This window comes from Nelumbo nucifera, chromosome 3 (genome assembly GCF_055504915.1).
Source record: "Nelumbo nucifera cultivar China Antique chromosome 3, China Antique-T2T, whole genome shotgun sequence".
NCBI classification, from domain to species: domain Eukaryota; kingdom Viridiplantae; phylum Streptophyta; class Magnoliopsida; order Proteales; family Nelumbonaceae; genus Nelumbo; species Nelumbo nucifera.
Window position 1 is genome coordinate 82,794,155 of NC_142651.1, and position 72,089 is coordinate 82,866,243.

The 72,089-nt window shown below is 41.5% G+C and overlaps 1 protein-coding gene across 2 annotated transcripts; it reads left to right on the forward strand.

Annotated features, from left to right (window-relative positions):
- Positions 1 to 6,420: 6,420 nt before the first annotated feature.
- Positions 6,421 to 59,050, forward strand: LOC104590503 (fanconi anemia group D2 protein). Of its 2 annotated transcripts, XM_010249193.3 has the most exons (33): positions 6,423 to 7,010; positions 7,104 to 7,539; positions 7,695 to 7,949; positions 8,039 to 8,251; positions 8,384 to 8,515; positions 8,619 to 8,748; positions 8,825 to 8,871; positions 8,970 to 9,071; positions 9,246 to 9,353; positions 16,046 to 16,188; positions 16,339 to 16,433; positions 16,551 to 16,629; positions 16,726 to 16,777; positions 16,880 to 16,960; positions 20,586 to 20,681; positions 20,768 to 20,871; positions 27,727 to 28,183; positions 54,741 to 54,776; positions 54,875 to 55,079; positions 55,156 to 55,289; positions 55,441 to 55,621; positions 55,748 to 55,980; positions 56,119 to 56,214; positions 56,315 to 56,407; positions 56,500 to 56,532; positions 56,619 to 56,753; positions 56,889 to 56,949; positions 57,030 to 57,085; positions 57,170 to 57,226; positions 57,316 to 57,436; positions 57,790 to 57,997; positions 58,166 to 58,216; positions 58,357 to 59,050. In XM_010249193.3, exons 1-31 carry the CDS (start codon positions 6,619 to 6,621, stop codon positions 57,942 to 57,944), a joined length of 4,518 nt encoding a protein of 1,505 aa, XP_010247495.1. In that variant the 5' UTR covers positions 6,423 to 6,618; the 3' UTR covers positions 57,945 to 57,997; positions 58,166 to 58,216; positions 58,357 to 59,050. The 2 variants fall into 2 exon arrangements, with proteins under 2 accessions (XP_088758084.1, XP_010247495.1); XM_088901958.1 differs by lacking the exons at positions 57,030 to 57,085; positions 57,790 to 57,997; positions 58,166 to 58,216; positions 58,357 to 59,050 and having other exon boundaries at positions 6,421 to 7,010; positions 57,316 to 57,439.
- The last annotated feature ends 13,039 nt before the right edge of the window (positions 59,051 to 72,089 follow it).

Below are 72,089 nucleotides of genomic sequence, written 5' to 3' on the forward strand. Positions count from 1 at the left end.
CCCTTCTGGCAGCACTCCCTGCCATTGGTTTGGCGACGAGTTCCGCGACATCATCCTCGGAGAGAGGAGATCCCTCGGGCTCCCTCGGCGACGCCGAGGCGGCGCTTTCATGGGGAGAGTCATTCCCCCGGTCACTGCCCTCGACACCCCTTGTGATTAACCTCTCCCTAAAAATGACCACCTCCCGTCGAAGGGGCGCTACGGCTAAGGAACCCAGGGAAGATAGGGAAGAGGGGGTTGTAGAAGAGCTCCCTCCCATGATGTTCGGGAGTTCATGGCATTCAGGGCCGAAATCTGAAAATGACATATTTGATTACCTAAGAGAGGGTGAAATGTCTTGACGAAAGGAAGAAATAGGAAAATTCTATAGAATTGAGAGTTGGGGAGCTGCGTTCACTCGAGAGCAAGGGCATCTAAGTTCAAATGAAGGAGAAAGTCACTGCCAAGGTGAAGGGATGAGCGATCCATCATATGGATAGCAGAACCCTGCAGGAAGGTAGGGCGAAATTACAAAAAATTCTCTCTCTCCCTGTTTTAGAAAAACTACATTTTTCAAATATCAATCTTGAACCAATAACCAAACCAGATCTGAACCAAAATAGTAGGAGAGGGATATACCTGATACGAAGAAATAATATCTTCCAATGGAGGTGTTCACGCCCAAGGAAGGATCCAAAGACTGCTCCCACTGAAGATGACACAGTGCAGGATGGAGCAGAATCAGCAGTGTTCTTCCAAAGGACCAAATCCTTCACCAAGAATTCGCTGGAGGGTAGGTGAGCACAACTCCTAATTAATTTTTCACCAAAAACTGATATCAAGAACCCTTCTTGATCGCTCCTACAACAATGAAGGTCGAACTGGCTACGGTGGCAACTGGAGGAGAACGCAGTAAGAAAATAGCGCAGACACACTGTTGCTGTCTTCTCTCTATATGATCTGAGATCTGATCTCTGGAATTTTGAGATGGGTTGAATGGTTCCCCCCTCCTCCTTTTATAGACTTGAAGAGATCAGCTCCTAATCCCATTAGAAGTTTCCTTATTTGAATCTAGACTCTCTTTAAGTGATAAGGGTAAATCCTTATCTTATCTGCAGATTAGATCAGCTCTCTCCTAATCTCATTAAGAGGTTTCTAGATCCAAATCTGTATTCAGATCTAGACTCTCTGAGTGGATAGGATAAGACCCTATCCTATCTGCTGATCCAATCTCAATTTCGCCCCTCTTTAATTAGTCTAACTAAACCAGTTCGAAATGGGCTTTAGGCCCAATAAGTCTATGTGCTCATTAACCTTCCAAACTACTGCCCAGTTGGGTTTATTTGTATGCCGTGGGACCCAAACATTGATCTACACATCAGCCACATGGGTTCAACCCAGCCTCTGTTACAAAGCCTAGCCGAATTCACTGAAAAGATAGTGAACCCCCTAAAGCCCAACACTTACACTAAGTGGTCCCTAGGCCAAACCACCTTATAAAAACCCAGGGACTGTGGGCAGATACAAGATTAGCCCATCAGGTATTACCCTCAATGGTCTTACACTTAACCTCTCAGCCCATAATGATCATACATTGCCCGACAAGAGATGACTTCTCCCTCGGCTGCAAGGAATAGTATTGCACTCTCTACTCACATGGATCTCGGGAATTAAAACCTTTTGCAAATATTTTGAAACCATAAAATATATATGTATATCTCTATATAATATATTTTGCAAAAACAAATCTCAACGTTTGAAATCAATTGCCGGCGGTTTATGTTTCTATCAGAGAGAGTGCATTCCTCGATCATTCACTTTGTCCGACAAAGGGGTTGATTCTATCACTATGATCACCCACTTAGGTGAATTCTCAAATTGTCCCAACATACCCAGGTTTTAAACCCCTCTAAGGATCTCATTGATTGGCATATCAAAGACAACCCAATCCGACACCTACTGCAGTATCATAATCGAATCTAGGGGTCAGGTATAACTTTCCAGTTTTGCCCACTAATCACCAAGGTCCAGGGCAATACTGGAAATCTGGTCCGGTTCAGGGTTTCAAGTAAACTTACACTGGATGTACCTCGGGTCTCACCCTGGCAGCTGAGAAAGGTCACCCCAACACTTGGCAGCACATCAGTGTCAGCCTTAGCAGGATAAATCTCCCCAAACTTATCCAACGGCTGTGAACATTCTAAACTAACACGAGTCTCATAAGTGTCCAGTTTAAGGGTATTACACAGGAACACACCATTATAACATGAATCAAATATGTACTTTATTCATTTACAATAAGTGTCATAATGCACATCAATCTGATTGGAGCTAAGGGCATACACTATCTAACACAAGGCCCTATTTAAAAGAAAATGGACGGCCTGGATCTCTCTGAATCCGACGGTTGAAACAAATCCACTGCCACCGTCCAACTGTGATGCCCCACCCGGCGTTCAGCCTCGGAAGACGAAATGATGCACAAAGCAACGGTTCAGATCGACGCGAATCCAACGGATGTGGGAGCCCTCCGCTCCTGCGAAACAGTCCCATTGCACCTTCTAGCATGTGCCCTCGGAAAGCGAAACGACGTTGGGTGGACCGTGAAGATTGCCCGCAGCAGCCCGTCGAGCGAACCACAGGGCCCGCCCATCGCAAACCACCGGGCAGACTGCTCAACCCGAAAAATGCACGACTACTGGGACGATCGTCCCCTGCATGGTAGCCCCCCTAATGTGACTTGCCCGTGCACGATACGAAAGACCTCCACCAAGCTGAGGCATCCACATCACATGCATTTCTGAATCGAAGAGGGACGATGCAAATAGCGAAAACGACACCACTACAAGACATCCCTCGGTTGACGAATCCGAAGGCGTAGCGACCACTACTCCCAATGACCAAAGCCGATGCCTTATTTCGACTACTACCCTCATTACCAGCCAAAGCTGAGGCCTTACTCGGTCTCGGGAGTGGGGGGCAAGTGATGTGGGTTAGCTTGGCCCAGCCCACTAACGCCTGACAACGTCAGCCACCGTAGGTGGGAGCCCTGCTACCTTCATACGGAGCCAACCACATGATGGTCAGACATACCCACTAGGGCCTGCAGCTTGAACTCGTAGGGCTCTGATCCGGGGTGTTCATCTTCACCTACCTCCAGCACACTCAAGTATAAATAAGAGGTAACTACCCCTTAAAGGGGATCCATAACAAAAAATCCTAACACAACTCACTCATTTACTCCCTGCACCTACCTTGCCTCCTTAGCATTTATTCTAGGAGATCTAGTGCATCCGAAGATTATTGCCAATGCCTCTCCTGCACCCTCTCCTACTTTACACCTCGTACTAACTTGAGCGTCGGAGCCCTTGCCTCGGGTACTCGCCCGAGGCCTCTGACATTCCCAGTCTTGCAGTATCTCTGGTCACCAGGGACTTCGCCTCGGCCTGCAGTCCTCGGCTACCATGGTCCTCGAAAGAAATACCTCACCTTGGCTTGCGGTTCGTGGCTTCGGCCCACCTCTTCTGAGGCCTCGAAGTCCTCGGCCAACACCCAGAATCTGAAGAGTGAATTTACATCGTTGCCCCCGGCTAATCCGTGCGGCAACAATAACCAATCCAATGCCAACAACGATTCTCAACCAATTAAGCATAGGGGAAGTTAGGTATCAGTTGAATTTGGTCCACATGGAGAGTTTAGGGACAATTTGTTCTCTGTTGTGATGGACCAACGAAATAACGGAGAGAGTCGAAGTGACGCAGGAGTGGAGGGGGTGGCAAAACCGGTAGCTTAAGTGAAGAGAGAAGGAATAGCAAAGAGGGGAATGGAGACAATATTAATACACTCATAGACAAGAACGAAGAAGTCGAAGGATAAGAGCCACTACACGAGTTTTGAGAATCCAACCTTCTCATTGGGATTGACAGGAGGATGGTTATGGAGGAACCGGAGAATGGCAACGTGGGAGTCAATGAGGGAACCAGTGGTGGCATGAAGGACAGCTACGGGGATGGCGAGGAGAGTTTCAAAAGGAGATTACGGTTTGTTTATTGTTTCTGTTGATTGATTCCACGCCATCGGATGTCAGTTGCACATGAAAAGGGGAAATTGGAAAGCAATAGTTTTTATGGGAGACAGAGCAGTGGAGGAAGGCAGCTGATGCAGCAGCGGTGGTGCTGGCCGACGGAATGGAGATGAATGGGAGGCCAGTGACTTCAGCATTCCCAAACCATGTGGATGTATTGTTGGGGCTTAGAGCCTTTCCCAGGTTTAGTTTATTTTGTCCATTCCTTTCAGAAACGATTATGAAAGGAAGCAAGGCCAGAAAATACAAAGTTCATCGGTTGGGTTTTCAATGAAGCAAGGCAGGAAAATACAAAGCTCTGGGTAGGTTTTGCGCTCGAAGAGGTGACCGAGAATGGAATCATGTTCATCGAGAAGAGAATTATATAGTCAATTTATTTGAAGGGATGAGAGATCCATCATATGGATGGCCGAATCCTGCAGGAAGGTTGGGCAAATTTTCAAAAATTTTCTCTCTCTCCCATTTGTGAATCGCATTCCCTATTTTAGAAAACTACATTTTTAATGATCAATCTTGATCCAAAACCATACTAGATCTGAAACCAAAAGGGAGGAGAGGGATATACTTGATACGAAATAACAGTAACTCCCAATGAAGGTGTTCACGCTCAAGGAGAAAACCAAAACCCGCTTCCACTGAAGATGACACAGTGTGTAGTGAAGTAGGATCAACAGGGTGGCTCTTCAGCAAGAACCGAATTCTTCAGCAAGAACGGAGTGGAGGGCTGGTGAGCACGACTTCAGATTGCTTCTTCTACCAAGAAGCAATATCAATAACAATTCTTGATCACTCCCACAAGTGGAGATCGAACTGGGTAGGGGTGGAAAGAACAGGGAAGAATTCTACAGATTGTTGTATTATATATAACTAAGGAATTCACCCGCTTTATTTATAGCCTTCTCAGGATCAGCCTCCTAATCCAATTAGGAAAGAGTTCCTTAATCCAAATCTGATATTTGGATATGGACTCTTGAATGGATAAGACTTATCTTATCATTCAATTAATCCTAATCAGATTATAAATCTTATTTTGCCTCCTTTTAATTAACTAACTTAACCCCAGTTTGAATTGGGTTTTAGGCCCATTAAGATTATGTGCTCACTTAACTTCTTAATCTGCTGTCTAGTTGGCTCTCTTTGTATGGTGTGGGACCCAAACATTGATCTACACATCAGCCACATGGGTTCAGCCTAGTCTTTGTTACAAGGCCTAGCCGAATTCACTATAGAAGATAGTGAACCCTTGAGTCCTTGGGTCCAACCACCTTATGAAAACCCAAGGACTATGGGCAGATGCAAGATTAACCCATAAGGTATTACCTCAATGGTCTTACACTTAACCTCTCAGCCCATAATGATCAAACACTGCCCGACAAGAGAGGACCTCTCCCTCGTCTGCAAGGAATAGTGTTGCACTTTCTAGTCACATGGATCCCGGGAATTAAAACCTTTTGCAAACATTTTGAAACCATAAAATATATATGCATATCTCTATATAAATATATTTTGCAAAAACAAATCTCAACGTTTGAAATCAATTGCCGACGGTTTATGTTTCCATCAGAGAGAGTGCAATCCTTGATCATTCACTTTGTCCGACGAAGGGGCTGATTCTGTCACTATGATCATCCACTCAGGTGAATTCTCAAACTGTCCCAACATACCCAGGTTTTGACCCCCTCTAAGGATCTCACTGATTGGCATATCAAAGACAGGCCAATCCAACACCTGGTGTAGTACCATAATCGAGTCTAGGGGTCAGGTGTAACATTCTAGTTTTGCCCATTCTCCAAGGTCTAGGGCAATATTGAAATTTGGTCCGGTTCAGGGTTTCAAGAAAACCTACACTCCATGTACCTCAAGTGTTACCCTGGCAGCTGAGACAAGCTACACCAACCAACTTGGCGGCACATTAATGTCAATCTTGGCAGGATAAATCTCCTCTGATCTATCTAACAGTTGTAAAGTTTCTAAACTAACACGAGTTTCATAAGTGTCCAATTTAAGGGTATTTACATAGAAACACACTACAATGACTTTAATCAATTATGTACTTTATTCATTTACAATAAATGTCAGAAGATACGTCAATCAAATTGGAGGTAAGGGCATAACTGTCTAATATTATTTTGAAATTTTGGTGAATAGTAAAGGGAAAATTCAATATTTTATTTTTTTCTATTAATGTTTAATAGAATATATTTTGGTAGCGCAAGACTATATCTAAACGGTAAGAATATATTTTGGTAATTTGCTGAATAGGAGGATAGTTTAAGAGATTTACCATTATTTTAACACAATATAAACCATAAAGGAGCTTAATTATCTAAACCTCAACCATAAGGTAGTTTTAGAATTTTATGCTTGTTTTCAAGTTTTCAATCATTGTTTCGAAAAATTGGCGGGGTTTTCTCATTGAGTCATATGTGCTCGTTTCTCAATTCTCAGTTCTTCACGCCTTCCTCGGTTCGCTTCTCTCAAGTCAAGTGCCGATAACGATATTCAATTTCCGCTACTGCTTGAGCCTTAGAAAGTTAGAATTCGATTGAATCGAAATGGTTTTCCTTCATCAAGTTTCTTCTAGGAAGAGGCCAATCGCCGCCGCTGCTCCGGCCGTCTCCACTGACGCGCCTTCCAGAACCTCCTCTAAATCCACCTCCTCCTCTCCCACCTCCAACACCGACAATAACAAGAACAAAAGCAGCAAATGTATAGAGAAAGGGAGAAGAAACGAAGAAGAAATTCTCATCGAGAAGATGATTTCGGTGCTCGCGGACGCAGGTTGTACTCTCCACAATCCCGGTGGTCCTCCATGCCTCCCTGCAGACACCCATAAACTCCGTCGTCATCTCGACCACCGCTTCTCCTCCGCGACCGGTGCTTCCCTTGTCTCTGACTTCCTTTCTGGCTTCAATTCTTACATCCAAAAGCCTGAAAATCTGCGAAGGTTGGTTAGTTCTTCGTATATATTCGTCCCGGTTTTCTTCAAACCACCAATAACTCAACTAACATCACACTTATATATATATGCTCTTTCTAGGTTGCTTATACCTACATCTCGCGATGGTTCATCCCAAGGCGAGAGTCTGGTTCGGATTCTCTTAATGGTACCGTCCATCCAGTTGCAGCTTCAACAAATGCTACTGGAGAAGCTCCCGGAGTACTTCGATGTAGACACAGGTTGCGCTCCCTCACTCGAGGAGGATGTTGCTAGGCTCATCGTGAACCATTTCCGGTGGCTCGATTTCCTCGTTGATTCTAAGGTTTTTACGGATAAGTTGCTGGAAGTTCTTTCAATTTGTCCCCTCCATCTTAAGAAAGAGATTATTGGTTCCCTGCCGGAAATTGTTGGAGACCAGGATAACAAAACGTTGGTTGCTGCCCTGGAGCAGATGCTACAAGAGGATTCTGGGGTTATTGTGCCTGTAGTAGATTCCTTTTCCAATCTTAATTTGGATGAGCAGTTGCAGGAGCAGGTTTTCTGCTATTCTATATGCATATTTATTTTCTTTTAGATTTTGTGTTATTTGAGAAACAAAGAGAAAGCTGGTAAAATCTGTTGAAATCTAAGCGTTCAAAATTGACTAGCTTCACATGTTCTAATGGACTGTAAATTTCTATCTTCTTGAAGGCGATCACCATAGCATTGTCCTGCATTAGGACCATTGATGCAGAACATATGCCATATCTGCTTAGATTCTTACTACTTTCTGCGACACCGGCAAATGTTAGAAGGATAATCTCTCAGATACGCCAGCAGTTAAAATTTGTGAGTGTTCCAGATCCCCGCACAGCAAGGAGCAAGAAACTCAAAGGACAATCACTTATGAACAATACTGAGGCTTCAATTCTTGAGGCTTTTCAGTCAAGCTTGCGGTTCAAGAATGTAAGATTTTAGTCTCATTTTGTTCATGCATTTTTCCTTTTTAAATGATTTTCTCTATTTTTAACTCTTGGTAGCTTTTATTACTGTAGATACTCTGTCAGGAAATCCTGAAAGAGCTGAATTGCCTTGATAAAGCAGAGAATCACAAGGTAATTGATGTATGGCTGCTTATGCTTATTTATGCAAACGGCGGGCCCATACAGAAGAGTATTGAAAAAATTGTCAAAAAGAAAATTATGGAAGGTCTTTTTCGAGAAGCTCTTTTTGATCAGTGCATTGATGGTCACAGGGAATTAGTACAGGTATTGTTTGTTGTTTTTTATCACATCTTAGTCCTGGATGCTAATGTTAAAGAGACTTTTCATTCCTACACATCTAGAGCTGCATTGAATGACTAATTATAGAAAAATGGGCACTTCATTCTGTGCTTGCAGGACTATTTCCCATCCTTCCTCTCTGTGTGCGAGTATCTTTTGTCATGCAAAGAACAAAAAGCAAGGGAATTTGGAATTCACTTGTATACATCACTGTTTGAAGAGTTCACTGATACTTACTCAAGACAGGAGGTGAGCATATCAACATTGATCCGTTATTCCTTTAGTCACTTAACCAACCTCTATGCTTTTAATGTTCAGTCTGAGTTTACTTCTTGGTGGTGCTTTTGTCCAGGTCCTTGGCTCCTTAGTTGCACATATAGGTTCTGGCATTAGCTATGAAGTGAATTCTGCTCTGGAGACCATGGTTCTGCTAGCCTCAAAATATGCACAGGAACTGATTCCACTTTCTTCTTATATAAATGGTATTTAATCCACATCTTTAGTTACATATTCTAATTCAGGCATTGCCTAAATCAGCCATGTTCTCTTCTTGTTCAGGTATCTTGGATTACCTGGAAGGGTTTAATACTGGAAATCTGCACAAGGTTTCTGTAGCTTTTCATCTCTGTTGTCTTTAACACACACACACACACACACACACACACATCTTATGTGCTGTTTCATCATCACTTTCAATATGCAGGTCTATGAGGTGTTTAGCCATTTGGCACTGTCTGCTCGATCCAGTGCAGATTCCTTTGGCTCTTCTATTGCAAATGAACTATTGATGATTGTAAGAAAGCAGGTCTGTTTGTATGTTAGGTTTTTCTGTTGGATAAAACCTGATTCTGTATGTCAGTTTGCTGTGCTTTTCCAATCCAGTATGTTGAGTTTCTAGTTTTTTTTTTGTCTGGATTTCCTTTAATAAAAAAGTTTTAATGTTACCTTGTTTGCTCTGTGCTTTAATACTACAAGGCAGGTTGGTAATCCTGATATGAAGTATAAGAAGATGGGGCTAATTGGAATTTTAAAGTTAGTTTCCCGTCTTGGTGATGCAAATTATGCTACCTGTTTATCCTCATCTCAGGTAGGACTCAAGGAGTCAAGGTCATTTCAGAATGTTCAGCCTCCTTACTTGCTTTGACCTATGTTGGAATTCATATTGTATTCTTAGTGTCTCTGAATGTGCTATATTTTGTTCATATCCATGTCTAAACAATGCCGTTGCGTATCTGAATGTGAGTGGTATGGTATTGGATACAATATTTTTAGAGATTTGTGGACACAAAAAATTATGACTGGTGAAAAATTGAGCCATATTATGCTTCCTAATTTGCACTGAAGGAGCAATAAGCAATCACACTTAAATGTTGAAGTAACCATTTTGAGACAAGGTCCAGCTTGGCTACCTGCTGATGTCTGTATCAGAATGATTGTAATGTTGCAAATACTTGTTTACACACAACAGAACCTTGGATGGGAAGAGCAGAAGGCTATGCTGTCCAAAGCAGCATTGTTTCTGGCATTCAAAATTTTCTAAGCAATGATGGAAAATCCGGAAAAAGAGTCTTCCCTTCAATAGTTCAATCCAGCTTTTCATCCATTCAGCAAATTGAAATATTGATTGGAATGCTAGAGAGAAGGATAACTCAGACTAAATGCCAGTTGCTCTTTCATACTGCAGCAATCATGAGGGTGGAGATCCACCTCAAGTTCACATAGTGAACAAGCTGAATTTGTTATTTTTTTTTTGTTCTAAAATGGTCATTCCTAACTGCTAGTTCATTGAAGGTATTCTTTCCAAAGATTTTATTTTTCTATTACTATCTAGATGCCATGTTAACTTCAGATCATGGCCAGAGAGGAATAAATCTCCTGCTTTCAGAGGATGAGGCATCAAGTTTGGATGCTTCAGTACTCCAACCTAACAACAGCAAAATAGATTTTTGAAAGAAATGTGCAGAGTTCATTGTGGAACCCCTATATTTCTTTAGGAGCCAGTGACTCATATATTGCCAATCACCAAGAAGGATGTTAATCTTCAATATTGCATTAACTGCTAACAAACTTGAGGTTGTTAACCAAGGTCTCATTCCAAGATCTGAATAACCAATGAGAACCTCCTTGGTTTCATAGATTGAAGAAATGATTTAGAGGTTGGATGTGATACTTCATAGTGTGAAACCATTCAATGAGTTCGTATTGCTTTCCTGAACTAATTTTGAGCAGATTCTCTTCATAAAGATATCTTGTCTTGGTAGAGGATTCCATCTCCAAGACCCATTAGTTGAAGATCAGGATTGGAGAAGTTAGATTTGAGAGGAAATACCTTAATTTCATTATAGGGCCCATAAAGAGGATAGTTATAATTGACAAGGTCCCTGTGTACAAAGTAGAAACCCTGTTTATATTTTGTCTTTTTATAATTAGATGGCTCCATGATGGACAAGGCCTATGATGGTGGTATTGGCCCTTATGGTTTCTAGAAATGCCTGGTTTGAAAACTCTTGTGGGGTAAGGGTTTATTATATAACTTGAGACCATTAACATAACAATTAGGAAAGGGGGAGTTTTTCTGGAAATATCCAAGCAGTTATGTGACTTATGTCATAGGTGGGGATGGTGAGTGGCTATGCTAGATAAACACTTTAAAATGGGGACATTGTGATAAATAAATATTGAGATTGCAAATCAACCTATAAAACTCATTGTCATGGGACAATGATAAATAAGTATGGAATTACATAAAAAGTATAAAAATATAATAAAAACAATAAACTAAAGGAAAACTATGTATTTCGACTGCTGCTACAGTAGTCCGAACAGGAAGAGGAGAAGAAGAAGAAGAAGAAGAAGAAGAAGAAGAAGAAGAAGAAGAAGAGGAAGAGAAGAAGAGGGGTCAGTCGAAAATCTGATGGTTAACCCATTCAGTCGACCCCCTTAATCTATATTAGCTTCTAATCATGTTTACAAAGACAGAAATGCCCTTACTTAAGTGTGGGGCAGAGTAACTCTAATAACACAGCCACATAAGCAAGTTACTTAATAAACAGAAGAAGACTAAACTACCCCTATTCGACACATCTTAACACTCCCCCTCAAGCTGGAGAATATATGTCATATAATCCCAACTTGTTACATAGATAGTTCACTTTCCCTGAGCTTAGAGCTTTTGTAAACAAGTCTGCCCACTGGTCATTGGAGCTCACATGTTCTGTATTTATCTCTCCGGCAAGAACCTTCTCTCTCACAAAGTGGCAATCAACCTCTATGTGCTTTGTTCTCTCATGAAAGACAGGATTGGAAGAGATATGGAGTGCAGCTTGGTTGTCACAGTACAATTTCATAGGTTTATCCATGTGAAACCCAATTTCTTGTAGAAGATTCCTCAGCCACACTAATTCACAGGTAGTGTGAGCCATGGCCCTATATTCGGCTTCAGCACTGCTTCTGGCTACAACCGTCTGCTTTTTACTCTTCCATGTTACAAGGTTTCCTCCCAAAAATGTGCAATAGCCTGTAATAGATCTTCCGTCACTCACTGAGCCTGCCCAGTCTGCATCTGTATACCCAACTACTTCAAGTTTTCCTCCTGGTTTATACAATAGCCCACGGCCTGGAGCTCCTTTCAGATACCTCACAATTCTAAGGACTGCATCCCAGTGAGGTATACGAGGGTTCTGCATGAATTGGCTCACCACACTGACTGCAAAGGAGATGTCGGGTCTCGTGATAGTTAGATAGTTCAGCTTTCCCACTAGTCGTCTATACCTTCCAGGATCTTCAAATACTTCTCCTGTATCACTGCTCAACTTAACATTTGGTTCCATAGGGGTCTCAGTCGGTTTTGCACCTAACAGTCCTGTTTCTTCCAATAGATCAAGGACATATTTCCTTTGACACAGATTAACACCTTGTTTTGACCTGGCAACCTCAATTCCCAATCTTCTTCCCCGTCTTGAGATCCTGAAAAACACAAGTGGAAGGAAAGAAGGTAACAGAACAGTTAAGAGCTTTGGTTATTTTACTAACAGACATAAGATTGAATGGAAACTTAGGTACATATAAAACGGATGATAAGGGGACAGAAACCAAGTCAACATTACCAACACCACAAATGGGAGATGAGGATCCATTGGCAAGTGTAACAGTTTGTGATGTGGAGGTTTCAGAAAGAGAAGAGAACACACCTGGAGTCCCGGTCATATGATCTGAGGCTCTAGAGTCAATAATCCAGGAAGGAGTTTTAGATGACATGCAAGCAATACCTGATTGGGCATATGTGGCAGTGGTATGCTGTGAAGTAGTTTGAAGGAACCGTTCATACTCATCACGCGGAACACTCACCATCTCCCTCCCAGAAGTAGATGTAGATGTGGGAGGTGTTCGGTCTGCCAGTTTACTGTCACTAATAGCAACCTCGCCTGCTACAGCATGATTAGCCCATTTAGAGGGAGGGCCATGTAGGTCATAACAGAAATTCACTGTGTGTCCATCCCTACCACAATGAGTACATTTCCTTGTAGAGTTATTTTTTTCTCTACCACGGCCTCCCCCTGAATCACGGCCACCCCGACCAATCATGGAATTGCCACGGCCCCCTTTGGAATGACCTCCCCCTCTTGTACTATGTCCACCACCTCTAGTTGTCACAAGTGCTGATCTATCATACTGTGTGGGGTTCTCTGTCTGGCCCAAAGAAATTCTACGAAGTCTTGAGAATACTTCCTCAAGTGATGGAAGAGTAGAGCCCCCCAATATTTGAGCTCTAATTGGTTCATATTCTGACTTCAGCCCCACTAAAAATCTTGTAACATCAAGTTGCTCCTTTTGCTGTTGCTGAACTTGAATATCTGAAGTAAGGGGATGATAGACATTGAGTTCATTCCTTATATTCTTCATGCAGGCATAGTACTCTTCTAGTGTTTTGGTTCCTTGTTGTAGATCAAAGTACTCCTGATACAGCTGATATACTCTTGTTGTGTTGTCTTGTCCAGAATATAGCTTCTTAGCATGCTCCCATATATCCTTAGCCGTATCAAGGAACATGAAGTTGGCACTGATTTTGGGTTCCATACTATTCCACAACCAAGTCATGATTTGAGCATCTTCTTGTTCCCAATCATCAAACCCTGGAGAGTCAACCGGTGGCTTCTCATCTCTTACATGCTTTACTTTCTTCTTTGCCTTGAGAAAAACTTCCACTGATTTAGCCCATGGAACATAGTTCTCTCCATTTAGCTTAATTGAGGTCATTTGTACCCCTAGGTAGTCGGAGGAAATTACTACACTAGGTTTCTGATCATTGTAGCCATCTCCTATTGCTGCCATTGTACTCTTTCACAGTTGTCTCTAACTTTACTTCTCAGCTACAAGCTGATTGATGTTGTTCACAGTTTGATATTTCAGCACCTATTGCAGTCTCTAAACACCACAGTGGAAGCACACACTTGTTCTTATTCACACTACTGCTGACTTCACACACTTACGTCCCACATAAGAATCAGTTTACCATTCATTAATCACAAGTAGAGGCCCTCTTACAACCACTCAAGCACCACAACACAGCCAAATCTGCTGCACCCAGTTCAGACTTGTTTAACACACTTAAGAGGGCATTACACAACCACAAGGAGTTCGGCAAGTTCACTGCATTCTACCTTACACCACTCAGCCACTTACAACAGCCCTAACACCATTCGGCTACTGCACACACAGCTATTCAACAACTTACAGCAGCCCTACACCATTCGGCTACTGCACACACAGCCACTCAACAACTCACAGCAGTCCTACACCATTCGGCTACTGCACACACAGCCCTACCTAGGGCAACAATGAACCTAGTTCTCTAGGTTCTACTCAATACCAACAGCTTCTTGTAGGGTTTCTACCCAGAAATATAAGTAACACTAGAAGAAGAGAGAACCGACCTTCCTTTGAGAATATCAATCAACCATTCACTGTTGAAGTTACTTTCCTTGTTGAAGAGAGATGCGCAGCAGAGAGACAAGCTGTAATGTTTCTGACCTAGGGCGAACCAGTCCTCTCCATCGACTGACCAGAAACGAAAGTGAAGAGTCACGAACAACACTGAGGTGCTTTACCAACTGACTTAGATCAGGAACCTTGCTCTGATACCATATTTCGACTGCTGCTACAGTAGTCCGAACAGGAAGAGGAGAAGAAGAAGAAGAAGAAGAAGAGGAAGAGAAGAAGAGGGGTCAGTCGAAAATCTGATGGTTAACCCATTCAGTCGACCCCCTTAATCTATATTAGCTTCTAATCATGTTTACAAAGACAGAAATGCCCTTATTTAAGTGTGGGGCAGAGTAACTCTAATAACACAGCCACATAAGCAAGTTACTTAATAAACAGAAGAAGACTAAACTACCCCTATTCGACACATCTTAACACTATGAAAATCAACGTTTTTGACTCGTCATTAGATGTGCTCTTTCTTATTGTTACCATGTTTGGAAGTGGTAAGTGCTGATGTTTTTTGCTAATTTTTTGGAGCATCATTAATATTCTACAAGTACTGCTGTGCTTCATGCCAAGTGCCAAGTGTTGGTACTGTATCAAGGTTTGGCATGGCTAAATCCATTGGTTTTGAGCTATCCTGGTAAGTGGTAGCAATGATTAGTATCCATGCAGCATCAAAGTGTTGGTCTTAGTATTTTCTTCTGTTGATATGGGTAAACTAAGCATGTTGAAGTATCTTGGTACTAGATATTGGATGTACTTCAATAAAGTAGCTTTAAGAGGCCATCACTTGCCAATGTTTAAGCATGGATAAATCCATTAGTTTCAAGCTGTCTTGGTAACGATCAATAGTATCCATGTGGAATCAAGTATTGGTCTTAGTACTTTGTTGTGTTGATGTGGGTAAGTTAAGCATGTTGAAGTATCTTGGTGCTAGGGATTGGATGTAATTCAACAAAGTAGCTTTAAGAAAACCTCAGTTGCCAATATTTTATGCCTTGTTTCAATTTGACAAATAAGCCATAATCTTATCTTAGTAGTGAAAAAAACCATAATCTTGCGCCTTGTCACCTAGTTGCCAAGGCAACGAATTTTTTAAAATAAATAAATATATATAAATCCTAGGGTAATAGTAATAAGCAGTCATTTTTAACTAATAATCACCATAGTCCCCATGAAATAAGTATAAACCCCATATCAAAATTCAAAAGATAGAAAATCAACATATTTATGAGAAGAAAAATAAGAAAGGAAAGGAAACATACAAAACATAAGGGCTGAGCCCTTGTTTTTGTCTTAGGAAGAAGAAGAAAGAAATCCTATTTGATTGTTCTTGTCTGTCAATTGGATAAAATCTTCAAGTTATTCTATTCAGGTTTTAAAGTCTTAAAAAGGTTCAAGACTATGTCACTGACTTGTGTATTGATTGAATCCAAACAAATAAGAAAATAATAAAAAGAAACTAGTATAAGAATAACAGTGTTAATACTATAAACCCACAATATGAATAAGTTAGTCCAATAATATCTATTGTACTACTATTAATAACATAACATAAAATAAAAAAATAAAAATATGTGGTGTCTTGCATATAAATATGTAGGTGGTTGGGTGAGGTGATCTTTCAAGAGTATTGCCTAAGTGTCACCTGGACAAGTGACAACTATGGTCTTATCTTTTCTGCTTGTCATAATTGAATGTCATGCATTGCTAAATAAGTTTGTCTTCTAATCTATGTCCCTTTTAATTATAGAGCATAGCATGCATTGACTATTCTTTTATACCCTTTTACAGAAAACAAACTCTGAGGAGGCTATGGAACTTCTGAAAACAGCTCTGGATTCTTGCAAACTATTGCCCTTGCCATTGATTTTGTTTTATGATGAACTGATTCAACTATTGGAATCTACACCTCTTAAGCCAACAATTATGGAATGGTGAGCAATTATGGATAGTATAATAGTCTATCATTGAAATAGTTTATGTTGCAATTTAGGATGCATTTAACTGGTTTGCTTATTTTGTTTAAACTATTTGGATGATATTTCTGTGTGTCTAATTGCGTCATGTTGAAATATATATTGCAGGATTGGCAAACATGTAGGAGAGTTTGAGTCAATGTTTCTCTCAGATCTTGAAGGAGGGCAACTGCCCATCAAGGATTCCTATTGTGGTTTGGATGGTAAGTCTCAGAATTGCAACTTCAAACTATTGGTACTTTAAGACATTAAGTCTGCATCTTGAAGTTCTCAAAATTTTTTTGTAGTTGATCACAGTCAGTGTTCTGGTTCTATTGCAGGGGAACTGTGGATGAATTTGGATGGTGATCTATCTCCTATCTGTTTGAACATTTTGCCACTAGTTTCTTCTTCCTTACAGTAATTTTTCTGTCACAATTTCTTTGTATTGAAGTATGACTTGAACTAATTGTTCATCATTAAGGGTATCTGAACACTGCAATATTTTGTTTGCAGGTCTTCATCATCTTTACAAGTTCTATGTGCTAACTTTCTTTTACTATCTGTTGTAAGCATGCGCTTCCCTTGATTACTTTGGGGACATTCATAAGAGCACGATAAAAATTTTGAAATTGGAATTGATTTTTCCTTTTCTATTTTTGATGAATAGGTGGAGAGGTTGACTAACCAAGGATCTCTCGGAGGCATTGATGCATTACTTGGCTGTCCTTTACATCTTCCTTCACCTAAGGTGAGGCATTGGGTTTTTAAATAAATAGTGTTACCCTGGTATGTGTTAGGTGCAAAGTATTCAGCTATCTAAAGGTATTTATCACATCACTAGAAATGGCACATTGGCCACGACAACAAATAAATGTTAAATTACATAATTTTGTTTTTGTGCTTTGTGACGCTGCTCGATCCGAGGTGGTGCATGAACCGAGGAAGGCAGTTAGATAGTCCTTGCCAACAGGGCGGAGCCGAGGTGGTAGGACGAAGTTGCGCTTCAAGACCTGTGATCAAGAAAGGGAAGTCAGAGGCCCGAGGAGTTATCCCCAGGTAGGCACTCCGATGCTCAAGTCAGTAGAAGGTGGTGGATGGTCGGGTCGAGCAATAAGGGTACTGGTCCGAGCAGAGTAACAGTATGAGTGCTAGAAGTTGGAATCCCTCACCTTGAGAGGGAGATACCTTTTTATAGCCAGAGATCTATGTCTTGGTCAGATTGGGCTTCTGGGGTTGCTGGGATGAGGTTAATTGTCGAGGTCTCTGGGATAGAGTCCTATTCCCCAGTGGAGTTGTCCTCATCCCTCCTTCTATCCTTGGTCGTGCTTATCCGCGTGATGTGTAGCTGGCGTGGCTGAGTAGATAAGATGGGGGGCTACTGTAATAGCGTAGCACGGCCGGGACCGCGGAGCTGGTCGGTTGGTGCCGACGTGGCCGGGGTGACCAGGTGATGATTGGGCGGCCACGTGTCGCCTGAGGCCAGCTCAACCATGACCCGAACACCACTCCCCCAGTTCCGAAGTCGAGGAATGAAGTGCTCGACCGAGGTTTAGCGCGGCAGGGTGCTTTGTTGCTCGGCTGAGGAACTCCAAATTGAAGTGTGGTTGAGCGTCTGATCCACTTAGTATTCCTCGGTGCTTGTCAAAATTTGGGATCCGCACAAGGTGCGTTGTGGCTGAGGAGTTCTTCGATCATTGGCTATGGAACTTCAAGAATTCTAGCTTTGGAATCCGAAAACCACTCCCCCAGTTCTGGAGTCGAGGAGAGGGAGTGCTCGGCCGAGGTATTGTGCGGTCACTTACTCCTGCCAGGTGCCGAGGAGTTGAGTTGCTATCCGAAGTCTGGGCCTCTCTGATGCTCGGCGGTGCTGCGCCGCGGAAGGGCTCTTCGTTCTTCGACTGAGGAACTTGTGCTTGAAATTTCGAAATCCGAACACCACTCCCTAGTTCCGAAGTTGAAGAGTGGAGTGCCCGGTTGGGGTGCAACGCCTCCTTTGGTCAGGGTCCATCATTGGGCGTCTTGAGGAGACCCGAGAGGCTAGTTGGACCGGTGGTCTTAGGCGGACCGTGGGTGTCTGTAGTGTTGGTTGGGTCGGTGCTTTAGGGTGGACCGGGGCAATTAATGTCTTTACTGTTGCTTGTCAAGATCGTCGCTTCGGTTCCCGAGGCTTCGTGCGTGCAGTAACAGTCGCGCCGATTGGTCTTCCCGAGCTTCGTCAGAGCGGCGCTTGATCTCTACCATTGATTTGGCTTCGATTCATGCTTTTGGGGGTTATAAGATGGGCAAAAATTGGAATGTTACACCTGACCCCTAGACTCGATTATGGTACTACACTAGGTGTCTAATTGGGCTGCCTTTGAGACGCCAATCAGTGAGATCCTTAGAAGGGGTCAAAACCTGGGTATGTTGGGGCAATCTGAGAATTCATCTAGTGGGTGATCATAGTGACAGAATTAGCCCCTTTATCGGATAAAGTGAATGATCGGGGAATGCACTCTCTCTGATGGAAACCTAAACTGCCGGTAGTTGATTTCAAATTGTTGAGATTTGTTTTTTGCAAAATATATTTATATAGAGATATACATATATATTATGGTTTCACAAAATGTTTGCAAAAAAGTTTTAATTCCTGGGATTCATGTGAGTAGAGAGTGCAACACTGTACATTGCAGCCGATGAAGAGGTCCTCTCTTGTCGGGAAGTGTATGATCATTAAGGGTTGAGATGTTAAGTGTAAGACCATTGAGGGTTATACCTGATGGGATAATCTTGCATCTGCCCACAGTCCTTGGGCTTTCACAAGATGGCTGGACCCAAGGACCATTTAGTGTAAATGTTGGGCCCATTGAGAGCCCATACTGATGGACTCAAGGGTTCAGTGTGTTTTGCAGTGAATTCGGCCAGGCCTTGTAACAAAGGCTGGGCTGAACCCATGTGACTGATGTGTAGATCAATGCTAGGGTCCCACGCCATACAAAGAGAGACAAACTAGCCAGCATTTAAAGGGTAAAGTGAGCAGTGTGACTTAATGGGCCTAAGGCTCATTTCGAACAGGGCTTAAGTGATTTAGTTAAATGGGCGAATTTGGGTTTATAATCTGATTAGGATTAGCAGTTGGATAAGATAAGTCTTATCCACTTGAGATCTAGATCGAAATATCAAATTTGGATCAAGAAAGTCATTCCTAATTGGATTAGGAAGCTGATCCAGGGAAGGTTATAAATAAGGGGGCAAATTCTATAGAAACTTCACTTCTTTTTTGCAATCTTTTTTCTCCCTTTGCTCTTGTTGCCCTGCCTAGTTCGACCTCCACCTCTTGGAGTGATCAAGAACTGTTCTTGGTATTGTTTCTTGGTGAAGAAACAATCTGAAGTTGTGCTCGCACAACCCTACACGATTCTTACTGAAGAATCATAGGTTCTTGCTAATCCTGCCTCAACATTTGCTGTGTCATCTTCAGTGGAGGCGGATTTGGTAATCTCTTTGGGCATGAACACCTACGTTGGGAGTTACTGCTATTCCGTATCAAGTATATCCCTACATGCTTCCTTTTGGTTTCAGATTTGGCTTGATTTGTTTCAAGAGCGAACCTTGAAAAATGCAATTTTTCTAAATTAGGGTATAGGATTCTCAGATGGGGGAAAGAAATTTTTGAAATTTTGCCCAGCCACACTGCATGGTTCGGCCATCCATATGATGGATCTCCCATCCCTTCAAAATCCAGGTATGAACTTCTTTGGTCATAAATTTTAGGTAGTCCCAAATACTTGTATCTGTTCATTGACTACTAATATTTGGTCATAAATTTTGCTAATGAATACTTGTAGTCAAGGTTTTTGCTTGTCTAACCAGAAACCTTAGAACCCAGGATGTTTCTCTTCCTCCTACTACATATATGGGTTCAATGGTGTTTTTCATGTTTGTTTTATTAGTTTTTCTATATGGGTTCAATATTAGGGTCATTCTAGATGAGGCTTCACCTTTTCAAATTATTGTAAATAGTAACTTGATTAACTCATAATAGCCCACTGCTTCTTGAAGATTCCCTATTTGCTTTTTGTTTGATTCTGATTCCTTTGACATATCATTAAACACTAAAGAACAGTTCTTTTCCTTTTTCTTGTCTTAATCTCTTCTGTAATTCAAGATACAAAGTTATTACTTATTAGCACTTATGGAATGTTCTTAGTTCTTACGGGCATTCAGCTACCTAGGGCTGTCTGGTTGCAGTATTTCCATGTATTTGTGTGATATATTATGATGATTACTCTTTTGTATTTGAACTTGAAGGGCTGTTTTATGCACGTTGATTTGTAGAATATTGAATGTTTCATGTTTTAAGTTTTAACATGCATTTGCTTTGTGCATTCCAGTATTGTGTTGGCCCTTTATGGCAGTTTCTGCCTGGGAAACAGAAGCAGGCAGTGTGCCTATCTCTCTATTATGCTACTAATTGGATAAGAGAATTGGTAAGTCTGGAGATGTATTATTGTTCCCATCATAGAGCTGGATGTGGTTGAATCATAGATCTCTAACATTTCTGATTCTACTGTAGCTTAACGCCTTCTGTACACAAGTTTCTGGAACGGTTGATTATGTAAGTCAGTCTACAAGAGATGAGATAATTACAAAGTTATTGAAGCGCTTGAGGAACTTGGTGTGAGTATTTGGCACTGATTCTCCAATTTGTGTGAAATAAAAAAGATATAATAATGAATCTTGGACAATAATGCAATCTCATGTTATACAATAGCAGCAACAAACACTAAATACATTCCCTTACTTGTTTTAGGAGTTCAAACTTCTAAAATCAAGAGTAAGAACAACTTCAACATATGTTATATATCCTACTCATCTCCTCCTAGAAGTATCAATACTGCCAAATAAAGGAAAAGGAAAAACCTATTTCCAGTTTAATTGTACTGTTTTTAAGTGGTAACTGGATAGCTGCAGAATTGTCTTGTTCTGCAAACAATTCCTACTTGTCTCTTTTGATTTCACTCATCGTGAATTCGTGATACAACTAGAATGAAATCTATATAGCTAGTTTCCTTGGGTTTTTAGAATAATTTGCCATTATACTTCTTTCTCTTTCTAACTTGTTACATTTGCATGTTTGCATGCAGTGTTTGATGTCTCTGCTGAAATTATTAAAACAATTTTATGTCAAGTTGCACTATAATCATGGATATCAGTATATCTGTTCACATATAAATGAGAAGAATTATAATAGTGTGTGTCATGGAAATAACTGCCAAAGAGGGATGGTTGGAGGGACAATAATTGGTATTACATAATACTACAGTGCTTCAAAAGCCAGACCACTCATCAAACCAGAAAGCTGTCAGGTTTCCTTGTTCAACTGTCCAGTTCCAAAACCAAACACACACATGCAAAAATGCTGTGATAACCAGACTGGACATCAAACAGGAAAGGGGCCTGGTTCCAGTTTTACCTAGTTTAAAACAACTCAAGTCTAAAACCATCTAGTTGTCATTGAACCAGATTAGGTTCCTTTTCTGGTTCAATGAGGTGGTCATAGCAAGTTCTTGACAAAAGGAACATCTTTCATGTAGTGATATGTGGTTGATCCTAGAGTAACTTCTGACCATTGGCTGATCCTTGTTGGCAAGGAGTTGGGAAGTGCGGGTCCAGCTCCTTTTAGATTTGAAAATATGTGGTTGTGTGCCATTTAGGATTCCTTAGGAAGGTAAAGGAATGGTGGGACGAAATTGTCCCCAGGGTCAATTGGCAAGGAATGAGTTTCCATAAGAAGCTCTAGGATTTGAAAGTTAAAATTAAAAACTGGAACATTATGGAGTTTGGGGAACTTGAAGAAATAAAGCAACCGTTGATTGAGCAAATTGAGGAAATAGACTCGAAAGAAGAGAGGGGTCCCTTTGTTGATAATGACGAGGAGCAAAGATGATCCCTAAGGAATCAATTGGAGGACATCTTGTTCCAAGAGGAAATGAGTTGGAGACAAAAATTGAGACATAAATGGATTAGAGAAGGTCATAGGAATACAAAGTTCTTTCATGCAGTGACAAATGGGAGGAGAAGGAAGGATTTCATTTCGAAGTTAGAAGTAGGGGGTGAGACTTTTACGAGACAAGAGGAGATTGTTGGGGCTTTTGTGGATCATTTTAAAGCAATTTTTAGAAGACCTCTAGGAAATAAAGTTTGGTTAGAAGGTCTAGAGTGGCCAAGGTTAGCGGAGGATATCAAAAAATGGTAGAAAGGAAGTTTCAAGTGGAAGAAATAATGGAAATGGTGTTTTCTATGGACAAATCAAAAGCTCCAGGACCAAATGGATTCACGATGGCATTCTAATCAAGATTGTTGGGAGATTTTGAAGAAGGGCATTCAATTGGTGTTCAATGAATTCTTCTAGAGAGGAGTTATAAATCCGGGGCCGAACCACCTTTCTTGTTTTTATTCCCAAGAAGAGTGATGCTGTCCATCCAAGAGATTTTATACCAATAAGCTTGGTGAATAGCTTGTACAAGATCATAGGAAAAGTGTTGTCTCTCAGGATTAGGCAAACCTTTCCCACCATCATTGCACTAAATCAAGGAGATTTTGTGAAAGGAAGGTGTTGCTGCCTAGGATGGGCCGAGGGCAATAGGGTAAATCTGCTTCGGAGCCGAGGGCTGGCTGATAAGTTCGAGGTCCGTTGTGGCTGAGGGCCTGTAGGTCAGACCTGTGAAGAGAAAGGGAATGTTAGAGGCCCCGGGTGCTAACCTAAGGCGGAAGCTCCGACTATCAAGTTCGTATGGGTGTGACGAAAGGTGGATGAGGCCTGAGGCTAGGATACTCAGACGAGGCCACAAGGGAGGCAAGGAAGTTCTTAGCTGTAGTGATTCTAGATGCTCACCTTGGGGGGTTACCCCCTATTTATACTTGAGACCGCTTGGAGGTAGGTGGACGCAGACGACTAGGATGTGGTCCGGCCTTGAGGGCGTGACCATTCGAGGCTGTCGCGTGTGGCCGCGCTATTGGCCCCGCGTCGTGCGCCGACCTCCGCTTTGCACACGCTCTCATTGGATCCGTTCTACGCGTCGCCTTCCGCCACGTGTGTGAGCCATTGGCCTGAGCTATAAGCGCCTACATCATTTGCCCCCACTCTCGAGGCCGTGGTGGAGGTCTTAGCTGAGGACCCTGGCTTCGGCCGAAGTGAGTGCATTATCTTCACTTGGAGACGCTGATGGGCCTTCTTTGATGAGGGCCTCGGCCTCGACTTCGGATTATCGAGGATGCACTTAGTCTTTGATTGCGGTGGTGTTGACTTGGGCTTCGATTCCCCCTCCGAGGAATGCTGTGGTGATTCCGTCGCGTGGAGGCCTCGACCTTGGCTTCGACAAGTTCGGGCCCGTGTTGGATACGGGTACGAGGGGTGCTTGCGCCCGGGTCCTGCACTTTACAGATTTAGTGGTGAATCTGTATGAGTCATCGACCTCGACTGGTGGTCGCCGAGGGTGACGCTTGGTGGCAGGTCATCGTGCATTGACCGTGCGCAAGACGGGTCTTGCTGCTGACAAGCTGTGGACCGTATGGGGGATGGATTTCTGCATTGGGTACAAGCCGTGCATGCTAAGGGTCCCCGCACTAACAGGTCCGAACCGTGCTCGAGATGGGCTCCATGTCAGGGCCGTGCATGGGAGACAAGCGTTTGGTTGGCCGGGTCGCGTTGCTTCCGATTCAGGAGCGCTGGGCGAACCAGATGACTCATTGAGTAGACCGGTTGACTCGTTTGGCGTCGTTTCGTCTTCCAGAGGCTAGCGACGTGTGTTGGTTGCTGGATTGGGCCGTAGAGGTGGTCACTCCGTGATTGTTGGATTGGGGGCGATCTAGGTCGTCCGTTTTCCTTTAAATAGGGGACTTAGTCGAGTCCTCCTTCACCATTTGCTTCCAAGTGCTATTGCTCTCAGAGACCTCGACTTTCTTTCCTGCTTTCCTTAGAGTTTCCCAGATCTCTTAGGTAAAAGACTTCTCTTGCTGCCATGTCTTACTCAGACTCCGGCTCAGAATGCTATAACTCCCCGACCCCTCGGGAGCGAGCTCCTTCAGACTTCTACCAACAGTAGTGGAGGCTACTTGGGTGAGCCCGAAATCCATACTCTGAGGCCCGAGGTCGAGGTGCTAAGGGGGAGGACTGCTTCTGTAGGCGCTGAATGCAACTGAAGGGGTGATGATTCTCCCCATGAGAGCGTCGGATCTACAAGGCCAAGGGAAGCCGAGGGGTCCTTGGGGTCCCCTGAGGTGGTCGAGGGCGAGGAGGTTCCCAAGCTCAGTCCGAGGGTGGTGGCCGAGTATGTGGCCTGAGGGGTGACGGTGGGGCGTCTTCCCCACTCCGAGCTGGATAGCATCCTTGGCCTGGAGCAAGTGAAGGCCCTGCCAAGAAGTAATTCATCCCTCGGACCTATAGGCTTAGGGTTTCGGATACCGGTGATCGACCGTGGATGCTAGAGGAGGGGGAAGCCTGTGCCTACCAGCACTACTTAGAGTTTGGCCTTAGGTTCCCCCTTCATCCCCTTATCCCCGAGCTATTGAGGTGGTATGGCATCTCGATCAGACAATTGGCCCCCAATGCCCTCAGGACCATCTTCGCGGTGTTGGTGATGTCTCAACTCCGAGACGTGGAGCTAACTGAAAAAATCTTTAGGGCTATGTTCGTGGCGAGGCCACACCCTCAAGAGGCGGGCATATACTATTTGCAGGCTTGCCGCGGCCGCACTGTCGACAACTCTATGTCCGTCCACCATTGGGATAGCAAGTTTTTCTTTGTCTCTTTTCTTGGCCACGCGGGATGAGAAGGAATTGCGGAAGGTCTTGGAGGAGGATCTTAAGGCTGAGAAGGCTCTCACCACAGAGCTAAAAGAGGCCTTGAAGAAGGTCGATGAAATGCTGAAGCAGTCCGAGATAAGGCACGTCCAGCTGGACGGGGTCCTGGCGGCTGTTCGGGCACAAGTGGTGGAGGCCGAGGAGAAGGCTCAAGACAGCATCGAGAATTGGAAGACGACTGTCGAGTATCAGCATGCCCTCACCAACTATGGGGCTGACTCCTACTTGGAGGTTATTGAGGACACCAAGTTTCAAGTGCTGAAGCTGATGCTTGACTTCCCATTGGACAAGATGGGGGCCCCAGAAGTTGAAGTCCCTCTTGCTGCCGAGGTCCCTTCCGCTGCCGAGGTTCCTTCTGTCGAGATCCTAGTTGCTGACGTCGTCGAGGTTCCTACTCCCGTCGAGGACACTGCGTAGGCTGCTCCTTGTTCTCTTCTTTGCTTTTTTGTTTGAGTCATATTTGTAAAGGGCTTGGCCTCCCCCATTTGAGGCCAGTTTTTGTAAAGCTGACAGGAAATACTGAATGAAATACACTTTTTGCATAACTTGTGCCTTTACTATCTGTTTTTGTACTTGTTTTTTTTTTTTTTTTTTTTTTTTTTTTTTTTTTTTTTTGCTTAGGGGCCGATGCCCCCTTCCGAGAGGTCACAAGTAGTAAAGAAGTTATCCGAGGTGGCTTGTTACTTAGTCGTTCGCTTAGGAAGCTAAGTTAAAGGAGTACATCCAAGGCCGAGCTATGCCGCCGAGGGGTTCGGGGCCCCTTTCCTTAGCGAGGAGGAAAGGGAGGCGAAGGCCTTAGCTCTCTTGGTTTGTTTTCCACCCCATCAAAAATTGGTTGGACGAGGCTGAAGTAAGCCGCCGAGGTGTTGGGGCGAGGGGTATGCCTTAGTAGGCCTGGTTTGGCTTTCCTTAGGGATGTTTGGGGTGTGAGCCTTCGGGCGACCGAGGCCACGGTGTGCTTCCTACTTGACGAAGTACTTAGAATATTTTTTAGTGTCTTTGTTCGCGATGGGCTGAGGTCTTCGACTGATGCTTATAGCCGAGGTCCCCATTGTTCTTTGCCTTAGTGCAAAGGCTTAGTAGGCGTATGGTCCACAAGGAACCATATGACTAGGCTGTCGTCTAGTCTAAGCGTGTAACCCCGGGGGAGGTTGTATGCGTTGGCTGGTTGTGTGGTCGAGGGGTCCTGGCAGTTAGCGAATAAGAGGATAACTCTTATCCACTTAAAGAGTCTAGAGATCTAAATAGAGATTTGGATCAAGGAACTCCTAATTTGATTAGGAATAACTGATCTTGATTTGTAGATAAGATAAGGGATTATCCTTATCACTTAAAGAGTTCAGATCCAAGTAAAGATTTGGATCAAGAGACTCCTAATCAGATTAGGAGACCATCTCTTTAAGGCTATAAATAGGGAGCAAGGCGGATCTGAAAAACATACAACACAGAAGATAATTCAGTTTGATTGTTTCTGCCTTCAGTTCTTTTTCTCCCTGCTCTTGCCGCCCTACCCTGTTCGATCTCCATTTTCTTGGAACTGATCAAGATTAGATCTTGATATTGCTTCTTGTTAGAAGAAACAATTCTAAATCTGTGCTCACTACCCCATTCGATTCTTACTGAAGATTCAGAGGTTCTTGTGAAGAACTACTTGTTGATCCTGCCTCATTTTAAGCTGTGTCATCTTCAGTGGAGGGAGGATTTGGTACACTCTTTGGGCGTGAACACCTGCGCTGGGAGGAGCTTATTGCGTGGATTCCGTATCAGGTATATCTCTCTCTAATCTTGGTTTCAGATTTTGTTCGGTTTGGTTACAAGAACGAACCTTGAAAATGCAGTTTCCTAAATTGGGAATACGACTCCCGGATGGGAGTAAAAAAATTTTTGAAATTTCGCCCAACCTTCTTGCTGAGTTCGGCCATCCATATGATGGATCTCCTATCCCTTCACATCTATGCTTCTTGGAGTATTATAGGAATCCCTATGAAAGAAGAAAGATAATAAAAGATTTCTGTTCCATTAACCCATAGGCTGTTAACCTAGACACAAAAACAAAATGTCAATAAAGAGGGGACTCTAAAAGTAGAAAGGGCATCTAACTCAAGATGAGGAAAGCAAAAACACTTGAAAGATATAGTCATATAGAAACATGTATAATTATTGTTGATAAATTTTCAGGTAAGCATTTTTTTTTTCTCATTTTAAGTGCCAATAGTTGCTTAGTGACATCTATGGAATCTGAAGAAGAGACAAATTATTTTAATTTTCTGGCATGTTAACATGTTATTATAACAGCAAACAAAATGTAAAGTGGTCATCATTTCATATGGAAATGTGCCTAGCGGTGTTACCAGAGAGATCTGAAAGTATAAGTGTCTAAAGTTGCATTTGTTACTTTTTGTGAATACCCAAGAATTAAGATGTTTGATGTCTCTTTCTCTATTTAAGATCTGTAGTAGTGCATACTTTCACATGTATGCCCTTTTTCTTTGAAGGAGTCCTTTTACATATATGTCCTTGTGCATGCTCTCTAATTTAAGCAACTTTTATTAGACCTACTAAATCCATTTGAATCAATTCAGAATAATGTTATGTAATATCAACGAGCATTATGTTTCTCATGGCTTTGTCTAATACCAATAAAGAATCTGAAGAATCTAGCTAATGCAGTTTTGTGGAAAGCTTACTGGATATCACCCTCAAATCGTACCCACTTTCCCTACCTGAGCTTCACCTTCCTGTGGGAAATTCTGAATCTTTGTTCTTAAGCAAGTCTAACCATTTGATGACCATGGACAAAAAAATTGAGCAAAAGAAAGTATGTGGAGCTTCAAAACGCAAAAGAAACTCAAAAGCACCAGAAAACTCAGATGTTAATGGGAAACTCAAGCAGCCTACAATTTTGGATGTGCTGAGAAAGGCAGGAGGTGTAACAAGTCAGGATGTCCCAGATGAAGGTTCTTCCGGTCCCTCACATAAGGTATCTCAGTGTGGAGAAGACCATACCCGTGACTCTAATGAGCCAAGTCTTGTAGAAATTTCTGCAGTGACCAAGGTTGTAGATGCACAGAGATTCAAATTCCGGCCTTTACTAGTTGATTGTTTATATATTTTAAACTTTTCAAAGGTATGTACTTTTAACTCTACTACTAATGCTGAGTTGAATCTTTTTCCTGTAATTTGGTAATGTACTTGTTCTTTAAAAGTGTATACATTTCTCAACAATTCAGAGAGAAGCTATGTTGAAGTTTTTGATATCTTATCATTCATAGATACAAAATTAATAATCAATTTTGAAATTAGATCAATATAATATTTATAACCAAAATAGGCTTCCATTTCATATCATCACATGCCATCATCTAAACCATGTCTCAACTCTCAACTATATGGGGTTGGCTGCATAAATCCTGTTCTGCCATTTTGTTTTGTTCAATACCATATCCACTGTTAAACTGTGAGACATTAAATCATATCTTACTATTTCAACCCATATCTTTTTTGGTTTGCCCCTAGCTCTTCTAGTCCCTTCAACTTGTAACAAATTACTTCTTATTGGTGATGTAGATGGTCCTCTACACGTGCCCAAAGCATCTTAGTTTGCTTTCTCTCATTTTATAACCTATTTAAGCTATTATTTGGTTCTTTTGAATGAGTTCATTTCAGATCCCATCCTTTCAACTTCCCACTCATCCATCTTAACATTTGCATTTCTGCTAGGGCATGTTGTTTCTTGGCTTCCCGATACTCTACTCCATCTGTTGGCCTTGCAACTATTTTATGAAAAATTCCTTTTAGTCTAAGTGGTGTTCTCTCATCACACAAGACTCTGGATGCATCCCTCCATTTTGCCCATCCTACTCTACTTCTATGGGTGACATCCTCAATTTCTTCCCTGTTATAGATTATCGAACCAGGGTAATGGAAGATGTCTGATGAAACCCCTGTGAACTAAGCTTCTTTGAGAGAGCTCTTCCTCTAGAAAAAAGAGAGAACAAAGTAAGGGTGGGAGGGGGAAAAGAGAGAGAAGAAGATGAGGAGAATGTGTTAGTTATGATTTCTGATATCCTACTCTCACTACACCCTGACCCTTTGATAGACTCGATGCACTACTCTTATCATCATTACATTCACATTATGCATGGAGAGAGTCTTGGCATGGTTGCGTGTATAGACATATCGCAAGGGAAGAGTGTAAAGTTTTGGGCTTGCATTAGTGGTTGCTTCCTGGGCTTGGTGACCTACATGGGCCTACTGGCTTAAGGCTGGAGTGCCTTCTTGGGCTCTAGCATTTCCCCCACCCTTTAGTTTAGCCTTCCCACTTGTCGGGGTATATTGGACCATTGCACTAGGGCTTGTTTTACAATTTTCCGGCCCACTTTCATCCAATGGATGCCCTTAATGTTGTTGGGCTCTATAGTGAGAATGGGTCGAATGGGCCTTAGTGTTTTTTATTTCTTTTAAGTAGTGTTTAAGGTTATGAGTCTTAGTTATGGGCTTTCTTTTTGTTTTCTTTAATTATTTCTTTAGTGCTGGCCGCCCCATTAAGGGCATCCAAGTAATTGTACTTAATTTTAGAATTAAGTTAATAAAATAGATCAAGGGGGCTAGAGAGAGAGAGGTTCGAACTCTTCTTTTCTCTCTTCTCTTCTTCTTCTACAACCTATTGTTGAAACCTCTTCCTTCTCCTTTCTCTCCCTTTCTTTCTTTTCCTATGTTTTCTGAATTACTATAGATGTGTTTCTCAACTTGGTATTAGAGCAGGTTCTCACTTTCGACTTCTTTCTCTTTTCTTTGCCCATACACTACACAGTGTGTATGGAGAACTGATTGGTTGATCAATCAACAACTTATGCAGCCCAGTTAGGAGGGTTTTTGGAGAGTTTTTGTGGAGGTTTTCATCCTTAGTTGAAGCCCAAGTAGGTTCTTGGAGACTTTTCCCGAAAACCCTAGATAACTGGAGAAATCTTGTTACATGTTGTAGAGACAATTTGAACCAGGTGCTTGGGGATTAGAGGTAAGCCTTTTGATTTCTATTGAGCGGTTTTGGTTGGATTGAGTTCTGGAACCTCTAGTAGGAGAGGTTGAAGTTTCTCTCTTTCTCCCCATCTTGTCGGGTCCTGTGAAACCCTATTTTTGGGAGGTTGAAGGGTTGTTCTTTGCTCAAAACAGTAAATCTAGCCTAGTAAAACCCTAATTTGATTTTCATTTGCATCCGTTCACTCAATGGAGCAAACTGGAGGAGAGACCAAATATTCCACAAATTCTGGGTTTTGACATGGGGGGCTAGTGGAGAATCTTTTTGGGGCTGTGACTACTGTGAAGTTAGATGGGACCAATTATATAGCTTGGTCTCAATCTATTAAGATACATGTGTGTAGTAGAGGAAAATGGGGTTACATTACCGGGAGCAAGAAGAAACTGGAGGAGGATGATCCTACCTATGAAAGGTGGATGTAGGAAAACTACACAATAGTGGGTTGGTCAGTGAATTCTATGCAACAACACATTAGTCAGCATTACCTGTGGATGGAAACTGTAAAAGAAATGTGGGATAGTGTACAAGAGACCTATTCTCAAAAGCTTAATGTTGTTCGGGCCTACAAATTGAAGCATGATGTGAATAATCTAAGACAGGGGGAGGAGCCCTTAGCTGTCTACTTCTCTATGTTGGAATTTCTTTTGCAAGAGATTAATCTAATGGAGACTGTTGTTTGGGGTTGCACAAAGGATGCAAAAACATATAGGAAGTTGGTGGAGAGAAATTGGGTCTTTGAGTTCCTCACTGGACTCAACTCGAAGGATGATATTGTGAGGTAGAATGTTTCAGGAAAGGATGAGGTGACTTTGTCTTAGGTGTATGCTATGGTGAGCAGTGAGGAGAGCAGAAGATAGGTTCAGTTTGTCGAGCCGCAGGTTGATCACTATGCCAATGCCAAGATGAAGCCAAAGGTTAACACTGGGAAGAAAGATGTTATTTGTGAATACTGCAAGAAGCCTAAACACACTAAAGACACTTGTTGGAAGCTACATCTAGAGCTCATTCCTGCCAGACTCAAGAAAGAAAATGGTGGAAAAAGGTGGAAATGCAAATGTAGCCACCTCCTCACAAGGTGAACAAGGATAGGGTGGAAAGAAGTTAGTGGGAGAACAACTTGCAGCCGCCAGGGCTGCGTATGAGAAGTATGGCTGAATAATCAGTCATTTGGAGTCCATTGCTACATCTCATTCAGAGACCGTTCCTTCCTCCACATATGCTCACTTAGGTATTCGTGCCACTACACATCATGTTTATGCCTCAGGTACTCATAAAACCCCTTGGATAATTGATTTTGGTGCTTTTAACCATATGACCAGTGTTTCACAGTTATTCATCTCGTACCAACTCCTTTCTGTCCAAGATAACATATCCTTTGCTGATGGCTCTCTTGCCCCTATCACGGGAAAGGGAGACATTAAGACCTCTTATGCCTTAACCTTCTCATTTGTTCTTCATGTACCTAAACTTAATACCAATTTTCTTTTAGTTAATAATTTGTTTAATCCCTGAATTGTAGTGTTACCTTTTTCCCTTCATATTGTGTGTTTCAGGACATGAAATCTCAGAAGGTGATTGGGAGTGGCCATGAGGCGAATGGGATCTCTATCTGTTAGACATGCCTAAACAGACCCAAGTACAACCTAGGAGAATTGCATTTGTTTCAAAGTCCACTAGTCGTATTATGTTATGTCATAGTCATTTGGGTCATTTGTCTTTTTTCTACATTGAGTCATTTGTTCCCAGATTTATTTAAAGGAATCAGTCTATCGAGTCTACATTGTGAGTCTTGTGAGTTCTCAAAGCATTGTAAGAACACTTATCTTTCAAGTAATAAAAGATCGACTATTCCTTTTAATATTATTCACTCTGGTGTGTGGGGGCTTTACCATTTACCGTGTATGGGTGGTTATAGATATTTCATCCTGTTTATTGATGATCTTTCACAATATACTTGGATTACCTTATGCGCTCTTGTGCTGAAGTACCTAAACTTGTGCAACAGTTCCATGAACACCAACTCACTTTGTTTAACACTTGCATCAAAATATTCCGATCAGACAATGCTAAGGAATATTTTGAGGACCTTACCTCCTATTTTGAGAAGTTTGGGGTTGTTCCTTAGAGTTCTTGTGCCCACACTCCACAACAAAATGGAGTAGCAGAGAGGAAAAGTAGACATATTGTGGAAGTTGCAAGGAGCATCCTTTTTGCTACCCATGTTCCTATGAAGTTTTGGGGTGATGCTGTTTTAACAGTTACCTACCTTATTAACCACATGCCTTCTCGAGTCTTGGGGTTAAAATCTCCTTTTAGAGTCCTCTTTTCCTGGTGTTGAGATTTTCTCCATTGCTTTATAGGTCTTTGGTTGCACTTGTAATGTCCGCATTCCTAGTTTTAAGAGACATAAGTTTGACCCAAAGGCTCAGAAGTGTATCTTCCTTGGTTATGCTTCCACATAGAAAGAGTACTATTGTTTTGATCCCATTAGTGGCACCCGTTTTGTTTCCATGGATGTCACCTTTGTAGAGTTAGTTCCTTTTTATAATCGACATTCTGAGGGGGAGAGATCTCTTGAGTTGTTTTCTTTATCCCTTCCTTTTCCAACTCCAGTTGAGTCTTGTGTTGAGCCCTTCACAATTACCCCCATTCCCATGGAGGGATCCTCTCCTTTGAGGTCTTTCATTCCTGCTCCTCCCCCTCCTCTTGCTAGTCTTGCTATTTTTATCACTCATCCTATTCTCCAGAAGTGGTACCAGTAGCAAAGGCTAAGGCAAACATAGGTTGATCCCACACATCTAGTTGAGTCTCAAGCACTTCTAATTACTGAAGAGAGGACATTTGCATTACCTCCTACACTAGCACCCTCATTTCCAGACCTTGATCTACCCATTGCCTTGAGAAAAGGTAAGAGGAAATTATAGCTCATTGTATTTCCAAATACCTTTCCTACAACTTGTTGTCCCCATCCTACTATGCCTTTCTAGCCTCCATTTCCTCTCAACCCATCCCAAAGTCTATTTTTGAAGCCTTAGCCACACCAGAATGGAGGGATGCTATGAGGACTTTAATAAAAGCCCTTTATAAAAACAATACCTGGGATATTGTTGACTTGTTAGCTGGGAAGGAACCTGTTGGGTGCAAGTGGGTTTTCATTGTCAAGTATCGTTTAGGTGCGTCAATTGAGAGGTATAAGGCTTGCCTTGTTGCTAAGGGATATACCCAGGTATATGGGATAGATTACTTTGAGACCTTTTCTCCAGTTGCTAAAATGACTTTGGTGAGAGTCCTTTTATCCTTAGTAGTGAGCTATGATTGGCCTCTGTATTAGTTTGATGTTAAGAATGCATTCCTGAATGGTGATTCCACTAAAGAGGTATATATGTCCCTTCCTCTTGGTATATATGGCAAGGAGATGCAAGGTAAGGTGTGTAGATTGAAGAAATCACTTTATGCCATGAAACAATCTCCATGTGCTTGGTTTGACAGGTTTAGGACTGCTCTTGTTCAGTTCAGCTACACTCAAACTCAATTAGATCATACCCTCTTTGTTAAGAGAAGAAGTTCCCTGGTGACACTCCTTGTTGTTTATGTAGATGATATTGTGGTTACTGGTAGTGGTATAGAAGAAGATAGTGCTCTCAAGAAGTTTTTCAGTTCTGAATTTGAGATCAAATACTTAAGTAGTGTTTAAGGTTATGTTTGTTGGTTATGGGCTTTCTTTTTGTTTTCTTTAATTATTTCTTTTGTGTTGGCCACCCCATTAAGGGCATCCAAGTAGTTGTTCTTAATTTTAGAAATAAGTTAGTAAAAGAGATCAAGGGGGCTAGAGAGTGAGGTTTGAACTCTTCTTCTTCTTCTTCTTCCACAACCTACTGCTGAAACCTCTTTCTTCTCCTTTCTCTTCCTTCCATTCTTTCTTTTCTATATTTTCTGAAAGACTGCAGGTGTATTATCTCAACTGGCTCGACCATTAATTGTCTATCTTCACTGAACTTTGTAGTAGGGGCTTCAGCAAGACTACATCAGTCTTACATTGGTTTGAGGAGCGAAAAATTAAAGATAGGATTTTGACGAGCATTAGCTGGGAGATCTAGTTTGTAATACAATTCCCACTCTACTTAGGACTTTAAATGGTCCAAAGAATCTTGGAGAAAACTTCTGCCATGCCCTCTTGTCTAGTGAAAGTGAAGACTGTCTATATGGCTATAACTTCAAGAAAATCAAATCTCCCACTTGATACTCCACAGTGATGCTTTTTATCATACTGTGACTTCATATAGTGTTAGGCCAGAGCCTCATCCCGAGCTATCAGTTGCTCTTCAACTTTAGCAACAGCTGATGTTCCCTTCTCATATGGCAGCACCGAGGGTGGTTCCCTCCCATATAGGATCTTGAATGGGGTGGTTCCTGTTCCCGTGGTGACATGGTATGTGGTGTTATACTAGAATTCGATCCATGGGAGCCACTTAAGCTATTGTGTGGGCTTTTCTCCAACAAAGCCCTTGAGGTATGTTTCCAAACAACGATTCACCACCTCAGGTTGCTCGTCTGTTTGCAGATGGTAGCTGGTGGAGTGGTAGGTGTGGGTTCCTTGAGCTTTGAAATACTCTTCCCAGAACCAACTTGCAAACATGGGGTTTTTTGTCAGTGATTATAGCTGTGGGAGTCCTGTGAAGCTTAGCAACTTCATGTATGTAAGCTTGTGCTACTTGGGTTGCTATGTAGGGGCGAGAGAGTGCAATGAAGTGGGCATACTTGCTTAACTGACCCACAACAACAAGAATAACAGATTTACCTCCTGACTTAGGCAAACTGGTAATAAAAGCCATGGCAATTTCGTCCATACCTGATCTGGAATTGGGAGTGGTTGGAGTAGTCCAGTTGGTGATTGGGTCTGGTATTTCTGGGTGTGGCAAGTTGTGGCAGCTTGCTACAAAGTCCTGCATTGCCTTCATTCTCTGCTAATAGAAATGGGCTACTAGGCGCCTGTAAATCCTCACCATCCTTGATTTTGCCTTCTACAGAGTCATGGAACATCTTCAAGGGCTCGTTGTGGTAGATAGATTTTGTAGCTACCACCAACTTGCCTTTATAAAACAAATCCGGCCTTCATGGAGTACCCCGCAACTCAGCCTGGGTCTGTTTCTTGCTGTTCGCGTATGAGCTTCAAGTCACCATCTTGTTGGGCTTCTTTGATATGATCCGACATAGGATAGTGGGATTTGGATACAATCATTTAGTCTAATTCTTCTTTTCTAGATAAGGCATTAACTACCATATTGGATGGTCCTAGTTTGTACTCGATGAAGTCAAAGCCCATTAACTTGCCAGACCATTTATGCTGTTCTAAGTTGAGGGTTCTTTGCTCCATTTGATGTTTAGACTTTGTTGGTCAGTTCACACTGTAAATTTGCACCGCAAGATGTAAGCTCTCCACTTTTAGACTGAGAACTAAGGCCATAAGCTCCTTGTCATAGGTTGACTTTAATTAAGCTAGGGCTGAGAGTGTCTTGCTAAAATAAGCAACTGGGTGCCCTTCTTGTAATAGGACTGCACCAATTCCTTTTCCTAAGGTGTCACCTTCAATCACAAATGGCTTGGTAAAATCAGGTAATGTGTGAAGTTGTCCTTTAGTAGAGCCATGAGTGGAGCGGCCAATGAAGCGTACCCCTTAATAAATCTCAAATAATACCTTGTTAGTCCAATGAAACCAAAGAGACCCTTGACATTCTTGGGTTGGGTCCATTGTGTCATTGACACTATTTTCTCCAGGTCAGTCATCACCTTGTCCCCAGTGATCACATGGCCCAAATACTGAATTTGTGTTTGCCCAAAGGTACATTTGGATTTGTTTGGCATAAAGATGATGTTGCCGGAGTAAACTCAGGGTGATCTCTAAATGCTTTAGATGAGAGCATGGTTTAAAGTATCGATACACCCGATTCGCAAAAACAGGCGTATTGGGTGTTTTTCTACTTTATTACTTTCTTCTTTAAGTTTTTTTTTTTTCCAAAATTTCACCAGGAGGTTGGTTTTAAGCATATACCTATCCCCTGAAAATAGTCAAATCCCAAAACACCCCTTATTTGGGGTTTTGAACGGCTCCCGATACGATACGATATGCCCTGTTGGGCATATCGTATTGAAATTTTGAACCTTGGATGAGAGGCCCAGTCACTGCTATATACAAGAATATCATTGAAAAGTACTAGTATAAAACATGTAAGATAGGGGTGGAAAAACATCGTTCATCAAATTTTGGAATGTAGAGGGTGCGTTAGCTAGGCCAAATGGCATGACCACAAATTTGTAATGGCCATCGTGGGTCTGAAATGCTGTTTTATGGATATCCTCTGGATGAACATGAATTTGGTTATATTGATAAAAAGACATGAATTTGGTGATAGCAAGACCATAGGTCCAACTTAGAGAAATATATGGCATGCTTCAGTTCATCAAACGGCTCATCAATCAAAGGAATTGGGAATCGGTCTTTTGTCGTTGTTGTTAGAGTTGTTATTTTCTGCTGTTAGAGTTGTTTTCTGATGTTAGTTTAGGGTGCTGTCAGCATGTTCTTAGCTTTTATTTAATGTTTTTTATTAGGGTGTGCCGCCAAGGGTAAAGATGTACTTTTCTTTTATTCTTTTCATGTTGTTATAAATAAGAAGCTGGGCGCCACCACCCAGATTTTTGGCTCTCAAACATCTCTCTCCTCTTTCTCTCTCTTTTCTAGAAGAAATCATGGTATTAGAGCAAGGTTCTGGGTGATGGGAATCCTTTTTTCTCTCTGAATCACATTCTCTTGATCCAGATTTCTGATTTCTTGGACAGTGAAGACAAGAAGCCCTAATCAGACTGGTCAGAACACTAATTTACTGTTTTTTCTGGGTTCCTCCTTGGTCGTGACACCAAGGAAACCCTAGTTAGAGATAGCCAATGCTGTGAAGGCTCCTTTTTTGGTGCTTGTACCTTCATACAGTTACTGTATAGGGGTGTGTGATCCCTTTTGTCACAGGTATCTGCTGCGTTTGTTTGGTATATGTAGTGTGTGGTCCAATGGTGAGTAGAACTTAAGTTCTTGGACTGTAGTACAACTAGTATGGGAGTTGAAAATATGATGTTTCCTATGCCAATTACCCCTCTAAATGGCTTTTACTACCTGATGTGGGCGAAAGGCGTAAAACTTTATGTTATAACTAGGGGAAAAGCTGGTTACATAAATGGGAGAGTCAAAGAACCTAAGAGTGGGACAACTAAACATGATAGGTGGGACTAGTGAAATGTGGGAAAAGGCCAAAACTACCTACTCTGAGCAAAGACACTATGCCAAGATTTACCAGTTACAAGTTGAATCCTCAACCTGTAAACAAGGTAACCATAGTTTGTCAACCTATTATTCAACCCTTACTTCAGTATTGAAGGTGTTGGACTACTACTGGGCTATAGAGTGGAAACATGATGATGATGCTAAAGCCTATAAGATGTTGGTCTCTCAATAGCAGGTTTTTGCTTTCTTGTTGGGACTAAACCCCGTATATGAACCTCTAAGAGTTCAGATTTTGGGGAATAGAGAGTTGCCTTCAGTTCAAGAAGTGTATGCCCTTGTCTAGTCTGAGGAAAGTAGACGGAGTGTGATGGTTACAACTGAGGGGGAGCAATAGGTGGCATTAGCTGCAATGGGTGGTAACAATATGGGAAAGAAGAGTAATTCCAAGAAGGTTGATGGCAAGGACTAGTTGTGGTGTTCCCATTGTTGGTGTTGAAGACATGCACGCAACACATGCTGGGAGCTCTATGGGAAGCCAAAGTGGGCTGTAAAGAATCAAGAACAGGACAAGGTGTAGGGTCAGAATAAGTCTAATACAGTAAATAATGCAGCAAATATGGCAACTCAAGACACTTCATTGGTATTGCTCGGGAGCACTTCACTGGTTTTGACCCCAAGGAGGATATCATTAACTCCTTTCGTAGTCATTAGGAATCATATGGTAGAGCCTTGCGTCAGATGGACTGTTCAACTACTGTACTCCTTATACTTCATTTGCTTCTACATCAAGTAATGCAACCCCAGCCTTCCTTGTTTCCATTTCCATTGATTCTCCCTGGATCATTGACTCAGGGGCCTCTAACCACATGACTGGTAAGCCAAATCTTTTTCAGTCTTATAGCTTTTTGTCAGGGAAGGATAAGGTGAGGCTTGCAGATGGATCATTCTCCTCCATTGTAGGCTAGGAATCAATATCCCTTCCTCATGGACTTAACCTGAATAATGTGTTGCATGTGTCTAAACTTCCCATCAATATGCTTTCCATTAGTAGTATCACAAACTCTTTAAACTATAGTGTAACCTTTTTTCCTAGTTCATGTGTTTTTTTCAGGATCTAACTTCTAGGAGGACGATTGGTAGAGGAAGCATAGTCAACCAAATAATCAGACAAGGCTAGCTTCTTGGTGTCATCGTTAGAGTCACATAGTCAATCAAATAGGTGTCAGTTTTTTGTGGCATTGTTGTTTAGGTCATGTGTCTTTTGAAATAGTGAAGTCTTTGTTTCATTTTTTATTCAAGTCATGTTCAATGTCAGATTTCCAATGTCAAACATGTTAGTTGAGCAAGCAATGTAGAACAATATTTCATTCAAGTAATAAAAGATTAAGTTTCCCTTTCTATATTGTGTATTCTGATGTTTGGGGGCCTACTAATATAACTTCGGAGGGTGGGACCAAAATGATTTTGGATAGATGTTGTACTTGTTGCTGCTTATGTCATCAATCGCATGCCCTCTTGAGTGTTGAGCTACAAGGCCCCTCACCAGTTGTTGTTCCCTTGGTCTCCTTTATTTCCCATCCCCATGAGAGTGTTTGGTTGTCATGCTTTTGCCCACGATTTGTCTTTGTCTTGTGGTAAGTTAGACTCTTGGTCTATTTCGTGTATCTTTCTAGGGCATCCCTCCTCTCAAAAGGGTTATTGGTGCTTTGATCCCATTTGTCATAATTTTTTTTTTGTCTCTATGGATGTTTCCTTTTTTGAGTCTAAACCATTCTTCCTTCTCCTCAGGGGGAGAGTAGCGTGAAAGAGGAAAAGTAGGTCCAAGTCTCTCTTCCTTCTATTCTGGATCCTACTCCTTTTCTTGTCTTTCTATGTAAGCACAATAGAGATCAACAATGTGATAAAGGTGCTGAGCTACCAGATACTGAACAACCAACACCTTTAGATTCCCATGAAGTAAGTCCAAATGAACTAGGCAACATTGCTCCTGTTGATACCCTTGCTCCCATTTCGGTTGTGGATGACCTTGACATTCCTATTACTCAAAGAAAGGGAGTTAGGTCATGCACTACCAAACACCCCATTACCCAATATGTTTCCTATGATCATATTTCCCCCTCTTACCGTGCCTTTCTATCTACAGTTGATAGCGTTCCCATACCCAAAAATGTGGTAGAGGCTTTAACTTACCTTGAATGGACAAATGTTATGAAGGAGGAGATTAATGCCCTTCATAAGAATCACACTTGGGAGTTGGTGGATCTTCCAAAAGGGAAAGACCTAGTGGGGTGTAAGTGGGTGTTTACAATGAAACACAAGGTAGATGGACAATTGAAAGGTACAAAGCAAAGTTGGTAGCAGAAGGGTACATTCAAGTCTATGGTGTTGACTATGATGAGACGTTTGCTTCCGTAGCTAAGATGAACTCAATTTGGGTCCTTCTATCATTGGTTGCAAACCTTGATTGGGAATTGCATCAATTGGATATAAAGAATGCCTTTTTAAATGGTGACCTAGAAGAGGTGTATATGGTACCACCCGGTTATTGTGCCAAAGGAAGTGAAAATAAGGTGTGCAAGCTAAGAAAGTCCCTCTATGGCTTAAAACAATCTCCTAGAGCATGGTTTAGTAGGTTTCATATGGCGGTCCAACAAGTAGGGTTCAAACAATATCAGTCTGATCACACTCTCTTTGTAAAGAGATGTTAGGGATAGGTTGCACTGTTGATAGTGTATGTGGATAATATCATCATTATAGGGAACTGTAGCTCGAAAATACAAAAGTTGAAGGAGTTCCTAGCTTTTCAATTTGAAGTGAAAGATCTGGGTCCACTAAAGTACTTTCTTGGGGTTGAGGTTGCCTACTCAAAAAGGGGCATCTTCATTTCTTAGAGGAAGTACATCCTTGATTTGTTACAAGACACAGGCAAGCTAGGTGCAAAGGCAATGGATACTTCTATGGATGATGACCATAAACTGGCTGATTGTGATGGTTGTTTGTTAAAAGGTTGTAGCTGAAGTAGTAGAAGAGAGGTGAAGGCAAACAAGTGCTGAGAATGTCGAATTGAGTAACCCAGTCGACAGTACTATTATTTATAGTAGATTACAATACAGTGTTACATTAAATGTCTGGAATGCCCCCGATTAGTGATGGGACACCCAGACTGCTTAAAACACTAAACAGACTTAGGCCCAATAACAAAGGCCCAGTACCTAACAGCTTAAAACCCAATACTAACTAACATGTACACTTATCAGCCGAACCAACAATACATAAAAACAGTCAACTTAACACTCCCCTTCAAGCTAAGCATGGATGTCAGTCATGTTTAGCTTGCCAAGAAGGTCCAAGAATTTTGTTGCAGCCAACCCTTTAGTCATTACATCTACAATTTGCATCTCGGATGGAGTATAAGGAATGCAGAGTTCTCTCGAGACTATTCTCTCTCTAACAAAATGTCGATCAATCTCAATATGTTTTGTCCTATCATGTTGCACTGGGTTATTTGCAATGTTGATGGCAGCCTTGTTGTCACAGTACAGCCTGAGAGGACCCTCAACTTTTATGCCAAGCTCACCAAGAAGGGTCCTAAGCCATAGAAGTTCAGCAACACCATGAGCCATAGCTCGATATTCAGCCTCCGTACTTGATCTAGCAACCACATTTTGCTTCTTACTCCCCCATGTAACTAGGTTCTCTCCAAAAAATGTACAATATCCTGAAGTTGATTTTCTGCCCCCAGCAGAACCGGCCCAATCTGCATCAGTATAAGCTTCAATTTCAATTTTATTGTGTTTTCTGAACAGAATTCCCTTTCCTGGTTAAGTCTTCAAATACTGAGAATCCTTTCAACTGCTCTCATATGAGGGATCTTTGGAGAGTGCATGAATTGACTGACAACATGCACAACATAAGCAATATCTGGTTGGGTGAGAGATAGATATATCAGCTTCCCTACCAATTTTTGGTATCTCTTTTTATCACAGTAGTCCTCCCCTACTGATTCCTGTAGACCATGGTTCTGTTCTATTGGAGTATCTGCTGGTCTACACCCTATCTTGCCCGTCTCTTCTAGGAGGTCAAGTATATACTTCCGCTGACATATATAGATTCCCTCTCTTGACCTAGCAACTTCAATCCCAAGAAAGGATCTCAAATGGCCCAAGTCTTTGATCTCGAATTCTGAAGCTAAAAACTCCTTTAGTCTTTTGATCTCTTCCAGGTCATTCCCAGTAATCACCATATCATCCACATAAACAATGAGTGCTGTAAGTTTGCTATCCTGTCTCCTTATGAACAAGGTATGGTCTGCACCACTATGAGTGTACTCCACTTTCTTCATGGCCCCACAAAGCCTCTCAAACCATGCACGAGGAGACTGCTTTAGGCCATATAATGCTCTCCTCAGTTTACACACCTTTCTATCAAAGTCGTAGCCTGGTGGAGGGTCCATAAATACCTCTTCATGAAGATCACCATTTAGGAAGGCATTCTTCACATCCAGCTGATGGAGTTCCCATGAAAAATTTGCTGCTAATGACAGTAAAACCCTAATTGTTTTGAGCTTCGCTACTAGAGCAAAGGTTTCTTTGTAATCTATCCCTTCTTTTTGAGTAAACCCCTTTGCCACAAGCCGGGCCTTGTACCTTTCAATGGACCCGTCCTCCCTCTGCTTTACAGTGAACACCCACTTGCACCCGACAGTGCTCTTCCCTTCTGGCAGATCCACTAATTGCCAAGTCCTTGCTTTCATTAAAGCTTTCATCTCTTCATTCATAGCTTCTTTCCACCTTGGGTCAGACACAACCTCTGAGTACCTAGAAGGAACATGTACAGAGGAAAGAGCAGACACAAAGGAGTGATAGGATGGAGATAAACGTGAGTAAGAAACAAAATCAACAATGGGGTGCCGAGTAGTACAAGAACGGATAGACTTACGAAGCGCAATAGGAACATCCAAATCAGAAGTATGTGTGTTGGGATTACCTTGGATTGCTAAGACAGATTGATCCGAGTCCAACTGGTTGTTGTCATGAGTTTGAAGGCCCTTTTTCCTTCTGTTGTAGGTGATTCTTATATCTTTCTGTTGCCTACTAGAGCCCTCAGGAACATTTGCAGTATCAGGAGAGGTAGCAGGAACAGTGGGAGCCTCACTAGGTTCACCCGGGATGCCACAACTAGGAGGAGTAGAAGGAGAGGATGGAAGGCCCGAGGCAGATAGAGGAACAAAAAAGAAGGGAGAATAAGAATCCTCTTCCATCCCACTATTCTCCCCCTGAAGAGGATTCTGGGAAGACTGAAAGTAGGGTTGAGACTCAAAAAAGGCCACATCTCTTGTGACATACTTTCTCTTGGTGACAGGATCATAACACTTGTAACCCTTTTGTGTAGGAGAGTACCCCAAAAAAATTCCTTTCGTAGCCCTAGGATCCAGCTTGGTCTTCTTTGGATCCTTTACATGTATAAAACATACACAATCAAAGACCCTAGGAGGAAGAGGAAAGTTTGTCAGGGTAGGACAAAGAACAGAGAAAGGGGTTTTCATACCCAACACCTTAGATGGCATTTGATTTATCAGATATGATGCAGTAAGTACTGCTTGAGACCAGTAGTGCTTGGGAACCTTGTGCTGGAATAGTAAGGCTCGAGCTCTCTCCAATAGATGTCTATTCTGAAGGGATGAGAGGTCCATCGTATGGACGCCCAAAAATGCGGAATAAGGGGGGCGAATTTCAAAAATTTTTCTCTCCCTTCAACTGGGAATCGCATTCCCTATTTAGAAAATCATATTTTCAAGGATTAATCTTGAACCATAAACTGAACCAGATCTGAACCAAAAGGAGTAGGAGAGAGGTATACCTGATACAAAGAAATATTATCTCTCAATGGAGGTGTTCACGCCCAAGGAAGGATCCAAAGACTGTTCCACTGAAGATGGCGCAGTGCAGGATGGAGCAGAATCAGCAGCGTTCTCCAAGAACCTGATCCTTCGTAAGAATAGCTGGATGGCACGTAAGCACTACTTCCAATCAGTCCTTTCACAAAGGGCTGATATCAAGATCGAATCTTGATCTCTCCCACAAAGTTGGAGATCGAACTGGAGGTCTGGCGGCGGCAGGAAGGAGGTGGCAAGAAAGAGTGTTACAGAGATTGCAAAAACTTTCTTCTGTGATTTCAGCTCTGAAGACTAGAGATCTTTTTCTCTCTTGTGTTGTGTGTCTAAAGGCTGTCACCCCCTCCTCCTTTTATAGGCTTAAAGGGATCAGTTCCTAATCCCATTAGGAGTTGCTGATCCAAATCATATTTGGATTAGAAGTCCCTTTAAGTGATAAGGGAGAACCCTTATCTTATCTGTAGATTAGATCAGTCCTCTCCTAATCCCATTAGGAGGCTCCCAGATCCAAATCTTATTTAGATCTTGGACTCTCTGAGTGGATAGGGTCAAGGCCCAATTCTATCAACTGATTTAATCCCAGATCCACCCCTCATTTAAACTGATCAAATCAGCCCAGTTCGAAATGGGCTTTAGGCCCATTAAGGTTGTGTGCTCACTTAGCCTTCCAAACTGTTGCCCAGTTGAGCTTCCTTATATGGCGTGGGACCCAAACATTGATCTACACATCAGGCACATGGGTTCGGCCCAGCCTTTGTTACAAAGCCTAGCCCAATACACTACTATGGACAATGCACCCCCTGAAATCCATCACATGGGCTCTATGGTCCCAACACTTACCCTAAGTGGTCTCTGGTCCAAGCCACCTTGTAACACCCTGGGACTGTGGGCAGATGCAAGATTAGCCCATTAGGTATTACCCTCAATGGTCTTACACTTAACCTCTCAGCCCATAATGATCAAGCACTGCCCGATAAGGGAGGACCTCTCCCTCGGCTGCAAGGAACAGTGTTGCACTCTCTGCTTATATGGATCCCAGGAATTAAAACCTTTTGCAAATCATTTCGAAACCATAACATATATATATATATATATATATATATATATATACTTTTATATCCCATATAAAATATATTTTGCAAAACAAATCTCAACGATTGAAATCGGCTACCGGCAGTCTTGGTTTCCATTAGAGAGAGTGCATCCCCGATCATTACCTTTGTCCGACAAAGGGGCTGATCCTGTCACTATGATTACCACTCAGATGAATTCTCAGACTGTCCCAACATACCCAGGTTTTGACCCCCGCTAAGGATCTCACTGATTGGTACATCAAAGACAACTCAATCCGACACCTAGTGTAGTAACATAATCGAGTCTAGGGGTCGGGTGTAACTTTTCAGTTTTTTCCATTAATCTCCAAGGTCCAGGGCAATACTGGTCATCTGGTCCGGTTCAAAGATTCAATTAATCCTACACCGTATGTGCCTAGGGTCTCACCCTGGCAGCTAAGACAGGCCACTCCAACCGACTTGGTGGCACAACAGTGTCAGCCTTATTAGGATAGGTCTCCCCAGACCGACCCATTGGCTGTGAACATTCTAAACTAACACGAGTCTCATTAAGTGTTTAGTTTAAAGGTATTACACAGAAACATAGCAAGGGAACATGAATCAAATATGTACTTTTATTCATTTACAATAAACTCATAATGTACATCATTCTGATTGAAGCTAAGGGCATACAAAACTGTCTAACATATTCTTGCGCTCAGCAACCCCATTCTGTTGAGGAGTATTAGCACAAGATGATTGATGTAGCATGCCAGTATCTTCCATGAACAAGTTCAAGGATTTTTCAAAATATTCAGCAGCATTATCTGACCGGAATTGCTTAATCTTCTTGTCAAGTTGTGTTTCAATCATTTTGCAAAATGCCATGGTTATCCGTGGCACTTCATCTCATCTTTTTAACAGGTAGATCCTGTTAGACAGTTTTGTATGCCCTTAGCTATAATCAGAATGATGTACTTTATGAGTTTATTGTAAATGAATAAAAGTGCATATTTGATTCATGTTCCCTTGGTATGTTTTTGTGTAATACCCTTAAACTGGACACTTAATGAGACTCGTGTTAGTTTAGAATGTTCACAACCAGTGGGTCGGTCTGGGGAGACCTATCCTGATAAGGCTGACACTGTGGTGCCACCAAGTCGGTTGGGGTGGCCTGTCTCAGCTGCCAGGGTGAGACCCTAGGCACATACAATAATTGAATCTATGAACTAGACCAGATTTCCAGTATTGCCCTGGACCTTGGAAATTGATGGGCAAAACTGGAAAGTTACACCCTACCCCTAGACTCGATTATGATACTGCACTAGGTGTCGGATTGGGCTGTCTTTGATATACCAATCAGTGAGATCCTTAGCGGGGGTCAAAACCTGGGTATGTTGAGACAGTCTGAGAATTCATCTGAGTGGGTGATCGTAGTGACAGGATCGGCCCCTTTGTCGGACAAAGGTAATGATCGGGGATGCACTCTCACTGATGGAAACTAAGTCTGCCGACAGCCGATTTCAATCGTTGAGATTTGTTTTGCAAATATATTTTATATGAGATATAAAAGTATATATATTATGGTTTCTAAAATGTTTGCAAGAAGGTTTTAATTCCCGGGATCCATATAAGCAGAGAGTGCAACACTGTTCCTTGCAGCCGAGGGAGAGGTCCTCTCTTGTCGGGCAGTGTATGACCATTATGGGCTGAGAGGTTAAGTGTAAGACCATTGAGGATAATACCTGATGGGCTAATCTTGCATCTGCCCACAGTCCCTGGGTGTTACAAGGTGGCTTGGCCCAGAGACCACTTAGGGTAAGTGTTGGGCCCATAGAGCCCATTTGATGGGTTTCAGGGGTGCACTGTCCATAACAGTGTATTCGGCCAGGCCTTGTGACAAAGGCTGGGCCGAACCCATGTGGCCGATGTGTAGATCAATGCTTGGGTCCCACGCCATACAATGATGCCCAACTGGGCAGCAGTTAGGAAGGTTAAGTGAGCACATAAGCTTAATGGGCCTAAAGCCCATTTCGAACTGTGCTATTTAATTAGTTAATTATGGGGCGAATTCTGAGATGGATTAGCAGATTGGATAGGGTCTTGACCCTATCCACTCAGAGAGTCCGGATCTGAATGTGATTCAGATCTAGAAACCTCCTAATGAGATTTGGAGAAAGCTAATTTAATCTGCAGATAAGATAAGGGTTTATCCTTATCACCTAAAGAGAGGGCTGATCCAAATATGATTTGGATAAGCATCTCCTAATTGGATTAGGAGCTGATCTTTTAGGTCAACAAAAGGAGGGGGCGGCAACTTTTAGAAGACACATAATCAGATCCTCTTTAGAGCTGAAATCACAGAAGAAAGAATTAAGCAATCCTGCAGAATTCTTTTTTGCCGCCCTGTTTGCCAGTTCGATCTCTAGTTGTGGGAGAAGTCAAGATTCGATCTTGACATCAGTTCTTTGAGAAAGAATTGATAGGAAGCTGTGCTCACGTGCCATCCTGTTGTTTCTTGCGATGGATGGAATTTTTGGAGAAGAATACTGCTGATTCTGCTCCATCTTGCACTGCGCCATCTTCAGTGGGAGCAGTAATTGGATCCTTCTTTGGGCGTGAACACCTTTGTTGGGGGATACTATTTCTCCGTATCAGGTATAATTTTCTCCTACTCCTTTTGGTTCAGATCTGTTTCAGTTTATGGTTCAAGAATGATTTTTGAAAATATGATTTTCTAAATAGGGAATGCGATTCCCAGTTGAAGGGAGAGAAAAATTTTGAAATTCGCCCCCTTTATTCCGCAAGATTTGGGCGTCCTTACGATGGATCTCTCATCCCCTTCAGATCCATGTGCATCGAGAGTTGTGGTCAATAAAACCGATAAAGTAACGAGTCATCAATAGAAACAATAGGTGAAGGGCCCCAAACATCAGAATGAACCAAATCGAAAGGAGCTTGAATTTCATTACTGGAAACTAGATAAACAGTTCTACATTGTTTTGACATTTGACATACTTCACAGACTAAACTCTGACTTGAAATGCCCTTAAACAATTCGGGAAACAACACTTCCATTGAAGAAAAAGGTAAATGACCTAGCCTAGCATGCCACAGATGCAACCTAGCTATTGACTCCACATTCTCCGGACCACTAGCAGCAGATGCTTGTAAGGCTGAACCGATGTCTGCATCCAAATAGTAGAGGCCTCCGTACTCATGACCGCTCCCAATCGTTCTTCTCGTCAATCTGTCCTGAAAGACACAATGAGTAGGAAAAAAGGTTATGCTACAATTCAAATTTTTGGTAAGTTTTGAATCAGACAAAAGATTTGAGGTAAGACTTGGAACATGCAGAACTGATTTAAGAGAGAGGTCCTTGCTTAGGGCAACCACCCCTTTGCCAGAGATGGTGGAGAAAGACCCATCAGCAACTCTCATCTTATTTTGACCATACAACAAGTGATATGAACTAGTTGCACTAAAAGTAGAGACTATACCCGATCTGGCAAGAGAGGTGGAAGCAAAAGAGTTACTCTACCTCATCAGCAGTGAAGCCCAAGGTACCGGCTCCGGAGGAATTAGCAACCTGCCCCATGGAAGAAGAAGCCACTGTTGGTATACTCTGTGAGCTATCACCATTGTTACTAGTGACAAGGTTCCCACTTGCCGCTTGACCCTTCTGTTGCTTCTTGTCTTTTCTCAATGCAGCTGGCTTCAGATGAAGATACATGACCCAACACTTTTTTTTTACATGTCTTTCACCTCCACAATGAGTGCACTTAAGATGTCTTTTGTCCGGATATCTGTTCCCCTTTTGATTTGTAGAAATCTGTTATGGGCTCGGGCGTAGGATCTCGTCACGGGTCGGTCCACGGGGAGAACCTCTAGCTTCTCCTTGCCCCTCCCTTTGCGTGTAGACCCTATCGTGGCGAACTAAGGGTGATTTGTTCAAGAGATCACCCTAACTCTCCTAAACTCTTCCTTGATTGAAAACTGAATGCTTTATTCTCAATTTGCTGCTCCTTAAATAGGAGTACAGGAGGTGTGGGAGGACTCCCAGTAGAATTCAACTACTCACAGATAAGGATATGGATAAATCACACTTTTAAGATCAAACAGACTCCTACTTCTAATAGGTAAATCAAACTCTAGAAGATAAGGGAAACTACTAAGAATACGATAAGATGAGCTGAGAACTGATGAGATAAGCTGCCGCCTTGTGGGCCCCTTCTCACTGCTGTTGTCGGCGGCTGTACGTCCTCCCTACGAACGCATCCACAACATTACACCCCTTCTGGGCGACGAGCTTGCCCCCAAGCTCGAGATCTGGGTAGGCGTCTTGCAGAACAGTCTAGGGAATCCAAGTGGCCTCAACTGATGGTAGGTCGTCCCATTCCACTAGGACTTCGAGAGTGCCCCGATTGACGCGGGATCGAACCAGAGCCCGAGGTTGTAGAATGGGTCTGCCGTCTCTTAAGGGTGGAAGGGAAGGTACCTCATCAGGAGGGGTTCCTGTAAATGGCTTGAGCAAGGACACGTGGAAGGTATCATGGAGTTTGTTGTGCTCTGGTAGCTCAAGTTGATATGCAACTTTCCCGATTCGTCGTAATACCTTGAAGGGTCCGTAAAACTTGGGGGCCAGTTTCGGGGGAGATTTGCCTTTGAGAGAGTGTTGTCAAGGGAAACCCTAGGTTCGAACCTTATTCTGTTCTACGGCAACCCTAGGGTTTCTCCGCAACAACCAGGATAAAAAAAAGAGAGAAAGAAAGCAAGAGAGAAGAGTTGGCGTCGGCTGTAACCAGTAGATCGCTCAATGCTCTGATACCATGTTTGCTGAAAGGTTGTAGCTGAAGTAGTAGAAGAGAGGTGAAGGCAAACAAGTGTTGAGAATGTCGAACTGAGTAACCCAGTTGACAGTACTATTATTTATAGTAGATTACAATACAGTGTTACATGAAATGTTTGGAATGCCCCCGATTAGTGATGGGACACCCAGACTGCTTAAAACACTAAACAGACTTAGGCCCAATAACAAAGGCCCAGTACCTAACAGCTTAAAACCCAATACTAACTAACATGTACGCTTATCAGCCGAACCAACAATACATAAAAACAGTCAACTTAACAATGCTGAACCTCTGAAAGATGTAAAACTGTTTCAAAGATTAGTGGAAAGGATGCTTTATTTGTCTATGACACGTTTGGACATTACTTATTCAGTTGGGGTCCTAAGCCAATTCATGCATTCCCCTAAGAGACCACACATGGAGGCTATAGAGAGTTTTCTCAGATATTTGAAGAAGTATCCAAGAACTAGTTTGCTGTTCAGTAAACATAACCATCTGAAAGTGGAAATCTATACAATTGCTAATTGTGCAGGTGCTATGGATGATAGAAAATCCACAAGTGGGTATTGCACGTTTGTGGGAGAAAATTTAGTGACATGGAGAAGTAAAAAACAAAGCATAGTTGCAAGGTCAAGTGCTGAAGCGGAGTATAGGGCTTTGGCATATGGGGTGGCTGAAGTACTTTGGCTGAAAAATCTTCTAGGGGAGCTTGGGGTTACTATTCACAACCCTAGGTCCCTCTACTGTGACAATAAGGCGGCCATAAGCATTGCTAGCAATCCTGTCCTATACAATAGGACAAAGCACATTGAAGTGGACAAGCACTTCATAAGAGAAAAATTAGAAAAGGGTGAAATCTTTATGCCTTATGTCAACTCCAAGGAGCAACTGGCTGATGTTCTCACAAAAGGACTTCCATACTTGCGGCACAATGAACTATGTGACAAATTGGGCATGATTATAGTATTCAAGGCGCCAAGGCGAGGCTAGGCGACAGGGGGGCCGCCTAGTTTTTATGTTAAAAACATAGATCCTAGGGTAGTTCCCTAGGAACCATAACCATATTTCCTTAATAATTATTCATAATTTTCATAAGAAAAGTATAAAGTTCATATTAAAGTATAGAAAATCAGCATATTCATGAGAAGGAAAAGAAGGAAAATAAAATTCAAAAGATATAGGGACTGAGCCCTTATTTTTGTTATAGGAAAAGAAGAAAAGAAAAAGTATTGGTAGTAGTAGTAGAAGAAGATTGGAATTGACTCTGTATTTATACCTAGGACTTTGTGTTTCTTTCTTTCCTCCCTTGATTGAGCCCTTCTTTCTTTCCTCCCTTGACTCTCTGTTTATACCCAGGAGTGTTAGTGGGGCTCTCTCCAAACCTAAGTGGAAGACAACTATGTAGGAGGAAATGAAAGCATTGGTTAAAAATCAAACATGGGAGATTGTGGATTTACCTAATGGCAAGGAGACAATTGGATGTAGATGGGTTTATGCTTTATACAATGAAGTACAAGGTTGATGGAAGCATAGAAAGGTACAAGGCGAGCCTGGTTGCTAAAAGGTACACTTAGACTTATGGGATAGAAATGTACAAGATGAGTTCAATTCAGATTCTCCTATCACTAGCAGCTTCCTACTCTTGGCTCCTCTTCCAACTTGATGTAATACTGCTTTTCTTAATGGACACTTGCATGAGGAGGTGTACATGGATCTTCCAGCTAGTTTTTATAGTGATGTGGCTGAAGGAAAGGTATGCAGATTAAAGAAGTCTTTATATGGTTTGGAGCAATCACCTAGAGCTTGGTTTGACAGGTTTAGAAGTGCATTGACTATATTTGGCTATACTCAAACTCAATCTGGTCATCCTTTATTTGTAAAAAGGAGGGAATCATTGGTATCCGTGTTGATAGTGTATGTGGATGACATCGTAGTCATAGGAAATGATCTGAGTGAGATTGATACCTTGAAGAGGAACTTGCACAAGGAGTTTGAGACTAAGGACCTTCGGGAGTTGAAGTATTTTCTGGGCATTGAGGTGGCAAGGTCCAAGCACGGGATCTTCATTTCACATAGGAAGTATGTTTTGGACTTACCACAAGAGACATGAAAGCTAGGGACGAGGGCAGTTGATACACCTATTGATCAGAATCACAAGATGAATGCTTCAGACGGTAAGCTAGTGAAGGATGTTGGAAGGTATTGGAGATCGGAGATTGGTGGGCTAGTTGTTGTATTTATGCATGACACAACCGGATATCTCTTATGTAGCGAGTGTAGTGAGTCAATACATGCATGCCTCACGAGTTTAGCATTGGGATGCTATTGACATGATACTTGCCTATTTGAAGGGACACCCAGGTAGAGGCATATTGTTTGTTGATCATGGATATTTGAAGTTAGAGGCTTAAATAGATGTCAATTGGGAAGGGTGCATAGATGACAGGAGATCTACATAAGGAGTTTGCACTCTTGTTGGAGGTAATTTAGTTTCAAGGAATAGTGAGAATCAATTAGTTATAGCAAGGTCAAGTGCAGAAGTTGAATACAAAGCCATGGCACATGGTGTCTCAGAGCTCCTCTGGGTCCGATCCATGTTAGGAGAGATTGGAATTGAGGCAGAAGAGCCCCTATGATGCTATACTCTGACAATCAAACAACAATTAACATTGCCCACAATCTAGTTCAACATGATAGGACAAAGCATATAGAAGTGGATAGACACTTTATAAGGGAGAGGGTGACATTCAGAGAAGTGCTTACCATATGTTACATCTTACTTACAACTAGTTGTTGTTCTTACAAAAAGTGTTGCAAGAAACGAGCTTGAGCATGATACACAAGTTGGGAATGTGTGACATCTATTCCCAATTTGAGGGGGAGTGTTGAGAATGGGCTGATAATATTTGTTTTTATTTTTACAGTTTTGCTAGAGTTATTGGGCCTAATGTCCATGAGTTTATGTTTGGTTAAGAGTGTGTACTTGTGTTTTAAGTAATCGTCGACTTACTAAGGGTATACTTGTCATTGTATTCTTTTTTAATTATGAGTATATAAGATAGTGAAAGGGGCGGCCAGATCACTACTTTTGGCTTCTCTTCAACCTCTCTCTTCTCTTTTCTACACAAACTTTTCCTTTTCTTCTTTTTATCACAAATTTCAAATCAGATCAGATTTATTGTACTTTCAACTCATTTTTAGTGTGGAGGAGAAATAGTTGATAGGCCTTGAATTTGTGACCTGGGGTTAACTTTTCTTCAGAATTATAAAACAACCCTTTATCTTGGTGGGTCAGCATTTCGTTCCATGTAAGTTTCTTAATAGGTAGAGTGGATGGGTTGCTTGGTTGAGCCAGGGTGAACTTAGGTTTTGGTAGAGCAGCTTTTGGGGCTCATCTAGGTAGATTGGGTCGAGGGTTTTTTTTGAGTCGATTCAATCTTTCTTTGTGTAATCGGGATAAACTTATTGCGGCTAGGATTGAGGTGGGCTGCAAAGCTTTCACCTCCAGTTGGATATCTTCCTTCAGACCTTCGATGAAGCAGTCGGTCAGGGCCTTCTTTGGCCAGCCATGCACCCTCATGGAAAGCCATTCAAATTCTACTTGGTTTTCTCAAATGATGCCTATTTGTTTTACTTTGGATAGAGCTTCATCAAAACCCTCAAAGCTTGAAGGCCCAAATCTAATTTGTAGGGCCTCAACTAGGTCAAGCCAAGAGAGTTTGGGGTGGGAGCTACGGTACCATTGATACTAGAGGCTTGCTTCGCCATCCAGATGAATGGGAGCAATCTGAACTCTCTGCCTGCCAAAATCTCATGAAAATTGAAGTATCTTTCAGCACGATTGATCCAAGGGGAAGGGTCATCACCTGAAAATATTGGAAATTCCCCAGCTTGGAAGTTTGGATGTTGAAGCCTTGAAGGTTCCTGTTTGGCGGGCTGCTCTGTTGCTAAATCCTTCCTGGTTGGTGTCCTTTTAAGGTTGAGATATTTTCTCAAATTGGGATGCCACCACGGAGAGGGTGTCCTTAATCTCCTTCAGTTCATTGGAGATCCTGTGGATGTCCACTTCTATTCGATCAACCCTATCATCTTGTGGGGATGAGCGAGTGGTGGGCATGGTGGGTCATTGGGACTCTGATACCAAATGATGGAACCCAACAAACTGATTTTCTTCAAGGGAGCTCTTCCTCTAGAAGAAAAAGAGAGAACAGGGTAAGAAAGGGAGAGGAAGAAGAGGGGGGAGAATGAGTTAGTTACTATTTTGGATACCCTGCTCCCACTACACCCTGACCCTTTAATAGAATTGATGCACTACTCTTATCATCATTACATTCACGTTATGCATGGGGAGAGTCCTGGCGTGGCTTGCGTGTATAGACATATCACAAGGGAGGAGTGTAAAGTTTTGGGCTCACATCTATGCTTGTTCCCTAGGCCTGGTTACCTGTGTGGGCCTGCTGGCTTGAGGCTGGAGTGCCTTCTTGGGCTCTAACAATGTCACATTGAGATGTCTCTTGGTCTCCAATCCGCATTATAGCCTGACCTGATTTCTACTCTTATTGTCATTAAATTTATATTGCACATATTTTGTTACTCCTTATTTTAAAATCTCTTGGTTCTAAGGTATTTGTCTATTGATCTAATTTTACGTGTAATCCTTCTTTGGTTTAATTGATTAACATCACATCATCAGCAAACAACGTATACCATGGGACCCCTCCTGAAAAAATAGGCCTTCTTCTTAATAAGAAAAATAATAGTTTTTTCTTGCATTTACAAAACTTGAGAAAAATAACAAGAAGGTCCAAAAAGCAACTTTCAATTACACGAATGGAGAGAACAAAAAAATTTAATAGAAACAGCAATGCACCTGAAGAATTTAACCAATTCATAGCATACGCATCGGTTGCACACCATAAATCTGAAAAACCAATTAATTTCTTCAGCTGCAGCATTCCATTGCCCAAAACACTACCAAAAAGAACTTCTTGACAAATCATTAAGTATGGGATCCACAAAAAGCAGCTATGCTCCTTTTTTAAACCATTAATCAAAGGGCATAAACCACCATGTATAGAACTTCATAGTCACCAGACTCTGATTTGAACTCTTGAATAGAGAATATGAATCTAGGAAGAGAAACAGAGGGAGAAAAAAGCAGCAGATAAACTCTTAGAAGAGATTTGTGATCACTACCTTAAAGATGTTTCATAGAAGAGATCACTCGCTTCAAACAGATCTCATACAACATCATATGGGTTAACTCTTACTTGGATGTATTCTACAAGCAGAAATAATATATAGAGAAGAATAAATGGGAGAAAAGAAAGTTACTTCACCCACCAATTGGCTGCTATATATGTAACGTTCAACTACAAGAGGGACATAAACAAATAAAACATACTGAAAAGACATGGATGCCCCTAACCTCATGCCACCTAACACAACCATTAGCCATTTTCAAAATAAAAAAACACAGTATAATGTAAGTGTTTATGAGCATCTTAGTGTTGCTTATATGATATACTGATGAATCTGACCATGATTGCTGATGCAGTGTAATGTTTCTTTTGTGATGCAGAATCAAGATTCTTGTTGTGCAGATCCTGCAGCCGAGGTAATCTTTTGTTCTTATAAAGATTGTGATAGATGAATTCATGTCTACAAATGGATTTTTTCAGTTTGTCACAGACTGATGGTTAGCTTCTATACCAGTTACCCCTTCATCTCTACCTTTTACGTGATCTTAATAAGAAGCTAGATCATTTGATTCCTCCAAGCAAACAATTTCCAGTTGGATGCTCGAGGGCTCCTTCTGGTTTCAGCAGGATGACAGTGAATGAGTTTGTGCAGAAGATAAAGCCACTATTTCCAAGTCTCAAAAAACATTTTGATGCTGCACTTTGTATTCTGAAGGAAGGTAAAGTTGCATCTTATCTAGTTGGATAAACCTGGATCATTTCTATGTTTTAGTTATCTTATAAGAAGTGGTGTAGGAACTGAAACTTGTCAAGAACATTGGAGCATTCAGTCTGCTTCTGCGGGGAACCCAGAAATATGTGAATTGGTGGTCTCAAAATCTTCAGTTGCTGGTTCAATATTCAGAGAAATTCTTCACTGCTTCAGCAAAGTACCTTCTCTCTCTCTCTCTGCTCATTAGCAACGGAAAAGTTAAAGCTTTGCCTCTAAGAACCCTAGATAACATACATTTTCATCCTGAGTTTTCTCTTTTAGGTTCGTCCAGTAGGCATGCCTTTGATACGTTTTGTTTCTTATTGCAGATGCTAAAACTTCCTAATATTCAGATGGACTCACTAGTCCTCTCAGATTTGCTTGAAGCCTTCCAGCCAAACAAACTACCAGATAGCCTTTTATCAAAAGTCCAACCAATTTCCTCACCTGGGAACATCGACTATTTATATTGTGGAGCTTATTCTTTCCTGGAAGGTGTCTTAGACATCGGTAATATAACATATCTTTTATATTGTGGTTTAATATAACCTCACTATTATATTTCGTGTTTTATTTTATAACTTGATAGTTTCTGAAGCTTTGCATGGCATTTATAATCATGTCCATCCCATGCAGAACATTCCATTTCATTTTTGCTGGCATCAGAAGTTCTAGTTACTCTAGAATCAGTTGTGATGTCCGTCTGCTCATCCCTTGATAAGTTTTCTGAAGGAAAAGGGAAAAATATACGTATGGGACTTCTCCATGAAGTCCATCCTATTCTGCGCAAGAGACTTGGCTGTTCTGCTAAGAAGTTGTTAATGCAAGACTTGGACTATGAAACTCTTGAAAATGGCTCAAAGAACAAAGTGAGCTTATTTCATTATGTTTATATCTTCTATTCTTCCTTAAGTGAATTTTATCCTTTTATCTAGATAAAATTTCTGCAATTCTATGATATGGTTTACTATTTGACCACAGTTATTTTATTTTGCTGACCTTTCCAGGGAGAGATAATACAGAAGATATTGCACATCTACTTGGAAAATGGCGAATCCACTTCTGATCTACTGGATGAACTTTCCTGCTCTATCTTGCCTCAGGTGGTTCTTTTTTTCCTCAAAGACTTTTCATGATTCATAATTCAACATTGCAACCAATTGCTACTTTGGTACATAGTTTATATCTCGTTCTCTCTTTTAGGTGCCTTCCTGCAGAACTAAAAACATGGAAGATGCTACTCATGGTTTCCGAACACTACGCCCTTCAACATTTGTTGTATGGTATCGGGTTCTGGTAATGCTAGTCATGTCTCTATCTCTCATTGTTATGCTAGTTGAGTTTATTTCTTCTAAATGGAGATTCTTACAAAGGTGGTTGTATTGCAGCACGAGGAAAACATTGCTATTCTAAACAATCTGGTTTGCTCCAATTCTTTCTTTACATCTTTCAAAATTGACCACTTTATTAAACTTATGGAGATTTAATCTTTCTTCCTTTCCTGTAGGTTAAGGAAGTTGTTCTGTTACGAAAACCCAGAGCCAATGTTGAACTTGAAACTGTAAAAGAAGTGCTGATTAAATTACGACAATGTGTGAATGTGGTTGTATCATTAGTCAACATGTGCAAGACTCATGACAAGGTAATTAAGCAAACAAAATAAAAAAATTCTCTTGGTCATCTTTTAATTTTTTTTGTATGGATTTATTATTTTTAACTGCTTAAAATTAACATAAAAGATAAAAGTGGATTAATACTGACATTGAAAATGATATAGGTAACTGTGCATGCCATGGCAGTCAAGCATGGTGGGAAGTTTGTTGATTCTTTTCTAAAAGGTAATCATACTTATTGTTTTATGTGGGGGTAATCAATCTAAGATGAATTATTCAGTACACTGAATTGGATTATTCCACAGTTTTTGACTTCCTGGAGATCCACTTTCATGTGCACAGTGACATTATAATCCAATTGGTAAGATTAAAAATAAACATATATTCTAGTTATTCTCCTCAAAGGGTAATTTCTTACCTATCTATGGCTTATAATTTGATTCAGGTCAAAGAGCTTCAAAAGGCAACAAGGACAATACAAACACTTTGTTCTGAGGCCAAGGTTAGTCTTGCATATTTTAACATCAATTTTAACATCTACTCAGCACTAGTCTATTTTATATTTATCTCCTAACTCCCATTTTTTTGGAGGGCTTGAAACAAACAATGATCACCACCAAAATTCCTGCTACAAAAAGGTCAATGGAGCGCTATTTGTTCCGAGTGAAGGCTCTCCTCCATAATACATCAAATGGATGCAGTTTCTGGATGGGTATGTCCCACATAATAGACTTGCCGTGTTTCTTTGGACATTGGGCATTCTGTTAGAACCTTTTATTTTCTCTTCTTTTCTTTTCCCCCTTCTATGTTTGTGGATGTATGCACTCCTGGACCACTACCAAGTACTAACATCTTTGCTGCTTATACTGGATATGTCTGCTCCTGTTGTATCTTGGCTCATTAAATATTCTGCATTATATGGTTACGCAAACTGGCATGTTATCTCAAGCGTCATTGTCCTGTAGTTCATGCTTAGGTGTATCTCATTTTCCACTTGATGTTTGACATTTTAAGGAACCACTTGAATGGCGTAACTGGTTTCTCCTCTGTCTCGTATTGTAACAGGCAATCTAAAACACAAGGACTTGTCAGGTCAAGTGGTAAGTTCCCAAGTTTATGCAGATGGGGATGATGATGATGATATTGATGAAGCACAAGATCAAATGGATGTTGATGTGGACAATCAAGATGCCAGAGCTGAGGATGGAGAAGCTGAATGAAATGCTTGATTAGTTCCCATTTTTGAAGTTACAATAGTTGAACCCAAGCCCAAGTAAGTTGATATTCTATAATGAATTACTTGAATCATGATTTGGTTGTTTGATGGCAATGCCATAGTAACATGGTGCCATGTATGATGACATCACAATTGAAATATTGCTTCCTGAATGGTATTGTTGTGTAAATTCTCCCAGCTTACGTTGTTTTCCCCTTTTGTTAGGCAAACTGGGGTGGAGGGAAGGGTGAAGGGTGAAGGCGGGTTTTGATCTAGGTCAGTGCCTCAGTGGGAATTGCATCTACTTATTGAAAGAATTTAAAGATAGTATTTTCTTTTACTAAATGAAAACTTATAATGTGACCCAGTGAAGAGTTTTACTTGTTTATAATTGTTTAAGCTTTAAACGTTTGCAGGAGCCAAGAGAGAAGTTGCTGAACTGAAAATAAATGATTTCTCTAAGAATTCATTTAGTAGGATAAAGCAACGACATCCTACTATGTCAGGGAACGTGGAATCAAACGAGAAAACCAAATATACTGCGACAATCTTGACAGTGGTGGACGTCACAGCAACATCATCGTCTACATTTGCAACTGGATCTGGACTAGCTTTGGGGTTGATAGCATAAATGGAGCCATTGAAGTTGTCTTCATCCGGGTCGTAGTCAGGATTGAGGGAGCGGGCGGTCGATGGCTTTCATCCCTTATCGAGCAGAGTTTTCAGGCGATCTCAATTGTTTATCCAGAGTCCAGTACAGGTATAGCAATCACCAGTCACTGCACTAGTGGGGGGCGCCCATTACCCTGTTTTCCTGTATCTGGGAATAGAAGAGAAGTTAGAATGGATTTCGCGATTGAACTTCCAAGAGAAGAGATCTTACTCGAGTGGAAATGTTTTTTTGAATGCCCCTTTAATCCCCTACTCCATGATAACTGTCTTTCGAGTTCGCTACCTGTTTTCTCTTCACACCTCTTGAAACTTGAAAGCACATCTGCCGCGACCATGGTGGTGTACTTGGTATTATGGGCTCTATGTAATGGGGGCTTGGCATAGCTTGAAATATATGCCAGGCTTAATATGTATAATATATTAATATTCCATGGTAAACTGGGCCTGCCAGGCCTATAAATTTTAGTCATGGGGCCAGTAGGGCTTGTATGTGGGCCCGCCCAGGCCTTCCAAGGCATGTTAGCAATGATCACCCCAAGCTTTAGGTCATGGGATACTATTTGCTAAATTGGAAGGTATTGGATGAAAACTAATGCTTAACCCAATATTCTCTGGTTGTGTCTAACTCATGTCAAACTTGGACCAACTTGAACGATCGAACGGAACCTTGAGAATCGAGAACCAGTAGCCAAAAGAAAATTTGGAACCATTTTCAATTTTCTTGTTTTCCATTTTTTACATCTTGATTTAAAGGAGTGAAAGATTGAATCAGAAAATCAAACCATTCAATCATGATCCAATCACAAAACGATTTTATGTCCTGTCCAAATTTGACATTATTATCCCTAACGAGAGGGTCATCATGATTCATGATCATCTAAGCCACATCCCAACCAATGTTCAATATACGGCCTGATACATATTGTATCGGGGGCATTCCAATGCACATTTACAGGGGTATTTTGGTGTTTTGACCGGTTCAGGGGGTGGATTGAATATAAACCAGACATTCTGAACCAAATCTGAAAAAAAAAAAAAAATACAAAAAGCTATTGATACTGCTTGATCCCTGATATGCCTCTACTGGTCGGGTGTATCGGTATTTTGAACTTTGGTCCCAATTAGATGGGCTGGGTTACATGAATCCTGTAATTGTCGTTCAAAGTATTGACACACTATTGGCAGAGTTGTATGGGTATTTTTGTACTTTTCTCATTTTATTTATTTTTTACTTTTTGATTTTAAATATAATTGTATATATTATTTAAAAAAAATAAATTCCTGTAAACACCTCAGAACATGTGTATTGGAAATCAAAAGATACAATACGATACGCTCGATATTAGATAATATTGTATCCAAATTTTGATCCTTGCCTGTAATGCTATATCCCTTGTTAGACTATGAGCATACACACACATGCACATAATGTATGTGTCATGTTTGTATGTATACATTATAGGAAGTTGGTTGGATTGGGTTGGGCTTGGGCTACCAAAGGCTTCAACTCATCACAATCCAAGTTTAGGTTAAGATCTGGTTTTCAAGCCCAAGATGAGCTGAAGGCCTTGATTTCAAGTTTAACCTAGTGCAGAAAACTCATATTTGGGTAGGGGTGCAACTTGACTTTGAGCTCGGATCTCCTACCCGCAAACTGTTCCTACATTCATGTTTGGGTATTGGGAATATCTCCAAGAATAACATGTAGTGTGCTATGGGTATGGATGTCGGAACAGTTTGTGGATAGGAAATGCAGAGTATATTCTCAGTACACAGCGGTGGTGTTTTGTAAGTATGGATATGGGAACAGTTTGCTGGTAAGAGATGTAACGTGAGTTGATTTGGGATTGGATTGAGTTGGAGGTAGATCACTTTTTTCACTTATTAGTTTTAAAAATTATTCCCATTTCTTGAACATAGGATTAGCCCATGAAGGTCAACTACATGCTCTTTTGGGAGGGTTTTTAAGCTGCAGCTTCTGACTTTGGGAGGTTGGCCCTGCAAGGAATACAATTATGTATGATTTAAATCTGCAAAGCCCAATTTGGCTGTCACTAGCCAGTTGAAAGACTGCTAGACAAAAAAAAAAAAAAAAAAAAAAATCATATAACTTTTTTCAAATTGCACTTTTAACTTCTTCCATGTAATTCGGAAGATTAAACAACAAAACAGCTCAACGAAACAGAGCCAACGTGTTCCTCTTTCCTCTTTTCACGGAAGACTCGTTAACACAAATGTTGAAACTGCCCTCAATTGATGATCTCTACTTAAAATCATTTTTTATTGGGCAAATTTCTTAAATTACCCTTATGGTTTGGTAATTGACTTAGTATATCCTTATTTATTTGAAAATTGACTAATGCTACCTTTACTGTTTTTGACAACTACATAAAATTATTACGTGATCTTTATATTTTTTAAAAATCCTTAATATACTCTTGTATCGTCAAAAATGTCCTTTCGGTTTGGGCAGATTGGACATAGACTGGTTCTACTATTGTTGGTAATCTCCGGTGGAGGGAGGTTACTACGCTGGTTTGCGCTTGCTTCGAGTGGAGAAGATGAAGTGATTTTGGCAAGGGGGTTTCTGCCTATATCTCAGATCTGAGATATCTCTTAGACCACAGAGGGTTTTTGCATATCTCTTAGATGATGAACTCAGATCTGATGGTCTGGTCTTTGGTGCAGAGGCAAACCCTCTATTCCTCTTCCACCGTTGCCGAGGACCCTCTATCCTCTTTTTCTCTTTCTTCTTCTTCCTCTTCTCTTTTTTTTGGTCAAGAATTCACTATTCACAGTCATCTTGATCGAAACAGAGGAGGAGGTGGCGGTAATCTCCTCACACCCTCTGATCACTCTCTCTCTCTCCCTCACTCACTTTCCCCCATTTTCTCTCTCCCTCCATTTTGTCACCACCACATCGTTAGATCTGAACCCAGACCTCTCTCACTTTATTTCTCCCACTCATTCTTTTTATTTTCTTCTTCCTCTTTGCTTCTTCTCATTCCAATCTGGCTTTGGAAACTGCTTATCTCCTCCTTGAAACCGAAACTAAGTGGCAACGACGGCAAACCTCCCAGATCTTGTTAGATAGTGTATGCCCTTAGCTCCAATCAGAATGATGTACATTATGACATTTATTGTAAATGAATAAATGACATATTTGATTCATGCTATTATGATGTGTTTCTGTGTAATACCCTTAAACTGGACACATATGAGACTCGTGTTAGTTTAGAATCTTCACAGCCGTTGGATAGATCTGGGGAGATTTATCCTGCAAAGGCTGACACTGATGTGCCGCCAAGTTGGTTGGGGTGGCTCGTCTTAGCTGCTAGGGTGAGACTTGAGGTACATGCAGTGTGGGTTTTCTTGAAACCGTGAACCGGACCAGAATTCCAATATTGCCCTAGACATTGGAGATAGAAGGGCAAAACTGGAATGTTACACCTGACCCCTAGACTCGATTTGATACTGCACTAGGTTTCGGATTGGGTTGTCTTTGATATGCCAATCAGTGAGATCCTTAGAGGGGGTCAAAACCTGGGTATGTTGGAACAGTTTGGGAATTCATCTAAGTGGGTGATCATAGTGACAAGATCAGCCCCTTTGTCGAACAAAGTGAATGATGATCAGGGATGCACTCTCTCTGATGGAAACCAAAGCTGTCGGCAACCGATTTCAATCGTTGAAATTTGTATTTGCAAAATATATTTATATAGAGATATACATACATACATACATACATATATATATATATATATATTATGGTTTCAAAATGTTTGCAAAAGGTTTTAATTCCTGGGATCCATGTGAGTAGAGAGTGCACCACTGTTCCTTGCAGTCGAGGGAGAGATCATCTCTTGTCGGGCAGTGTTTGATCATTATGGCTGAGAGGTTAAGTGTAAGACCATTGAGGGTAATACCTGATGGGCTAATCTTGCATCTGCCCACGGTCCTTGGGTTTTTATAAGGTGGCTTGACCTAAGGACCACTTAGTGTAAGTGTTGGGCCCATTAAGAGCCCATGGTGAAGGGCTCAGGGGTTCATTGTCTTTTGTAGTGAATTCGGCCAGGCCTTGTAACAGAGGCTAGGCTGAACCCATGTGGCTGATGTGTAGATCAATGTTTGGGTCCCACGCCATACAAGGATACCCAACTGGGTAGCAGTTTGGAGGCTGAATGAGCACATGGACTTAATGGGCCTAAAGCCTAAATCGAACTGGTTTAATTTGATTAATTGAAGAGGGGCAGTTCTAGGATTTAGATCAGCAGATAGGATAGGGATTTATCCCTATCCACTCACAGAGTCCAGATCCAAATAATGATTTGGATTAGGAAGCTCCTAATAAGATTAGGAGGGCTGATCTTTATCTGTAGATAAGATAAGGGTTTATCCTTATCTCTTAAAGAGAGTCCAGATCCAAATACAAATTTGGATTAGGAAACTCCTAATGGGATTAGGAGCAGCTCTTTTTAAGGCTATAAATAGAGGAGGAGGGTGAACCCCAATTCACCCAAGAAGATTACAGAATTAAGAGAGAAGATAGCTCTAGTAAGACTGATGCTATCTTCTCCTCTTACCTCCCTCTATTGCTGCCGCCATAGCCAGTTCGATCTCCACCTGTAGGAGCGATCAAGAAGTGTTCTTTATATTAGTTTTTGGTGAAAAACTGATCTGAAGTCGTGCTCACTCACCCTCCATCAGATTCTTGGCAAAGAATCAGGTTCTTGCTGAAGGACCACCTTGCTGATTCTGCTCCACCCTACATTGTGCCATTTTCAGTGGGAGCAGTTTTTGGAGATCTCCTTGGGTGTGAACACCTTCATTGGGAGTTACTACTACTCTGTATCAGGTATATCCCTCTCCTACCTTATGGTTTCAAATCTGGTCTAGTTTAGGGTTCAAGATTGTTCCTTGAAAATGTTTTCTAAAATAGGGAATGTGATTCCCACATGGGAGAGAGAGATTTTTTGAAAATTTTCCCTACCTTCCTGTAGGGTTCGGCTATCCATATGATGGATCTCTCATCGCTTTAGTGGTATCAGAGCCAGGTTCAAGTCTTGAACTAAAATTAGATCAGATCTGAACCTGCGCAAATGGGCAGAAGGCATTTTACCTGATTTGCGCAGATAATTAATTTTCTGGGAAATTGGTTCCTAGTTTAGGGCTATTGATCTGAAATTAAATCTTTGTAAATCTGAATTATATTTAGAATAGTTCTTTATATTTTTCTTGATTTATGGGTTGTTCGTACGGTGGAGATCGAAGTCTTTATTGGCGCAGCAAATCTGCGATTTTGCAGTTCTTTAAATTTTGGTCTGTAATTAATTTTTTTTAATTTCTAGACTAAATGTATAGGAATTCGATCTGATGTAGTATAAATAGAAAATTAGGGTTTTTCTATTTAATTTTATCAAGACCGAAGCTGATTGCGCAGAAGGAGGAGATTTCGCAGATTGAGAATTCGCTATCTGCGATTTGCAGTTTGTGAAACTGCAAACTGTGATCTAACATCTGTTTTGCAGGTAGCAGATGTGCGAATAGCCCTAGTACTGAATTTTGATTGTCTTTAATCAGTAATTTAATTTCAGATCAATTCTTGAATTAATTCTTGGATTAAAAATCAAACCCTAGACCCATTCGAACCAGATTGGACCAACTGGTTGGACCGAATCTGTGGTTCGATGGGGGCTATTCTCAGCCCTAATTTCCCATTCTTGGGTCAAGAGATTGATATTTAATTGCAAGACCTAATTTGGCCCACACCTGTAAAGCCCAATTTTAAAGTGTTAAAACTGCTTAAGCCCACTAACTGCATAAAAGCTATATGGGCCGAACTGCTCTTTGCTATTCAGCCCATATACCTAGACAATGTTAATCAGTAATATTATGGATCATTATGGGCTTTGATGATGGGCTTTACAGATATTAATTGATTGGATCAATTCTATCCCTGCATGTGATGTATGGATGTGTGATGTGCAACGTTCATGGGCCATAAGTACTTGGCCCATGCTGATACGATAGTGGCTCTTGCACACACTATGGCTGAATGCACATCATTGCCATGGTGTCCTTATGATCATTGGATGATCCTCCCTTCGTGGTGGGCCCCACACCTCCCCTAAAGAGGAACCGTGCGGAACCCTAGCCGTTTAAGGCCCACCTAAATCTGGCTTTATGAAAGCCAGTGGGAGCCACTTTGGTTTGACCAAAATTAAATTAGGGCGTAACTTTTGTTCTCTCCTGAAATATGGGTGCATGTGATAGGGAGATTCATATGATGAACTCTCTAAAGGCCTTCCATCATTAGCATGAAGATGGGTCCTTCAGTAATGAGGAAATGCACCATAAAATTGAGCTATCCATTTGCTGCTGGATCTGTTGGAATGTTTCATAAGATGATAGGGGCGTCATAGACCGATGTGGGAGGGGCCTATCCTAAAATGGAAGACTCTCTCACGGTACCTTGGCGTTCACGAATATGATGGGTGAGCACTCACTGGATAGAAAGGTTTAACCTAAAATGGCATTGAACCTTGTCTGGCAGAGGCCAAAGGGAAAGCTCATACGATGAGTGGATATGATCCTTCACAGAAAGGTGGTGGGGTTATGTAGCTAAAACAGTTGGCTCCATGCACCCTATGTGATTTCCGACATTTCCAGAGACATAATTTGTAGTCTCCGTCACTGAGATAGGAGGGAAATCTCAGAGATGAAAAAATGGGAATGGAACATAGATTAAAAGCCATATCTATGTAGATAACATGAATCAAATTAGGTTGTGGACTAATGTTTGCTTTTTATCAGAAATGGCAAACGGACAATTCGCTAAGCTGTTGGATGACAACAAACTTAAGGGACCTAACTATGCTGACTGGTACCGTAATCTTATGCTGGTCCTAACATATGAAAAATTAGAAAAAGTAGCTAAGAATCCTGCCCCGGAGCGTCCGGGTGATCGGGCTTCTGAGGCCTGAAGGAGGGACTACCCGAAATGGGAAGAGAAGAATTCCCTAGCCCGTTGTTACATCATTGCCTCCTTGGATAATTCGATATAGAGGCAGTTTGATCAGTTCGAATTGTCGAAGGACACATTGGATAGTCTAAGGACGATGTATGAGGAGCATAATCATTCTACTCGTCAGAAGGTCCTGAAACAGTTCATGACCACATAGATGTCCAAGAACCAACAGGTTCATTACCATTGTCTTCGGATGATGGGTTACATTAATGAACTTGAGGTTCTTGGATCCGGGCTTGACCATGTCACGAAGGTAGACGCCATCCTGAATTCTCTGCCTCCTTCCTTCGATCAGTTCATCATGAACTATAACATGAACAAGCTGAGTGTCAGCATCCAGGAACTCAGCAATATGTTGCAAAGGGCCGAAGAACTGATAAAGAAGGATGAGCCCATAGCTATGCTTGTCGATACTAGAAAATTGGGCAAGAAGAATAGGAAGGCTAAGAGAAAGCCCCAGAAGAAGGCTGCCAAGTCTAAGAGGCAGAAGAAGGACAGAGCATTAAATGCTTGTCACTTTTGCAAGCAGATCGGCCACTGGAAGAGGAACTGTCCTCAGTACCTGGAATCCAAGAAACAAGGTAATTTTGAATCCTATGTCATAGAAACCAATTTGTTGGTAACTTCTGCTTCCTGGTGTATTGACTCCGGGGCATCAACTCATACTTGTAGCTCACTGCAGGAGTTCAGGATAAGCAGAAGACTGAGTGACGGAGAAGTAACTCTTTACTTGGGGACTTCTGTAAGTGTTGCAACTACGACTATAGGAAGCAAAGAGTTATTTTTCCGAGAAGGAATTATTGTACTAAAAGATTGTCTTTATGTACAGAATTTGAGAAGAAATTTGATTTCTGTTTCAAAATTGTGTGCAGATGGCTATTCTATTCTTTTTGGTGATATGATTACTGTTAAAAGAAATAACAAATTCAACGCATACGGAGAATTTGAGAATGGTTTCTATGTTCTCCATCCTACTCTGGAAACTAACATAGCCGAAACTAACATGGCCGAACTTGTGTGACAACACTGGAGCCATTGCTCAGGCTAAGGAGCCATGAGCCCACTCAAAGTTGAAGCACATCGACAGGAAGTATCATGTATTGTGGGAGATAGTTGGAAGAGGGAACGTCCTAATTCAGAAGGTAGCATCAACGGAAAATGTAGCAGACCCATTGACTAAGCCACTAACACAGAAAGTGTTTGAGAAACACGTGGAAAGCATGGGACTCCCGCTTATACCAGATTGGACCTAAGTGCAAGTGGGAGCTGTTAGATAGTGTATGCCCTTAGCTCCAATCAGAATGATGTACATTATGACATTTATTGTAAATGAATAATGTACATATTTGATTCATGTTATTATGGTGTGTTTCTGTGTAATACCCTTAAACCGGACACATATGAGACTCGTGTTAGTTTAGAATCTTCACAGCCATTGGATAGATCTGGGGAGATTTATCCTGCAAAGGCTGACACTGATGTGCTGCCAAGTTGGTTGGGGTGGCTCGTCTTAGCTGCTAGGGTGAGACTTGAGGTACATGCAGTGTGGGTTTTCTTGAAACCCTGAACCAGACCAGAATTCCAGTATTCCCCTGGACCTTGGAGATAGATGGGCAAAACTGGAATGTTACACCTGACCCCTAGACTCGATTATGATACTGCACTAGGTGTCGGATTGGGTTGTCTTTGATATGCCAATGAGTGAGATCCTTAGAGGGGGTCAAAATCTGTGTATGTTGGGAAACTCCGGGAATTCATCTGAGTGGGTGATCATAGTGATAGGATCAGCCCCTTTGTCGAACAAAGTGAATGATGATCAGGGATGCACTCTCTCTGATGGAAGCCAAAGCTGTCGGCAGCCGATTTCAATCGTTGAAATTTGTATTTGCAAAATATATTTATATAGAGATATACATATATATATTATGGTTTCAAAATGTTTGCAAAAGGTTTTAATTCCCGGGATCCATGTGAGTAGAAAGTGCAGCACTGTTCCTTGCAGCCGAGGGAGAGGTCCTCTCTTGTTGGGCTGTGTTTGATCATTATGGGTTGAGAGGTTAAGTGTAAGACCATTGAGGGTAATACCTGATGGGCTAATCTTGCATCTGCCCACAGTCCTTGGGTTTTTATAAGGTGGCTTGACCCAAGGACCACTTAGTGTAAGTGTTGGGCCCTTTAAGAGCCCATGGTGATGGACTTAGGGGTTCACTGTCTTTTACAGTGAATTCGGCCAGGCCTTGTAACAGAGGCTAGGCTGAACCCATGTGGTTGATCTGTAGATTAATGTTTGGGTCCCACTCCATACAAGGATACCCAATTGGGCAGCAGTTTGGAGGCTGAATGAGCACATGAACTTAATGGGCCTAAAGCCTAAATCGAACTGGTTTAATTTGATTAATTAAAGAGGGGCGGTTCTGGGATTTAGATCAGCAGATAGGATAGGGAATTATCCCTATCCATTCATAGAGTCCAGATCCAAATAATGATTTGGATTAGGAAACTCCTAATAAGATTAGGAGGGCTGATCTTTATCTGCAGATAAGATAATGGTTTATCCTTATCTCTTAAAGAGAGTCCAGATCCAAATACAGATTTGGATTAGGAAACTCCTAATGTGATTAGGAGCAGCTCTCTTTAAGGCTATAAATAGAGGAGGAGGGTGAACCCTAATTCACCCAACAAGATTACAGAATCAAGAAAGAAGACAGCTCCAGTAAGACTGGCGCCATCTTCTGCTCTTGCCTCCCTCTATTGCTGCCGCCATAGCCAGTTCGATCTCCACCTGTAGGAGCGATCAAGAAGTGTTCTTGATATCAGTTTTTGGTGAAAAACTGGTATGAAGTCGTGTCACTCACCCTCCATTAGATTCTTGGCAAAGAATCAGGTTCTTGCTGAAGGACCACCTTACTGATTCTGTTGCACCCTATACTGTGTCATCTTCAGTGAGAGTAGTTTTTGGAGATCTCCTTGGGCGTGAACACCTTCATTGGGAGTTACTACTACTCTGTATCAGGTATATCCTTCTCCTACCTTATGGTTTCAGATTTGGTCTGGTTTAGGGTTCAAGATTGATCATTGAAAATGCAGTTTTTTAAAACAGGTAATGTGATTCCGACATGGGAGAGAGAAATTTTTTGAAAATTTTCCCTACCTTCCTGCAGGGTTCGGCTATCCATATGATGGATCTCTCATTCCTTCAAATCTCTCTCTTTCTCTCTCTCTCTCTCTCTATCTCTCTCTCTTTCTCTCCCAAACCTTATTCGCTCAATTTTTCTTTATAATGTTTGTTTGCACTCGATTTTTGCTCAGTCCCTTCTTTGACCTATCTCCTACATTTTGAATGCCCAATCGAACTACGCCAGTCATTTTAAAACATGCCAAAACCCTAAGAAACCAAAATTTATCCCAAATGCCCATAAATCCACCGTTAAATATACGTGATAGCCTTTAGATGGTCTTGATTATGCCACATCACCATACTTGATCCCTGATCAAACTCCATCACGTGAAAATATACTTAAACAACCAATCACACAAAATTTCAACCCTAAATTCCTAGATTTAGCTAATCATCCATCAAAGATTCCATTTCGATGCGTATAATACTATGATGCTCCTCGAACCTAAATTTCATGATCTACACATACCTAATTCGATTAAACCCTTCCAACAGCCTCATAAGCCTAATCCATACCTACCCACCAAATTTTATCCCAAAATTCCTTTGTTTGCCCAACATCAAGCCTTGATTCTGTTTTGATGAATCTTATTGATCAAAAGCTCACCTATCATGAATCTCCGTCATCCAAGCCTTATTTGACCAATCAGATGCTACCACCATGTTCAAAGACCAAAAATACTCCAGCACATTAGATTCCACGAACAAACACCTCCGTTTGACCGTTGAAAAAGTAAGATTCCATTTCGTGCCCTTTCGTTGATTGAAAAACCATAAGCTAAGTCCATGATCTAAACTAAATCAGTTCATCTACGCCTTTGATCAAAGATCCATCACCTCCACCAAATTTGGGATGATAAAAAATGCTTACCCACCAAACTTCATCCCAAAATTCCCCCGTTTGATCCTTCATCAAATAAAGGTTCTATTTCAATAAATCTTATTTATTCAAAGTTGTCAGCCATAGATCTCAATCATCCTGACCCTATTTGTCCGATCAGACCTCAACACTGTGTTCTGAGACCCCAAAAACCCCAGTACGCAAAATTGCATGACTAGATTCATTCGTTTGACCGTTAAACTAGAAAGATACCATTTTGACGCATCGGATTGAATCTCCACATCAGCTGTCCAACCTAGGATCTTAAGAGGGTGGGGACTTACGTCATTTCCTTACTTGATCCCATTAAAGCACCTGGACCAATGAGTTTGAGCATAATGGGCTTAAAAAGCTCAAAATCTCCAAACAAACTCCCACTTGAAACTAAGAAATGACAAAATTATTTAAAAGTTCATCAAATTTATGTTTTTTTTTTTGCCACTGTCAGCCCCAAATATGGGGCTGCAATGTCTAGCACACCCCAATCCCTCATTGGGTGCAAGAAATCCATAATAAGCCTTCCAAACTCGAGAAAATTTGTTACACAAAGAAGGAAGGGTCAACTATAGGTTCTTGTTTCTCAAAATATTTGCCTATTTTAGTGAAAGAGCTCTGCTAAATCACAGACACTATAACTGGACGAATTTTAGACCCATCTCCCTCCCTTTTCTTCTATAAATAGAGGCCCAATTCGAGCTTGACGGAGGGAAGAGGAGGGCAGTTTTCCACCTTCTGTAATACATCGTGCTTGAAATTACGAAATCCCTAAAGCCAAGCTCAAGCCTCATCCCCTATTTTCCAAATTTAACACCAGAAACACTTAGCCTAGATTCGTGCCTTGCTAAAGTTTCGTTTGAAGGCCTTTTAGCTGTAGGAAAGTTTGTTTCAAGGTTGTACACGAGAGGTAAGCCTCTCATTCCACCATCTCTCTTCTTTTAGTTTAGTTTCAAATTACTTAAAATCCTAAAATCCCGGGAAGCTTGCATTCCCACCTTCATCCAAATTGAAAAAAAGAGGTAGAGAGGCAAGGGTCTTAGGGAAACTAGTACCTAAGACCTGATAACATCACCTCAAATCAATTCTAGACAAAGTTGGAAACATTTTTGCCAGATTTGAGGAGCTTTGAGCAGTCTTGTTAATTGGTATTTTTTAATAATTTTAGCCTGAATTACTCCCATTTTAGGCTGCTACAGCAACTTGGAGAGAGGGGTGCCTAACACCTTCTCTCTCACAATCCTTTGGATCCAAAATCTCTCGGTTAGGTGCATTCCTTGGTGAAGAATGGAGTCACTATCAAGCAAAGTAAACCGATTTTCGAATCTAAGAATGAGGGCCCATTTTCTCTAAAAAAATGGGTGGCGACTTTGCTGGGAATTTTTAAGGACCTTTTTAGGGAGACGTTTGGGCTCAAGTTCATGCTTAATTATTGTGCACTATAAGAATTAAAGACTATAATTTTCTGAAATACAATTCAAAGTCGCACCTCGAGAAGGCTGGGTGTGATAGACCTTCCCAGCGCAATCACCCAAAGCCATTCTCATTCCAAAATCAAACCTTAGGCTTCACCAGAACCATACCTTTGTTGAAATCGGATTCTGGTTCAGTTCCATTACAGCCCAGAACTTCAAAATCTCAACCTCTTACAATTCTATCGCAACCTAGAAGTTCAAAAATCGCAACCTAGAAGCCCAAAATCGCAACTCAGTTTGGTCTCATCGCAACTCGGAACTTGCTCATCACACTTTCTTCCTACTCATCGCAACTTAGAACCTACTCATCGCACCTTATTTCTCCTCATCGTAACTCGGAACCTTCTCATTGCACCTTTTTCCTGCTCATTGCAACTCAAAATCTGCAATCTGCTCATCGCACCTTCTTCTTGGTCATCGCAACTCAGAAACTACTCATCGCACCTTCTTCCTGCTCATCGCAACTCATAGCTTGCACACCGCAACTCAGAACCTGCTCATTACACCTACTTCTTGTTCATCGCAACTCGAAACCTACTCATCGCACCTTCTTTTTGCTTATTGCACCTTCTTTCTTCTCATCGCAACTTAGAACCTGCTCACCGCACCTTCTTCTTGCTCATGGCAACTCAGAACCTGCTCATTGCACCTTCTTTTTATTTTTTTTGGGCTTTTTTCTTCCCCCCTTCTTTTCCTTCGGTAATCTCTCTCTCTCACTTTTTTTTTAGTTTTTGCTTTTTTATAACTGAGTGTAATCAACCTTGCATTTATTCCTTGTTCTGCTATTTCCTTTTCTTCATTTTAGTTAAAAGTTTGTTACAAGAACTTAGCTTCTATTATATCCCCAAATGTAGCCACCTAGAAACTTGTAGGATTGCTTGTAAACTTGAGCATGTGGTTGCATTCTCCCCTTGTTTTTTGTT

Excerpts from the sequence above, each read along its gene's own strand:
- LOC104590503 (XM_010249193.3), top strand. The coding sequence starts at position 6,619 with ATGGTTTTCCTTCATCAAGTTTCTTCTAGGAAGAGGCCAATCGCCGCC. Across the intron at positions 7,011-7,103 it reads AAGCCTGAAAATCTGCGAAG|GTTGCTTATACCTACATCTC; the intron begins GTTGGTTAGTTC and ends TGCTCTTTCTAG. Across the intron at positions 8,872-8,969 it reads ATACTGGAAATCTGCACAAG|GTCTATGAGGTGTTTAGCCA; the intron begins GTTTCTGTAGCT and ends TTCAATATGCAG.